This window comes from Phalacrocorax aristotelis, unplaced genomic scaffold (assembly GCF_949628215.1).
Source record: "Phalacrocorax aristotelis unplaced genomic scaffold, bGulAri2.1 scaffold_50, whole genome shotgun sequence".
In the NCBI taxonomy this organism is placed as follows: domain Eukaryota; kingdom Metazoa; phylum Chordata; class Aves; order Suliformes; family Phalacrocoracidae; genus Phalacrocorax; species Phalacrocorax aristotelis.
The window spans coordinates 1-64,743 of record NW_027441151.1 but is presented as its reverse complement, the minus strand read 5'-3'; the positions used below and the strand labels follow the sequence as shown (position 1 = coordinate 64,743).

At 62.6% G+C, this 64,743-nt stretch overlaps 7 protein-coding genes and 2 long non-coding RNA genes across 18 annotated transcripts; 3 read left to right on the top strand and 6 right to left on the bottom strand.

Moving 5' to 3' along the window:
- Positions 1-11,577: 11,577 nt before the first annotated feature.
- Positions 11,578-15,161, bottom strand: LOC142050961 (uncharacterized). Its single transcript, XR_012658233.1, has 3 exons — positions 14,944-15,161; positions 14,683-14,743; positions 11,578-12,173 (listed from the first exon to the last, which is right to left on the bottom strand). It is a non-coding gene; the product is annotated as an uncharacterized LOC142050961 (long non-coding RNA).
- Positions 15,162-30,532: 15,371 nt separating this feature from the next.
- On the top strand, positions 30,533-32,604 carry LAMTOR4 (late endosomal/lysosomal adaptor, MAPK and MTOR activator 4). 3 transcript variants are annotated; one of them, XM_075080157.1, is made up of 4 exons: positions 30,533-30,600; positions 30,748-30,828; positions 31,760-31,877; positions 32,203-32,604. In XM_075080157.1, the coding sequence occupies exons 1-4, from the start codon at positions 30,598-30,600 to the stop codon at positions 32,295-32,297; spliced, it is 297 nt and encodes a 98-aa protein (XP_074936258.1). In that variant the 5' UTR covers positions 30,533-30,597; the 3' UTR covers positions 32,298-32,604. The 3 variants fall into 3 exon arrangements, with proteins under 3 accessions (XP_074936258.1, XP_074936257.1, XP_074936256.1); XM_075080156.1 differs by having other exon boundaries at positions 32,200-32,604; XM_075080155.1 differs by lacking the exon at positions 32,203-32,604 and adding an exon at positions 31,990-32,193.
- Positions 32,605-32,777: 173 nt separating this feature from the next.
- TRAPPC14 (trafficking protein particle complex subunit 14) lies at positions 32,778-37,767 on the bottom strand. Its single transcript, XM_075080154.1, has 11 exons — positions 37,220-37,767; positions 36,810-36,905; positions 36,279-36,411; positions 36,115-36,201; positions 35,813-35,933; positions 35,451-35,598; positions 34,966-35,048; positions 34,547-34,710; positions 34,165-34,319; positions 33,891-34,084; positions 32,778-33,502 (listed from the first exon to the last, which is right to left on the bottom strand). Exons 1-11 carry the CDS (start codon positions 37,616-37,618, stop codon positions 33,349-33,351), a joined length of 1,734 nt encoding a protein of 577 aa, XP_074936255.1. The 5' UTR covers positions 37,619-37,767; the 3' UTR covers positions 32,778-33,348.
- Positions 37,768-38,238: 471 nt separating this feature from the next.
- GAL3ST4 (galactose-3-O-sulfotransferase 4) lies at positions 38,239-41,963 on the bottom strand. Its single transcript, XM_075080171.1, has 4 exons — positions 41,615-41,963; positions 40,565-40,678; positions 40,046-40,313; positions 38,239-39,642 (listed from the first exon to the last, which is right to left on the bottom strand). The coding sequence occupies exons 2-4, from the start codon at positions 40,675-40,677 to the stop codon at positions 38,833-38,835; spliced, it is 1,191 nt and encodes a 396-aa protein (XP_074936272.1). The 5' UTR covers position 40,678; positions 41,615-41,963; the 3' UTR covers positions 38,239-38,832.
- A 2,462-nt stretch (positions 41,964-44,425) lies between these two features.
- STAG3 (STAG3 cohesin complex component) lies at positions 44,426-52,363 on the top strand. Of its 7 annotated transcripts, XM_075080161.1 has the most exons (24): positions 44,435-44,670; positions 44,747-44,820; positions 44,939-45,062; positions 45,136-45,234; positions 45,303-45,382; positions 45,583-45,690; positions 46,577-46,676; positions 46,762-46,873; positions 47,422-47,525; positions 47,612-47,866; positions 48,042-48,242; positions 48,558-48,628; positions 48,949-49,036; positions 49,123-49,203; positions 49,288-49,380; positions 49,451-50,014; positions 50,339-50,484; positions 50,558-50,686; positions 50,834-51,024; positions 51,422-51,572; positions 51,650-51,685; positions 51,846-51,933; positions 52,051-52,113; positions 52,227-52,363. In XM_075080161.1, the coding sequence occupies exons 1-24, from the start codon at positions 44,521-44,523 to the stop codon at positions 52,233-52,235; spliced, it is 3,117 nt and encodes a 1,038-aa protein (XP_074936262.1). In that variant the 5' UTR covers positions 44,435-44,520; the 3' UTR covers positions 52,236-52,363. The 7 variants fall into 7 exon arrangements, with proteins under 7 accessions (XP_074936261.1, XP_074936263.1, XP_074936265.1 ...); XM_075080166.1 differs by lacking the exons at positions 51,650-51,685; positions 51,846-51,933; positions 52,051-52,113; positions 52,227-52,363 and having other exon boundaries at positions 44,439-44,670; positions 47,612-47,701; positions 47,777-47,866; ... (2 more) ...; positions 49,913-50,014; positions 50,834-51,471; XM_075080165.1 differs by lacking the exons at positions 51,650-51,685; positions 51,846-51,933; positions 52,051-52,113; positions 52,227-52,363 and having other exon boundaries at positions 44,436-44,670; positions 49,451-49,631; positions 49,707-49,834; positions 49,913-50,014; positions 50,834-51,471.
- LOC142050968 (uncharacterized) lies at positions 48,604-50,926 on the bottom strand. Its single transcript, XR_012658235.1, has 2 exons — positions 50,844-50,926; positions 48,604-50,717 (listed from the first exon to the last, which is right to left on the bottom strand). It is a non-coding gene; the product is annotated as an uncharacterized LOC142050968 (long non-coding RNA).
- AP4M1 (adaptor related protein complex 4 subunit mu 1) lies at positions 52,260-55,802 on the bottom strand. 2 transcript variants are annotated; one of them, XM_075080169.1, is made up of 16 exons: positions 55,712-55,802; positions 55,353-55,417; positions 55,160-55,254; positions 54,974-55,080; positions 54,792-54,888; positions 54,422-54,532; positions 54,247-54,327; positions 54,099-54,161; positions 53,852-53,918; positions 53,713-53,766; positions 53,495-53,601; positions 53,329-53,420; positions 53,192-53,236; positions 53,065-53,115; positions 52,873-52,990; positions 52,260-52,639 (listed from the first exon to the last, which is right to left on the bottom strand). In XM_075080169.1, the coding sequence occupies exons 1-16, from the start codon at positions 55,792-55,794 to the stop codon at positions 52,451-52,453; spliced, it is 1,425 nt and encodes a 474-aa protein (XP_074936270.1). In that variant the 5' UTR covers positions 55,795-55,802; the 3' UTR covers positions 52,260-52,450. The 2 variants fall into 2 exon arrangements, with proteins under 2 accessions (XP_074936270.1, XP_074936271.1); XM_075080170.1 differs by having other exon boundaries at positions 54,974-55,040; positions 55,712-55,770.
- Positions 55,803-55,835: 33 nt separating this feature from the next.
- On the top strand, positions 55,836-61,287 carry MCM7 (minichromosome maintenance complex component 7). Its single transcript, XM_075080168.1, has 15 exons — positions 55,836-56,009; positions 56,135-56,214; positions 56,572-56,736; positions 56,829-56,953; positions 57,199-57,379; positions 57,457-57,594; positions 58,071-58,220; positions 58,302-58,416; positions 58,527-58,658; positions 58,943-59,026; positions 59,104-59,497; positions 59,717-59,800; positions 59,879-60,047; positions 60,658-60,767; positions 60,941-61,287. Exons 1-15 carry the CDS (start codon positions 55,979-55,981, stop codon positions 61,143-61,145), a joined length of 2,163 nt encoding a protein of 720 aa, XP_074936269.1. The 5' UTR covers positions 55,836-55,978; the 3' UTR covers positions 61,146-61,287.
- A 957-nt stretch (positions 61,288-62,244) lies between these two features.
- Positions 62,245-64,738, bottom strand: COPS6 (COP9 signalosome subunit 6; the record flags this gene model as incomplete). The annotated part of the gene is given in 9 exon segments (XM_075080159.1): positions 62,245-62,493; positions 62,738-62,838; positions 63,225-63,317; positions 63,546-63,557; positions 63,560-63,659; positions 63,952-63,999; positions 64,133-64,195; positions 64,303-64,391; positions 64,696-64,738. Coding segments are annotated over 9 exon segments (690 nt in total), but the record flags the coding sequence as incomplete, so codon positions are not given.
- Positions 64,739-64,743: the final 5 nt, after the last annotated feature.

Sequence of the window (64,743 nt, the reverse complement as noted above, 5' to 3'; positions counted from 1 at the left end):
TACATCCCAAATCCCTGCCAGTTCCACCCGGTACAACCCAGTACAAGCCTGTACATCCTAGTTCCTCCACAGTACATCCCAGGGCATCCCCGCACATTGTAGTGCCTCCCAGTACATCCCAGTTCCCTCCCAGTACTGGGAGGGAACTGGGATGTACTGGGAGGGAACTGGGATATACTGGGATGTAATTGGACGGAACTGGGATGTATTGGGAGGCACTGGGAAAGAAGTGGTAGTGAACCGGGAGGGAATTGGGATGTACGGGGATGAACTGGTAGGGAACTGGGATGTACTGGCATGGAACGGGGATGTATTGGGATGTACAGGCACGGAACTGGAATGTACTGCGATGTACTGGGATGTACTGGGAGCAAACTGGGATTTACTGGGATGTACTGGGAGGAGACTGGGATATACTGGGAGGCACTGGGAGGGAAGTTGGTGTCAACTGGGACATTCCAGTGTCCTCCCAGTACATCCCAGTTCCCTACCAGTGCATCCCAGTACATCCCAGTACATCCCAGATCCCTCCCAGTCTGTCCCAGTACATCCCAGTACATCCCAGTTCCCTCACAGTACATCCCAGTTCCCTCACAGTTCACACACAGTTCACTCCCAGTTCCATTCCAGTACAGCCCAGTACATGACACTTTCCTCCAAGTAAATCCCAGTTCTCTCCCACTACATCCAAGTTCCCTCCCACTTCCCTCTAAGTACATCCCAGTACTTCACAGTTCACTCCCAGTACATCCCAGTTCCCCCTCGGTACATAACAGTCCCCTCCCAGTACACCCCAGTACATCCCAGTTCCCTCCCAGTATGTCCCACTACATCCCAGTTCACTCCCAGTCCGTCCCAGTTCCCTCCCATTAAATCCCAATTCCCAACACTTTCCACCCAGTACATCCCAGTTCCCTCCCAGTACATCCCAGTACTTCACAGTTCCCTCCCAGCACATCCCAGTACGTCCCAGTTCCCTACCAGTTCCTTCCCAGTACATAACAGTTCCCTCCCAGTACATCCCAGTACATCCTGGTACATCCCAAATTCCTGCCAGTTCCACCCGGTACAACCCAGTACAAGCCTGTACATCCTAGTTCCTCCACAATACATCCCAGGACATCCCAGGACATTGTGGAGCCTCCCAGTACGTCCCAGTTCCCTCCCAGTACAACCCAGTAGATCCTGGTACGTCCCCGTTCCCCGCACTGTACGTCCCCGTTCCCCGCACTGTACGTCCCCGTTCCCCGCACTGTACTGGGAGGACAACCGAGCCTGCGCAGTGACTGACATAGGGAACGAGCAAGTTTGTACCCATCACTAGACAAGACAATAATGACTATGTATGAGTATGTGAAATTTTCATCTATAAATTGTACGGGAAAGGTGCGTGAGGTACGCACGCCAGGAGGAGCGATCCCCCGTGCATCCGGCGCCGTGAATATAGAATGCCTGCTCTTTAATACTAAATTGGTGTTGAGGAGTCGTTTCCGATTTTAACGCGTTTTTCGGTAACACAGGGAGTCAGATCAAGAGAGCCAGAGAACAACAAAACACCGACAGGCTACAGGACAGAGCAGGAGGAATAAAAAAAAAAAAAAACGGAGCCAGAGCCAGGCAGAGAAAGAAAAAGGAGCCACAGGCTACAGGACAGAGAGAGGGAGGACTGAAAAGACGGGGAGGCAGGGAGACACTCAGAGCGAGATGGAGAAAGAAGGTGCGGGGGGGGCGCAAAAAAAAATAATTTTGCAGCAGGTAAGGAAAGAGAGGGGGCCGGGGGAGAGACAGGGAGGGCCCAGGACGTACAAGAGAGGCAACGGGGCCCCAGTGGCCCAGGACTCACCGCGACTCTCGCTCTCAGCGCTGCTGGCACAATTTAGCCGTTCAGATGCTTCTTTCCCCTCCTCTCCTCCCTGCCTCTTCTGCAGCTCCAGACTCTAGGCCGTCCTCCACCTGAAGAGAATACGTGGGTGTCTTACAGCTCTTACCAGATGAGGCTTCCTAGGCACGTAGCCTAGCTTGCTCGTGCACTACACGCCCGTACCCAACTCCGGGTTACGCGTACAGACCCTACGGTGCACGTTGGTGGCCTGGCCCGCTGCGGGCTATGAAGGGGGATCCTTCCTCCCCCACCTGCATGGACAGGCTCTCTCTTGCCTGCGGCAGGAAGGCAGCTGGCAGCCAGAGCACCTTCAGTTTCTTCTTCTTTACCTTTCGTTGGCGTCTCCAGCTTCAGCCGAGGCAGCTCCTGTCCGCAGCCGGGAAGGGCTTTGTCTATCCCTTTTCGGCCCTGCGCTGCGAGGACGGCGAGGACGGGCAGAGAGAAGCCACGCGAGCCTGAGACGGCCGCAGGCAACGGCATCCCCGGGGGAAGGACAGACAACCACGTCCTCAGCACGGTCTCTGGGAGAGGGAAAGAAGAAACAGCGACCGTCATTACCATCGATCGACCCTGGCCAAAGTCTCTCCTTCCGCAGGGGCTTCTGGACACACCGCTCCCTCCCCACGCTACTGCTAAGGGCCCCTGCGCCAAGGGGGAATCCAGTGCGCTTGAGGGACGGCTTGCTGCCTTCACGACAGGGCCTGGGGGCGGCCTAAGGCTATGCTGCACGCTTATGGGGAGGTGCCGGAGCTGGGGGCAGGCGCACAGGGCAAGGGGGGCCAGGGGAGGCTGAGCGGGACCTCCGGTGGGCCGGGGAGGCGGCCATCATCTGCGCCCTGGGCACGGGGAAAAGGTCATCGTCCTCCTCCTTTCCCTCTTCCCTTCTGTCAGCTCCCGGGGAACTCACCGCTTCTCGGGAAGCGGCCGCACCCGCAAGCCCCCAGTAATCAACACGAAGCCAACCCCAAAAATACACCTCGCGTACCGTACGCGCCACGGCCGCCCGGCACCCGAGCGCCGGAAGACCGCGCCTCCCGCCATGCCCGGCGAACCACGTGACAGGGCCGGCAGCCACTGCGCCAGGAATACAGCTCCCGGCATGCTCTGCGGCACAACCCGGCCGCCCGGCAGCCGCAAGGACTACAGCTCCCGGCATGCTCTGCGGCACAACCCGGCCGCCCGGCAGCCGCAAGGACTACAGCTCCCAGCATGCTCTGCGGCACAACCCGGCCGCCCGGCGGCCGGTTTGATGCGGAGCCACCCAGCATCCCTGCGAGCACAGCTGCAGGCGCAACAGCAGTTACGCAGCCACAACCAGGCACTAAACAAAGGCTTTCCAACACTGGAGGTCTAGAACAGGTAGACATTAGCACAGAAGCACAAGGGGCTCCGTCACCCTGCACAAATCTCCCCGTGCCTACACACGCACACGTTCAGAAGTTAGTTATCAGAAAACGCCCGACTCAGCCATTTGCCACAGTCACGAGACTCACGACATGATAACACGACATGACACACGAGGTGGGCTCAGAGTTTTAAGGCAAGAAATACCTCCCACGCCCCCCACCCGAGATCTTTCAGGGTCCACACCTGCCATCGCCCCGCACCAAACCTACCCGGCCAAAGGCTTTCAGGTGGCCCGAAACACTGTACACAGAAAATAACCAGGGACAGACCTGCATTGTTCGGAAGCGAACGATGCCCGACCGGGGCTCCTCTGCGGGGCACGGAGCCCCCCGGCCCCGCCCGGAGACACACACCCGCCCCCCGCTGCCCGAACTCACCCACCAGCGCTCTCCGGCCCCCGGACACGGCCGCGCTGCTCTCTCAGGCGGCTGCCGCAGGCGAGGCTCGGGCACCGCCAGGCCTCCAGGCGTCCCGAGGGGCTGCCGGCCACCGCAGGGGATGGCTGCCGGCGGCCGGACCGCCGCGGCGCTCCCCGCCCAGCTCCGAGCAGGCTCCGCCGGCCGCGGGCTTCCCACGCCGGGCCGCAGAGGGGCCCCGGCACCGCACAGGGACGCCTCGCGACCCGGCCGCCACACGCACCGGCCCTTCGGCCTCCACACGCACCGCTCCCGCCCCCGCTCCGACGCGCACGCGCCACCGGAAGCCCGAGCCCCGCGGGGCGGCCCTTAAAGGGCGGCCGGAAGGAACGGCCCCCACCGGCCCCGCCACCGCGCCCAGCCGGTGAGCGCCAGCGCCCCCTGCTGGCCGGGCCGCGCTCAGCTCGCGAGGGCGCCGAGGGCCGGGCGGGGCGGGACGCGCCGGCTCGGGGCCAGCGCCTTCTCGGGGCGAGCGGGAAACCCCTGCGGGCCCCGGTCACGGCCGGGCAGAGCCGCGCGCCCTCCGAGAGCTGCTGAACGGGGCTGCCGCTCGTGACACATACCGAGCCGTCTGCGACGGGAGCGGGCAGAGGAGGAAGGGGCCGGCGGCCGCGGCGCCCTGGCCCCAGGCGGGGGGGGGGGGGGCTGGGGCCCGGGGGGCCGCCCCCCTACTCACAGTTCCCTCACAGTTCCCTCACAGTTCCCTCACAGTTCCCTCACAGTTCCCTCACAGTTCCCCCACAGTTCCCCCACAGTTCCCCCACAGTTCCCCCACAGTTCCCTCACAGTTCCCCCACAGTTCCCCCACAGTTCCCCCACAGTTCCCCCACAGTTCCCCCACAGTTCCCTCACAGTTCCCTCACAGTTCCCTCACAGTTCCCTCACAGTTCCCTCACAGTTCCCTCACAGTTCCCTCACAGTTCCCTCACAGTTCCCTCACAGTTCCCTCACAGTTCCCTCACAGTTCCCTCACAGTTCCCTCACAGTTCCCTCACAGTTCCCTCACAGTTCATCCCATGGACGGAACCGGGACCTACTGTGAGGCACTGGGAAAGAAGTGGGAGGAAGCCTGGACAGACCAATATAGCCCAGTATGGACTAGACCAATATAGCCCAGTATGGACTGGAGGGAACTGCGAGGGAACCGCGAGAGAACCCCACAGAACAAACCATGGGGCACGAGAAGGCAGAGAATTAAGAATTAGGGACAGGGAGCCAGAAAAAAAAAAAAGAAAAAAACCAAAGGGAGACAGAGAGCAAAAGGAATCGCAATGCGTACGGAGAGAAGAGAGAAACAATTCTAGCATAGGGTCACGGGGGAGCCAGGGACAGCAAGATGGAGAAAGGACAGAAGCTACAGGCTACAGGGCAGAGAGGGAAGAATTAATGAATAGACACAGAGAGATGGGCAGAAAGACATGGAGAAAGGCTAAAGATCACACGGCCTACAGGGAAGAGAGAAGAGAGGGAGGAATTTTAAAAACAGGGGCAAGAAGCCAGAGAGAGGGAGAGAGAAGCAACAATAAAATGGGGACAAGCCACAGGGCAGCGAGGAGGGAATCAATGAATAAGAACACGAGACCAAAGAGAACACAATGTAGAATGGAAAAAAGGAACAGCGGCCTACAGGGAAGGAGGAATTAAAGATCAGGGACTGGGAGGCAGACAGAGACACATGAAGAAACAAGTGGAAAAAAAAAAAAACACAAACCAACAGCAATGGGCTACAAAGACAGAGAGGGAAGAAATGAGGAAATAAAACATCGCAGCAAGGAGCTGGACAGAGAGAGATGAGGACAAACAAATAGCACGGGTCCACGTGACAGAGAACGTGGAATTAGAACACAGAGAGAGGGAGCCGGACAGAGAGAGAGGCCGAGAGAAACATCTAGACAGGCTACAGCGGGCAGAGGCAGGAATTAAAACCTAGGGACAGGGAGCTGGACAGAGAGAGATGGAGGTCACAGGGAACAGCGGTGGCTGCAGGAAGAACAGGAATTCATGAATAGGGAAAGGGAGCTGGACAGAGAAGAACTCAGAAAGGCAAGAACAGTAGCAGGGTACAGAGCAGAGAAGACAAATTAAAAAGCACGGGGGGAGCGTTGAGGCAGACAGAGAGAGATTAAGAAAAAAGTCACGGGCTACGTGGCAAAGCAGGAGGAATTCAGAAACGAGGATGGGAACCAAGGGAGAGTGTGCTGGTGAAGGATAACGGGCATTAAAAGTGAGGGACGGGGAGCTGGGAAAAGCGAGGCAGAGAAAAACAGAATCACACAAAGCCAAAAAAGAAGAAACTGAACAACAGGAACAGGTGTAACCAAAGCGATGAAATCAACCAACCAGAGACGGTGTTCCATTACGGGAACATGGAGCGTACCAATCAGCGCACCTGTCGATCTGCATTTTAGTGCCTAGGCGATCGTTAATGTCAGCAGAACAACAGACAACATGCTTCTGTCAGAAAAGGATGACAAAACGCGGTTTCGCTTAGCGGACTGAGAAAACTAGCCAAGACTGCCAAGAGTAAGAGCCGAGAAGCTAAAAGGTAATTCCGGCAGGGGGAGATCGCGACCACCGACTCACAGACCACCACCGACCCAAGTAACAGAAGAGAACAACGGAAGAGGACAACCGAGCCTGCGCAGCGATTTACATACGGAACGAGCAAGTTTGTACCAATCAGCAGACAGGACAATAATGACTATGTATGAGTACGTAAAACATTGATCTACAAATTGTACGGGAAAGGTGCGTGAGGTACGCACGCCAGGAGGAGCGATCCCCCGTGCATCCGGCGCCGCGAATAAAGAATGCCTGCTCTTTAATACTAAATTGGTGTTGAGGAGTCGTTTCCGATTTTAACGCGTTTTTCGGTAACACAGGGAGTCAGATCAAGAGAGCCAGAGAACAACAAAACACCGACAGGCTACAGGACAGAGCAGGAGGAATAAAAAAAAAAACGGAGCCAGAGCCAGCCAGAGAGAGGCGGAGAAAGAAAAAGGAGCCACAGGCTACAGGACAGAGAGAGGGAGGACTGAAAAGACGGGGAGGCAGGGAGACACTCAGAGCGAGATGGAGAAAGAAGGTGCGGGGGGGGGAGGGCGCAAAAAAAAAAGTAAATTTTGCAGCAGGTAAGGAAAGAGAGGGGGCCGGGGGAGAGACAGGGAGGGCCCAGGACGCACAAGAGAGGCAACGGGGCCCCAGTGGCCCAGGACTCACCGCGACTCTCGCTCTCAGCGCTGCTGGCACAATTTAGCCGTTCAGATGCTTCTTTCCCCTCCTCTCCTCCCTGCCTCTTCTGCAGCTCCAGACTCTAGGCCGTCCTCCACCTGAAGAGAATACGTGGGTGTCTTACAGCTCTTACCAGATGAGGCTTCCTAGGCACGTAGCCTAGCTCGCTCGTGCACTACACGCCCGTACCCAACTCCGGGTTACGCGTACAGACCCTACGGTGCACGTTGGTGGCCTGGCCCGCTGCGGGCTATGAAGGGGGATCCTTCCTCCCCCACCTGCATGGACAGGCTCTCTCTTGCCTGCGGCAGGAAGGCAGCTGGCAGCCAGAGCACCTTCAGTTTCTTCTTCTTTACCTTTCGTTGGCGTCTCCAGCTTCAGCCGAGGCAGCTCCTGTCCGCAGCCGGGAAGGGCTTTGTCTATCCCTTTTCGGCCCTGCGCTGCGAGGACGGCGAGGACGGGCAGAGAGAAGCCACGCGAGCCTGAGACGGCCGCAGGCAACGGCATCCCCGGGGGAAGGACAGACAACCACGTCCTCAGCACGGTCTCTGGGAGAGGGAAAGAAGAAACAGCGACCGTCATTACCGTCGATCGACCCTGGCCAAAGCCTCTCCTTCCGCAGGGGCTTCTGGACACACCGCTCCCTCCCCACGCTACTGCTAAGGGCCCCTGCACCAAGGGGGAATCCAGTGCGCTTGAGGGACGGCTTGCTGCCTTCACGACAGGGCCTGGGGGCGGCCTAAGGCTATGCAGCACGCTTATGGGGAGGTGCCGGAGCTGGGGGCAGGCGCACGGGGCAAGGGGGGCCAGGGGAGGCTGAGCGGGACCTCCGGTGGGCCGGGGACGCGGCCATCATCTGCGCCCTGGGCACGGGGAAAAGGTCATCGTCCTCCTCCTTTCCCTCTTCCCTTCTGTCAGCTCCCGGGGAACTCACCGCTTCTCGGGAAGCGGCCGCACCCGCAAGCCCCCAGTAATCAACACGAAGCCAACCCCAAAAATACACCTCGCGTACCGTACGCGCCACGGCCGCCCGGCACCCGAGCGCCGGAAGACCGCGCCTCCCGCCACGCCCGGCGAACCACGTGACAGGGCCGGCAGCCACTGCGCCAGGAATACAGCTCCCGGCATGCTCTGCGGCACAACCCGGCCGCCCGGCAGCCGCAAGGACTACAGCTCCCGGCATGCTCTGCGGCACAACCCGGCCGCCCGGCGGCCGGTTTGATGCGGAGCCACCCAGCATCCCTGCGAGCACAGCTGCAGGCGCAACAGCACTTACGCAGCCACAACTAGGCACTAAACAAAGGCTTTCCAACACTGGAGGTCTAGAACAGGTAGACATTAGCACAGAAGCACAAGGGGCTCCGTCACCCTGCACAAATCTCCCCGTGCCTACACACGCACACGTTCAGAAGTTAGTTATCAGAAAACGCCCGACTCAGCCATTTGCCACAGTCACGAGACTCACGACATGATAACACGACATGACACACGAGGTGGGCTCAGAGTTTTAAGGCAAGAAATACCTCCCACGCCCCCCACCCGAGATCTTTCAGGGTCCACACCTGCCATCGCCCCGCACCAAACCTACCCGGCCAAAGGCTTTCAGGTGGCCCGAAACACTGTACACAGAAAATAACCAGGGACAGACCTGCATTGTTCGGAAGCGAACGATGCCCGACCGGGGCTCCTCTGCGGGGCACGGAGCCCCCCGGCCCCGCCCGGAGACACACACCCGCCCCCCGCTGCCCGAACTCACCCACCAGCGCTCTCCGGCCCCCGGACACGGCCGCGCTGCTCTCTCAGGCGGCTGCCGCAGGCGAGGCTCGGGCACCGCCAGGCCTCCAGGCGTCCCGAGGGGCTGCCGGCCACCGCAGGGGATGGCTGCCGGCGGCCGGACCGCCGCGGCGCTCCCCGCCCAGCTCCGAGCAGGCTCCGCCGGCCGCGGGCTTCCCACGCCGGGCCGCAGAGGGGCCCCGGCACCGCACAGGGACGCCTCGCGACCCGGCCGCCACACGCACCGGCCCTTCGGCCTCCACACGCACCGCTCCCGCCCCCGCTCCGACGCGCACGCGCCACCGGAAGCCCGAGCCCCGCGGGGCGGCCCTTAAAGGGCGGCCGGAAGGAGCGGCCCCCACCGGCCCCGCCCCCGCGCCGGACCGCCCCCGCGCCCAGCCGGTGAGCGCCAGCGCCCCCTGCTGGCCGGGCCGCGCTCAGCTCGCGAGGGCGCCGAGGGCCGGGCGGGGCGGGGCGGGGCGGGACGCGCCGGCTCGGGGCCAGCGCCTTCTCGGAGCGAGCGGGAAACCCCTGCGGGCCCCGGTCACGGCCGGGCACAGCCGCGCGCCCTCCGAGAGCTGCTGAACGGGGCTGCCGCTCGTGACACATACCGAGCCGTCTGCGACGGGAGCGGGCAGAGGAGGAAGGGGCCGGCGGCCGCGGGGCCTGGCCCCAGGCGGGGGGGGGGGGCTGGGGCCCGGGGGGCCGCCCTGCTGGGTCACTGCCCTGCGCCGCACCGCGCTGGGGGCTGGGGCCCGACCGGCGCCGGGGGACCGGGGGCCGCCACGAGCAGGGGGCCTGAGCTTAGCCACGGCCTGCAAAACACCCTGAAGCGTGAGACGCTGCAAGGCCAAGGTGGTCCTTGGCAATGGGGGCGCCTGGGCTCGGCCTCCGCCTTACCTGTCCTGGGTCTGCGTGGCGTTCCAGGGGAATGGTGTTTTCCTTGTGCGGAAGGTGGGCTGGCCGTTCGGCCGTGCCCCGGCCGTTACCGATCCTGCCAAAGGCGCTCGCACGCTCTGGCCCATTACTGCTGCGGTGCCGCGCTGTAGCAGAAAGAAGAGGTGTTGTGTTTTCTCACAAAAAGCCTCCTATGGTCAGTTGAAGAAATAACCTCCTTCCGTGGCACTGACTCTTTTCGTACAGTCCATAGCCGGCTTTCGGCTTTTGTCTTTACAGCATTCAGTTTGCTTTCTGCCTAGCTTTCTACCTGCTGTGAAACATTTGGATGGTTTTTTCTTGTTGGTTTTTTTTCCCCCTACTTGCTCCACAACTCCCACACCAACCACCCAGCGCGGCTCGCCTTTCAGCCCCCAGACCCAGGAGCCTTGCCCTGGGACGGCCCTTACATGTCAGCAGAGTTGTTCCAGCTCTCACCCTGTCCCTACCCAGCTGAGGACGTCTGTGTCCGTGGGAGACACCCAGACACTCCCCCTGCAGCGTGGCAGCCCCCTGCCCCGTCAGTGAAAACTGCGGCAATATCGGCTAAGTTTAAAAGCGTCGGCAGGAGGTGCAGAATACGTAAATAAAGCGGCGGTTGGCTGCCGGGTATGGGTGCGATATAAATACATTTTGTTTACAGGCCTTCGTGCCTATTCAGCGTTGAACGGCACCGCAGCCCACCCACCCCGGGGCTCACGGGGCTCGGAGAAGGGTCTCTCCAAGGGCACAACCTAAGGCAGCGCAGGAAGCCCAGCTGCCACGCTCCCAGTCGCTACGGGACGCTTGCTTACAGCTACACCGACGAGGGTACGGATGAGGCTGGAACTAGCAGAAATGCTGACTCTTCTGGCCTTTTATTTGTGGAAGGTACAGCGCGCGAGCCTCGGCGGCTCACAGGAGAAGCGCGCAGTGCTGCCTAACTCTCATTCTCAGCTCACGTACTACTGCCAAAGCTCCTGCCCTGTGCTGTGCCAGATGCCGGCTGGCGTGAGCGCCTGGGCTCCTGAGGGACCCCCTTGTCCTGAGAGCCAGAGGTACTCACTTCCCTTTGCATGAGGCCTGTAGGAGATATACCCTGCAATTTAAAAAATCCGTATCAAATGTGGCAGACTCAAAAGAGGGCATTTTTAAAAAGGCAGGTTTGTTTTCTTTGTTAACTTTACGATCTACAGCCTAGCAAAGAGCTCCCTTTCAGTGTCAGTCGCTTGGCTTTCTCCCCTACTGACGAGGTCCCAGCCTCCCGGTGAGATCTCGCTGGAGATATTCTGAGTTTCCCTCGAGTACGTGGCTGCCCTGGCCCGAGGCCAGCGAAGAAGCTGACTTTGCCCGTGCCTGAATCAGCAACACGTCCAGCAGGCGACTTGCAGAGCCCAGGGAACCCTCGTAAAGAGGTTTGGGGGTGGGGCGCGCCACATCTGCGGCATCGGCCGTGGGAAAGGACCGGCGCAGTAAAACAGGTGGGTGAAACCGCGGTCCGCGCCAATACGTGCTGCTGCCTGGGGCATCGCTTTGCTGCGGGTCAAGTCAGATGCTCTCTGTAAGAGTCAGTCAGGGTAAAGGCAGCAGCAGATTTCTTTTCTGCTCATTTTAACAAAGGCTGGACGGAGCCCATAGAGGAAGGCACTACGCGTCTTGCTGGGTTTGTTTCCCTGCCTTCTCGTAAGCTGTCGCGGAAACTTGCACGAGCAAAGCCTGTGCAAGCTGATGACAGCCACACACGGTTGAAGAGGGAGCAGACGGTGAGAGCAGAGGTACGCGCTTAGGCTGTGCGCTGGAAGCTAATGCTAATGCTGCAAAATAAAGAGTGGATTTTCTTTTTTGGGTTTAGGTGAGCGCTAAACATGACATGTGCGTATGTGCGTGTGTCTCTCGCAGGTTTTTGTCATACACCCCACCCTCCCACCCCAAAAAAACAACCCACACATGCCACGCGTTAAACAGTGGTTTTCCATTGTACTTAGAAGTGCTTACATAGGTGTGTTGGTTTTTTTCTTTTTTATTTTTTAATGCAGAAACAGCAATACGATAGATTTAATACAGCTAGCAATTAGATGGGTGTAGCTTTAGAGCGTCGGCTGTTTACAAAGCAACCGCACACCTTCTTTAACTCACAGTTTAAACAAGTAAACTTGCAGTGCATCACACGTGCTTTGTACAGTCACGTTCCACGCGGCAGGCCAGATGCTTCACCCTGCCTTGTCCTTGTTGCCCCGACTCCAACGGGACCGCCGAGGCCATCCTGGGGACAGCGCCGCTTTCTAGCAGCTGGGTTGCTTGCCTGGACGCCCCACAGACAAAGAGTCATTTCCCCACTGAACCTCTTCTCAAATAATTTCCTAGCCCTGCAGGCCCCACGTCCTTTGGTTCATATTTCCTTTTTTCCGGGCTTGATGCACAGGACCGACGATTTCCAGAAATAGAAACAGAGGCTGATTCAGTCCAGGCTCAACATTCTCTGACCTAAACCAAACTGTCTTCGAAGAGATAGCTGTACCGTAGGCACCACCTCGGGAACAGAAGTTGCCCTGTCATAAAAAAAAAAAAAAAGAAGGAAAACAAGGCATTTCAGGCTGAGGAGGCTGAGCGGTGTGCTGGGGGCGGTGGGGGTTGGAAAGAAACAGTTCAGACGATTAGAGCGAGCTTAGCGTTGCAAAGCGTGCCATTATTTTTAATTTGGCCGTCAGAAGACAATAGATTCTGACACTGATTTCCTGTGTGCTGCGGGAGTTCTCTCCTCAGCATTCCTGTGCACCATTTTACTTTTGTGTCCCGTCCGCTTCGCTTTTGCGCTGTAGCTCTCCGGTTCTAGCTACGCTTCCCACCACCCCCATTACTCTTTGACAAGCCCAGCTCTCACTGTGCTTCCCTTCCCTTCCCTTCCCTTCCCGTATGCGCGTGCAGGGAAAAGCCCGCGCGTCTGCCACTACAGGACACGCTCTGGGAGGCAGGAGAGATGACGACGCTCCCTGACAGAGGACACAGCTGAGGGGCGGTCCGCCGGGGCTGGGGGGATGGCAGCACCTTCCCTCAGCTGCCCCATCCGAGCACAGGTGCAGGTGAGCACTGAGGAGAGACAAGCAGGCAGGAGCTGCAGAGCTAACCTGCAGCAGATGATCCGCTCCAGATAACTGACCCACTCCGGAGAATCCATTCCAGATAAGCCCCAGCAATGCCCCTCAAACTGCCGGTGTTTCACCCCAAATTTTCCCCAATTTGGGGTTTTTGGGGCGGTAGTTTGGTGTTGGTGATTTCTGTTTGGATGGCTTGTCTTTTTTTGTTGTTGGGGTTTTTGGGGGTTTGTTCCTTTGGCTTTTTTTGCTTTTCCATACGGTTCACTTCTGGGTCTCTTTGGCCCTTTCCACAACACAGAAATCGGTGATTTTTGCTCCTGGTTTTGTGCATGAGAATGGTTAGTGGGGTTCTACCCCACCCCCACCCCCACCCCCCCCCCGCCTTTTTTTTCCCCCCCTCCTTTCCAGCTGCACAAACCCAGCAGGAGTGGGCTTCCCCAGGAGCCCCCAATTGTTTTCTTTCCCCAAAACCTGTTTGGGTGTTTTGTCTGTTTGGGGTTTTTCACCCCCCAATTGCAGACCCAGACTCGGGGGCTTTGGGGTGTTTGTCTGCCCTGGCAGCAGCTCCCAGGCTGCCTACGCAGCCCCAGAGGGGAAAGTCCCCATTTGGGGGAATCGGCCCCAAATTGGGATGGGAGAAGGAGAACGGGGAAGGGGCAGCATTTGAAAGCGCTTTTGTGCCTTCAGTTGATTGGGGGGTGGGCTGTGTGTCTAATTTTTAAATCTTCTCTATAAACATCTCTATCAACGTGGTTTCTTTGCATTTTAAAACCTTACATAGCATAGACATTTGCACTATGTGTCTACTTACACATCCTTACGGAGTACATCTATATTTTATATATACTATCTATTTTACATTTACATACAATACCTGTTTAGACTTAGCTATTATATTTACACTTACACCTATTTAGGCTATTTACACTTACACAGAATATCTCTTTACACATACCTGTTTAGACTTCCATATTAACACGTACATAAAACAGCTATTTAGGCTAGCTATCTGCTTACTTACCCTTTGACACTTCAATCTTTTTCGACTTCTCTATTTAGACATCTACTTACAGTTATACCTCGGCTTATTTCACTCTATATAACCTCTATTTAGATTACACATCTACTTAGACTATGTAACACACACTAAGCGTAGATGCTCGCTCTAGTCAGACTTTCTTCTGCTTTGAATTCCTTCATCTATCCTTTTTCTTCATTTTAAACTCCTTTATTTTTTGATTTAGATATATAGACAGTCGAGTTACTTTTGTGTTTTAAAACCCTGTATCTCGATGTAGAATTTTTGTATCTTGAAATCCGCTATATAATATAGGAGAGATAAGTTCTTATTTTAAAATCCCTTTATACACCTATAAATTAATATTACATTTCAATATATATAAAATAAGAGGTTTTTGTAATAGCCTCCCTGAATTTTCAGGCCCCCACTCACCTGTTCCTCTGACGCATTATCAGCTCCCCCAGTGACACCGGGGCACCCCACATGACATCATCACACCCCCCCCCAGGACTCCCCCAATTTTATTCACCCCCAAGAAGGGCACTAAACAAGGGAATCTGCCCCAACCTGCAGCTCATTACTTTAATAGTGCCATTTACAAAGGTACACGCACACCCCTCCCACACCCCCCAGAAAAGGGGGAGCTCTGCTAAAATCTAAAAGGTGGGGCAGCCCCCCAAACAGCTGCAGCCCCCCCAGCCCCTGTCCGCAGGCTGGCGGCTGCCCCACGGCAGAGCAGGAGCGTGCCAGAGGACGGTGTCACGTCTCTCTCGGGCTCCGCTCGGACATGTTCCCGCACTGGGACGGGCTCCCCGGGGTGACAAACAGCCCCGGTCCCTGGGGGCCCCGACTCTCCCCACCGGGCAGCCCTCGCGGCCGCACCTGCGGGGCACCCGCTGGAGACAGAGCCAGGAGCCTCCAGGCCGAGGGATGGCCCCTTACCTTCACCACGCTTAACGACTGGCAGGCATCTCTTGAGCATCACGAGACACTTAGACGACATCTGAAAAACAGAAATCCCAAACTATATTTCAGCACGTTAATAAAATAGCACAGAAGAAAATGGAGGAGCTCAGTCAGCATAAGGGGTAGGAAGGAAATTGAGCCGCAGCAAGATTCCAGGCAAACGGGTCACGTCAAAACACAACACATCCTTTAAAAGCTAGAGTGATTGGAACGCTTGAAAACGGTATTAAGACTAACCGATACCATTTTGAACAGATCCTTCGCGTAACACTGAACGCTCTGGCTGGTGCTGGAAAACGTCTCATCCCTTCCTTACGGCACCGCTGCGGGGAGATAACCCCGTGAGGCTGCGGGGCAAAGTTGTACCGGAACCGGAACCTCCGCTTACAGACCCACCGCAGCAGCTACAGCCCTCGCCCTGCCGCCGCACGTCTTGCTGCCTGGCTCCACGAAGCCTGAAGTGAAGCGTGTCAAACTTGAAAGAGTAACGTAAAAAATTAAGAATAAATCTCAGTAATTCACTTTGTGCTGAGAAGGCGGGCGCGTGTTTACGCACATCCAATATGAGCGTCTAGGCTCTAAAAGCTTTCCATTTTCCTTCTGCGTTCATTCAACTCGCACAGCCGTTCACGCCCGCCATAAGATTATCTACCTCCAAAATACACAGCAGCAACGTGACTGGGGGGTTTTGGCGTGTTACGGAGTCGGGAGGGACGTCCGCCCGGCTGCCCCGCCCAAGAGATGCTGCTGAACTGCCAGGGAAACGCGCGTCGAAAGCGAGACTGAAATAAAATACTTAAGAGCGCTCCCTCAAAATACCGGCAGGAAACACCCCCCCACAACATTCAGTCGCCCCTCATTAAATATTTACAACAAATACCTGCCTGCTTAAGTACACCTAACAAATCGTACCCTACATCTGCTTGGCAGTTACAGCTGAAACAGCGCAAGTCACATCATAAATCAGACGCTGTTAGCTTTTTTTTAAACTTTCATTTATGACAGAAGAATCGGTGAGTGAAGAGATCCCCGATACGGTTTTACTGTTTTTGGGGGGAAAAAATACCACAACAAAAAACCACACAAATCAAATCCCCTGTGTTGCAATACACGGGGCTACCAAGAAGGACCGGCAGACCTGCTAATGCGTTCGGCTGTACCGAAGCATGCAGGCGAACCGCATTTTATGGTATCTTGACTGTTACAACTGAGAACCCAAGCACTACCAATGCCATCAACCTTTGGAGTATGTGCTGTGCTTGGATCTCCGCAAGGACCATGGATTTTTTTATCTTTAAAAAAAAAGCAATACTTGGCAAGTCTTGTGCTGATGAGTTCTACTGACAAAGACATCGTCTCTAAGATGCACTCTGATGGCAAGTTCATAGAATGCAACCTCACTGAATAAGAAATATCTCAATTCTTCAAAATCTCTTCCTAACCAAAGTCACACTGCGGGGCTTTCAGATGGGCCAGATTATGAATCCTTTCACAACAAGAAACACACCAGCTAACCAGGATATTCTTGCAGTGGCCAGGTGCCTCTTCATCATGTGTGAAAAAAAAAGCCCACCAGGGCCAGCAATAAGTATCACACAGGTCAACACAGATCTCTTCCAGAGGACCCCCCTCATCAAAACGAACATGCCCATCGGCTCACCTGCTCTGCACAGATCCCAGCATCACACCCCGCTTCCGTCATCGCTTGTGGCACCAAACGTATCAACACACAGTAAACTACCGTTACGCTCGTGAGAAATCACCGCCCCGTGACTTCCTCATTACTACCCAGCTCACTTCTAATGCTCATACGCCGTTCCAAAGACGGCCCACGTGTTACCTACAAAACTGAAGAGCTCGACGACGGACCACAGCATTCTCTGGTCTTAGATGCTGGCCGCTGCCCCACCTTCTCAGACCTCTCATAGGCGTGCGGCAGCACCGCTCCGAGCCTGCCAGCGGCACCTGCAAAAAGCCAAGCGAAAAGGCACCTCCTGAGATGCTGCCCGATGCCACAGCCTGCCCGCACCGATCCCCGTCTCGCACCCCTTTCCCTCGACAGCCTCTTGAGCATCACGAGACACTTAGAAGACATCTGAAAAACAGCAATCCCAAGCTGTATTTTGTCTTCAGTATGCTTAACGACCAGCAGGCAAACCTGAGCTGGGGGGTATCCATTGAACATCACAAGACACCTACAAGACATCTGAAAGACACAAATCCCAAACTACATTTTAGCATATTGAAAGAATAGAACAGAAGAAAATGCCGGAATTCAGTGAGAATAAGGGGTAGGAAGTAAATTGAGCCCGAGTATTCTAGGTAAACAGGTCAGCTGCAAGTACAACACATCCTTTAAAAGCTAGTGTGATTTGAACAGATAAACGTAGTATTAAGACTAATTGATACCATTTTGAACAGATTCTTCACATAAAACTAAACACTCCTGCTGGTGTCAGAAGAAGTCCCATCCATTCCTTACAGCACCGCTGCGGTGAGATAACCCTGTGAGGCTGCAGGATAAGGGTGTACCGTAATCAGAATCCACACTTACAGATCCGCCACAACAGCTACAGCACTGTCCCTGCTGCACATCTTGCTTACTTGGTCAATAAAGCCAAAAATGAAGTGTCAAACTTTAAAGAGTAAAATAAAAAATAAAGAACAAATCTCAGTAGTTCACTCTATGCTAAAAAGGTGTGCGTGTGTTTATACACATTCAATAAAAATACCTAAGCTATAAAAACATACCATTTTCCTTTTGCAATAATTTAACTTGCACAGTTGTTAATGCACACCATTAGATTATCTACCTCTAAAATAGCAGTAATTTGACTAGGGGGCTTTTGCGTGTTATGGAGTTGGGAGGGACGTCCGCCCAGCTGCCCTGCCCAAGAGGTGCTGCTGAACTGCCAGGGAAACGCACCATTGAAAGCGAGACTGAAATAATGTACTTTACAACAGTCCCTCAAAACATCATGGGAAAAAAACCCCAAAATATTCAGTCGCCTCTCTCATTAAATACCTAACTGCTTAAATACACCTAATAAATCATACACTATAGCTATTTGGCAGTTACAGTTTAAAGAATGCAAATCAGTTTGTAAATCATCAATTTCACCTTTTTTTTAAAGCTTGATTTAGGATTTAAAAAAAAAAATCAGTGAGATAAGAGCTCCCCCATGTGGTTTTACTTTGGCGGCGGGGGGGAATCCTATCCGCAGTTGTACAATACATAAGGCTACCAAAAAGGACTGGCCGATTTGCTAATGTATTTGCTTGTACTGAAGCACACAGAGGAACATATTTTATGATACCTCGACTGTTACAACTGAGAAACAAAGACCAGCAATGCCATCACCTTTTGGAAGATGTGCTGCACTTGGGTCTTTGGAAGGAAATTGACTTTTTTTTTTTCTTAAAGGGAGCGATAAGTCTTCTGATGACTGAAAGTCTTGTGATGAGTGACAAGGCTGATGACGACTACTGCAAAGTACATCATCTCTCTGAAGACTCGCTCTGATGGAAGTTTATAAAATGCAACTTCTTTGAATGAGAAAGATTTCCAGTCTGAAAAATCACTTTCCGACTGAACCAAAAACTGCACGCTGTAGGTTACGGAAGAAGCACGCTACTGAAGCAGTAACTCACCAAAACCACATCAGGACGCACCGTCACTAGTTACAAGGCTGCTAATGCTTCTTGGGAAAGCCTGGAAAACAACATGCTGAAGCGACGCCGATTTGTCCTATCTTGTCCACATCTCCTCTTTGACCTTGATTACTTTTTAGACGCTAGTATCTCAGTAAGGTTTTTGAGTCCTACCATAAGGTATTTAAAGAACTTATTGAATGAAAAAGCATAAAGCTTTTATCATGACGTCGTAGTTTAACCTGGCAGGCAGCTAAACACCACAAAGCCGCTCGCTCACCCCCTCCACCCCTAGTGGGATGGGGGAGATGATCTGAAGGGCAAAAGTAAGGAAACTTGTGGGTTAAGAACACTTTAATAATTGAAATAATAATAATAAATTTTAAATGAAAAGGAAAACAAGGGGGGAGGGGGGCAGAGGGGGAAACAGGACAAAAGCCAGGAAAAACAAGCGATGCAACCGCTCACCACCTGCCAACCGACACCCAGCCTGTCCCCGAGCAGCAATTGCTCCTCCCCAGCCAGCTCCCCATGGTTTACATACTGAGCACGATGCCATGTGGCATGGAACATCCCTTTGGCCAGTTGGAGTCAGCTGTCTCGGCTGTGCCCCCTCCCAGCTTCTTGTGCACCTGGCAGAGCACGGGCAGCTGAAAAGTCCTTAACTAGTGTAAGCATTACTTAGCAACAACTAAAACATCAGCGTTATCAACATCATCCTCATACTAAATCCAAAACACAGCAGTGTACCAGCTACTAGAAAGAACATTAACCCTATCCCAGCCGAAACCAGGACACGTGAAAACAAAGTCTGTTTCTTCTAAACATCTGAACTCTTACTAACAGTTTCTTTCCTCTTTTAGTACAAAATTATTTTCACAGTATCATTTAGTAGTAAGCACACAGAAACAGACGACTGTAGAAGTCACATCCTAGCTCAAATGGAATCCAATACGTGGTGTCAGTAGCGAGGCTTGCTAAAGCCTTAAGGCCACAAACTGGGAACTTTCACGTGGATATGCTGACCACACACTGAACGTTTACTTAGCTACGTGAAGGAAGGCCCCGGAACCAGTGCGAACCAGACAAGGTAGCCACAACCTTCAGCAGAAGCCGCATCCATTAAGATAAGAAAAGGGATGTCCTGCCTGGAGACAGAGAAAGGATCCAATCAGGAACAAGGAGACCCCAGACCCAAATATCGCTATTGGACCGAACCATCGGGTGAGGGGAGGGGAACTTAGATTGTAAGGGTATAATTGCCCAGAGGTTCCTTTTTTCCGGGTCCCTCTCCAGGGGCACCCACCTCAAGCTGCTCTTCACTGCTGTATCACTCAAAAAACTTGCCTGGCACACATCGTGTTGAGACCGTGCTTCAGGGAAACCCAGGGTCGAGCCCGAGAGGAGAAAAAGTGCCCAAGAGGGAGTGTGTGTGAGCAAGGAGTCGAAAAGGGGTACCCGTCCGCCCAGTGGAGCTGCCTGCTGCAAAGGGACTCCGGCCCCAGCAGGTAAGTCTCAGGTGGCATCTGTCCGACTCCCTGAATGGCATGTGAATGCTCAGGCTGCAGCTTCTCTTTTAACACGATTATGCTTTCAGGAGGAGAAAACAAATGGAGGGAAGCAAGCTTTGCACAGGCATAACACGCTCCAGAACAGACCTTTTTAGTCTTTGTGTTAAAATATTTCATAGAAAAACTACAGAAAGAGAGTTGGTACATTCTTTATGTTAACTTTAAAGTCCATACTACAAATACCTTAGGGAAAACGCAGGCACACGTCGCATACGTACCTTGTACTGCAGACCACTATGGATTCTTTCCATCTGTCTCGTACTTCCATGGCAGAAAAAGGGTGACTATAGTGAAATGGTGGCAGCTGACGTTCTGCTGAGAGAGGAAAAATCCCTTTAGCGTGAAGCTGGGTAGGAATCTAAAGCTTCCCTTTTTTTGTGAAGGCTTGTTACGACTACAACTGAGTGGAAGAAAAAGTATTTTGCATCATCTTTGCTACAGTTGTTGATACAGGCCACCAGAGCTTTTGCATTTTTTTTAAATGACCGTGCCTTTTTTTGACTCCTTGGCAGATTTATTTGCACTAGAACTCACTTCCATAGATGCACACAGGTGAGAGGCAGGGAGATCTCCATACGTTGTCTCGAGCCTAAGTATAGCCTAGATTTCCTCACCCTATGTGCCCCAAGGTGAATGTTTTTCTTAAAGTGCACAGCAACCCATCTGTCCTTGTGAACTGCCTCCTTACAAAAAAGGAATGATTTTTTTCAGGCCATTTCATCAAACGGTCGAGATCTTTTAAAACTGCAGTTGTGCCACCAAGCCTGCCTGGGGTCCTTCCTGGCTTTTGACTGGCCTCACATTTAACAGGCACGCGCTCTGCTCCATCTCCGATCAGCAAAAACAGGGCGCGCTCTCACACTCGGAGCGCAACCCAGCGGATGTCCGCGCGCACCTCGCTGTTTTGCTGAGGAGCCACTGAGCACCCCTGCGGGCACAGCTGCACGCACAAGACCAGTTTTACCTACATGGAGTTATTGATTTCGATGACGGTAGTTTCTGAAGCTTTAAACTGGCAGCTCTGTCTTGACACTTTGCCACAGCAGAAATGATCCGTAACTAGAACTCTACAAAAATGCAGTAACAGAAGTGGCAAACCCACGGCAGCCACAGCTTCAGGAACATTTAGACCAGGAACGAGGGAGAAAAATAAAACAGCTTCATCACATGCGCAGGAAAGCAGCAGATAAAAGAGTCAGCATTCATAGCCGTTATGGAAAGCAGGCATTCGCCTTCCATTCCTGAACATATTTTAGGTCTAAATATTGCAACGTTACTATGGCAACATTGAGAGTAGGGAACAAAAGCCCTGCCGCTGGACATGCCATTGACTGATGCTATTTGTGTAGCAGGACACACAGACAGAGGGACATGTTTTGCCACACACAGCCCTGAATCTCCTGAAAATTTGTGTTTACCAAAAATAGCCATTTGGAACATATTGCCAAACATTTGGCCATAAGGCTTTGACTTCTTTGATGCACAAATTTTTGAGAATTTGCTATTTGCTTCCTGTTGTTGTTGTTGTTCTTCCTTCAGAAATTCTACTTGTAGCCAAGTTATTCAATACTGGTTCAAGCATTTATCTTCCTGGCATTACCAGCGTATTTACACAGGCAAGTAACTTAGCTGCTCTTCTGAAATCATCCAAACGAAAATTACAGCCATGTAAGAGCAGTGAAAGGTAAGAAAAGGACATGTCGGGCAGCATTAGAGGTCTGCATGCTACTACTGGTTAACATCGCACTCTTTAAGAAAAAAAAAAGACAAAAAACCTAACCAAACAAAAACAAACAAAAACCACAACCCCACAAAAAACCAAACCAAACCATGATCTTGTATCTTTTGTTTCTTTTGGAGCTCACCCTGTCTCAGCATATTGTCTTACCAGAGCATGAAGTGCAGATGACCTGTATCCCGACGACATTTGCATGCAACGAATACATGTTCAGAAATAGTCCAGATCTGTAAGACGGGTGTAATTTTTACGGTTTTAATAACCATAACTCAATTCTATTGGCTGACACATTTGTGAGGAAACTAATTAACTTTTAAACGTAGCATCTCCTTGGGGAAAAAAAAGGTGTTAAAGACTGAAAAAAAATTGTGAGTCAGAGCTCCCAACCATGATGGAGCAGTGGGGAAATTAGTGAAAGTGAAGACAAACAGCAGCTACATTAAGTGAAATTTGGCTTTAATTCTAATCATATACTTCAGAGACTTTCCAAGTCCGCAGCTGAATCCTATGAATAACTAGCCCCTTCTTTGAAGAGCAAACTTTTTTCTACATGAAAGTCCTAGACTGAAGGCTTCACGGAACAGAATGGGGACTGAGCCACAGGACAACATGCCATCAACACTCTAATGAAAAACAAACAAAAATCAACTAAAAGTCAAGTTTAAACACCAGTTTCCGTCATATTTATTTCTCATTTTCTAGCACCTAGATGCCAGTAACTATACTGATGCCACATATTACTAAAAATTTAGTTATGCATATAAGAATAAAAGGCTATTTCCAAGTTACCCATAAAATTAGTATGAACAAACAGAAGAGAAACACTTGACCCTAAAGAAAGTAACAGGCAGCTCTTAATTCATCACAGACGAAAGTTCATTCTTTTACCTGAAAGGAAAACATTTCTAACAACCAAGGGACTAACTCAGGAATGAGGCAGGTTCTGTCGACTGCAATTTTTCATCAGCTTTTCTGCACTGGCAGCAAATTTGCCTTTTCTCTGCATTTGATGTGGACTACCTGTAGCATCCTTGAACTCACAAATGTTTCTCCCCGCTCCCCCAGCCCCGTACGTGCTATCACCTGAGCAGCAAGTGGAATCAGCCGTGCAGGATTTTCTTCACAATACAGATACACCCCTTTCCCTCAACAGCCTCCCACCCTGCCTACGCCACTTCCAGGTGCCGTGTTCAGCTCGCCCCCAGTCCGTAACACCCGAACGACACGCGTTGCTTATAACTTCCCCAGCAACACAACACCTCAGAAAAGAGCTGCTACTTCAGCCCCACCAGTCACCACTCGCCTTGCTCGACTTGCCTCCTTTGCTCATTGCTACGCTACTTCAAACCCAAAACAAAAGACAAATGCAAGGAGCAACGGAGTCACAGAGGCATCGGTCACATCTTCCCTCTATATACACCACGCACCAACTCACCCGCTTACATCGGTCCCCTCCGTCGCCCTGCACGACTCGTCCCTCGGCATCTCCAAAACCAATACGAAACAAGTCGCCTGGTTGCACAGCAGTACCTTAACTGTTCCTGAACACCGACTATAACCTGCCATTAAAAACAAACATATGACATCAAACATGAAGCCCTACGCACGTACAAGCTTGAACACCCTGCAGAGGTAATCTGCTCAGCTGAACTCTAGCTGCCTCTCCCAGATAGCCACGGTCACGGCCTCCGAGCCCACAAAACGTCACGGTGATTACGGTCCTTGCCTGCTGAGGAGGGCCACTCCATCCGAGATGACGGTACCACCTTTCCCCCAACAGCCTTAGCACAGCAACAGATGAACCCTAAGCTCTCATCGCTGTGCCACCTACCCGACTCTACACGGCCAGCAAGGCGGCTCCGAGCCAAACTCACAAAACGCACACACCAACGCTATGAGAAACACTACAAACTGCGCGCCTCCAAGACGAGAGAACGCTCTCGGCAAACACAGAGACAACTGGACGGAAGAGCTCGTCCAGCAACAAGACCTGCAGAACCCTGACAGGGATGCAAGGAGGCCCTAACGAGATCCAAAATGATTAGAAGAGCGTCAGGGCCCGTGACAAGAAGTTCCTCTCAAAACTGAGAGGGAGGAGGCACAAGAAGCCCAGCTACAAGACCTAAGAACGTAAGGATGCAGGGAAGAAATCACGCTCCCTGAAAACAGACAGCGACAGAGCAGAGCTGTTCACGCATCTGGGAACGACGCCGCAGACGACAACTGCCCAGAAACTCCTCAAACATCAGAGCGATCCACGCTTTAAACTGTAATGCAAAAAGAAGCACCCGATGGGCGCCGGCCCCACAATTAGAACCTTGCCAGCCCCTAGGGATAGCGCTGTGCTCCTGAGAGCAAAGAGAACAAAGTCACCAGCCCCATGCGCCCCCTCACTGCGACCCAGCTTGCCTGAAATGCTCCTCAAATAGCCTTCGGTCGCATCCTCCCTTTAATCCCGCACACGGACCCGCTGCCTTAGTGTGCTCTACTCAGCTCTGCTCTGTCACCCTGCACAGCTCCATCTTCATCCTCTGCAAGAACAGCACGATAGAACAAGTCACCTGGACGCGCAGCAACAGCTTAACCGTGACGCGGGTCTAGCTCCCGCGTAGGAACACCATCGAGAGCCCTGCTGCAGCCGGCCGTTAAAACAACGACATTAAAACGAAACAGGAAGCCCTGCGTGCATACAGGCTTCGACGCCTTTGGGACGCAATCTGCCCGGCGCTCTAGCTGCCTCTCCCAGGCAGCTGCCGTCATCCCCCCGGCACCCACAAAAAAACGGGACACAAGTCACCGTCTTCGCCCGCCGCTGAGGGCTACTCAAGCCGAAACGACGGGACAGCCTTTGCCCCAAGACCCTCGGTCAGATTAACAGACGCACCGTAGACTCTCTTCTCTAGGCCCCCTACCCCTAACCCTACACCCCCAGCAGGGCGGCTCCAAGCCAAGCGCGCACAGGCACAGACCGACGCTACGCGGGCCGCTACGCGCAGCGCGCTGCAAGGACGAGAGAACGCTCCTGGCAAGAGCATCAACTGGATGGAGAAAAACCCGGCCAGCAAGTAGACCAGGGGATGCCGACAGCGACGCGAGGACGCCCGCAGGCGGTGCCAGAAAACAACGAGAGCTCCGGTGGCCCGTGACAAGAACTTACTCCCAAAAGGAGAGGACGGATGCGCAAGCAGCACGGCTTCAAGACCTAAGCGCATAAGGATGCCAGCAAGAAACGCCAGTCCCTAAAATCCGACGGCTACGGAGCAGAGCTGCTCGCGCAGCTGGGAACGACAACACACGAGACCACCGTCCAAAAGCCGCCAAAGGCGCCAGACCGATCCGCCACGCTTGAGGCTTGCGACGCAAAAAAAGAACCGCCCGACCAGCGCCATGCCCGCAAACAGGGCCGTGCCAGGCCCGCGCAACGGTGCCCGAGGCACGCGCCTTGCTCCTTGAGGGCAAGGAGAGCAATCGAGACCCGAGGAAGGGTGAAGGCACGGGGGCCGCGCACGCCACACAACGCCGCACGCAGCCGGGAGCCGCCCTGCCCGGCACGCGTCGCTGCCCCATTGAAAAGGAACCCGCTCCATTTCCCCGCTCCGAGGGGACCGCTTCCCGGACGGCCCTCTCCCCTGCGCCACCTATAAACCCCTTCCTGCCACGGCGACCCTCGCACCCCTCCCTCCCACAGCCCCTTCCCCGCCACCGTTGCCTCAACTTAGCTTTCGGGGTGGGGGGGGGGGGGGCAGGAGTCTCGGCCCACCCGTCCTTCAGAAGGGCAAGCGCACGCAGTCAGCCCGCTGCAGCGGTCCTCCAGTTGCCAGGTGCCTTTTCACTTTTCATCATCTGAAAAAACAAAGAAAAACAAAAAACACCACAGACCCCACACGTCTCCATGAACTGCCTCAGGCAGAGGCCCTCAGCAGGGAGCGCGCGGCACGGGCGCACGGACACACAGGGGACAGGAGCCTGCACTGCCACAGGCACGTGCGTACAAAGTACCGCTATCAGCTGACGCTGCGCTGTCAAGTCTTGGGCCAAAACTGTGTATTAGTTACAGGAGACCCGAGTGCAGACAGGTGCTGAAAATCACTCAGTGCTCACAAAGCCTCGTGGACGCCCCTCAGACCCAATCGCTTGATGACACACACCTCTTGCCACACGCGAACTTGATAAGGGAAAGCCAAAGGTGATGCAGACCAAGCACGTAAAGCCTCGGGGCAGAAGTACACATTCCTTCAGATGGTGGGACCGTTCCGGCGCATCGGTCTGACCTGAGCACCGGGTTCTAATGCCTGTCCCGTGGTGTCCCTGACATTGCTCACAGCCGCCCATGTAATAGAGGGCTCCCCTGCCCGGGACCATGTTCTGCACATCCCAGCCCCTCCCCTGAACATAAGGGAACATACCTGCCGTCACCGATACGGGAGCACATCTCATCAGACACGTCAGGAAAAAGGCAATAGGGGAATCGCAGAAAAAGCTTACGCGCCTGGTAAAACAAGAGACAGGCCCCGGCCGGAGACTGTCGCGAGCCCAGAGGACACACGTCCTCTTCTCCAGCAAGCGCCAGGGAAGACGGCGACCCAAGCCTGCGCTGGGAACAAGGGACCGGTCACCGCCTCCGGGTAACAGCGACCGCGACGCCCAGACGGACGGCGACGGGACGGAGGCACAAACTGAGTCAGGGAACGGAGCACGGAAGCAGCACGGAGCAGCGGCGGCCCCGGCGTTCCGGAGCGCACCTTTAACGGCCCCTAACACACCTCACGTGTCCCGAGGTGAGCCTCGCCCGCCGCTCAGCCCCGCGCAGCGCGATGCGGGGGCCCGGACAGGCTGCGCCACGGCTCTCGTGACCGTGTCACGGCCTCGCGCCGGCCGCCGAGGGACCAGACCAGAACGGGCCTCACCGACACCCAAACCCAAGGGCAAACCCCCCCTGGGACAGGCTGAGGAACCCCCTCCCTTTCCCACCCTTTAGACCCCCTTCTCTTCTCCTGAGCGGCCAGGGAAGGAACCCCAGCCCCTCCCGACAGCTCCTGCCCCGCACGGGCAGGCCCGGAGCCCCCGGCTCGGCCGCTGCTCTTCCCAGGTCCGCCCTGCCTCCTGCGAGCACCTCCGCTCCCCCCGCTTCTCACGGGCACCGGGCTCCGCTACAGCCCCTCAAAGTAAGCAAAGTCCTGATGCTTGCAATCTACAAGGGGCCTACTGCGAGCCGCAGAGGTTCTAGGGACAACAACGTACTCCGTGGGCAATACAGAGCTGCAGGCCCACAAAGTAAGGGACGCCCTGACGCCCATCACCTGCGCGGGGCCCGCCACAGCTGCCGAGGTTCTCGGGGTGACGTGGTGCTCTGTGGCTGATTAAGAAAAGCCATGAGCTGCTCCCTACCCTCAAAGACACTATGCCTCATGTCCCTGCTGCTCTCCTGAGAAAGGCTAAAGCTCCATGTACAGAGGCACACAACATACCCTAACCCCTAGGGCAGCACCTCACTATCAGTCCTATTAAGAGATATTGTCAACAACTTGAACAGTAAAACTAGTGAAGAAACCCAAGGTTCCATCTTCAATAAAGTCAGTAATTCCAAGAAAATAAAATGGACTTGCAATAAAAAACCAAAACAAACAGAGCGTGATGTTATTACACCATCGCGCCACCCCTGAACACCCAATAAGAAATTAATGACCTGAGAAAAAAATAAAAACTGCATAGAAGTACACTTTCTAGTATATATGCTGCTGCACCTTAAAAAGTTCTGAAACCCTTACCTCAAACAAATACCTCCGCTTATTTAAATACCAAAACACCCCTACCGAAAGCACTCAAAGGCCGCAACCAGCTGAAGGAACAGCAACACCAGAGAAGCCCAGGAGCGCAACGAGCCTCCCGAGGCCAGGAGCCCAACGAGCCTCCCGAGGCCAGGAGCCCAACGAGCCTCCCGAGGCCAGGAGCCCAACGAGCCTCCCGAGGCCAGGCTGGGGCTCGCCTGCCCACCGCCCTCCTCACAGTCCCCTGGGAACAGGGCAGGGGTGACCCCTCAGAGAGCACAAAGGCGGCCGGAGGAGCAGCAGGGGGTTTTATCACCTGCCTGAAGGTCACAGCACGGAAGAAGGTGAACAAAGACAGTAGCCCCACACTGGAAATGATGATACCAGCTCTCCTGCTGCGACGACATCTATTGCATCAGCAACGTGACCGGGTAGGGAAAACATTTTTCTGGGATGTAAATAACAAGATAGATGCCATATTAAGTGATGTAGGAAAGCAGCTTACTAAATGCAGTAACAGCGTTATTACTAATAATAATTACGTGCTTTACTTTCCTATTAAAAAAAAAAACCTCCTGTGGGGTTACACTTCATTTCTAGCAAGACCACCCACGCTACCTTACTCCTACTAGAGCTGCCTTCTGGACAGGACTGAGTGACAAAGCAGAACTGGATCCCACGAGAACCCCTCCTCAAAAGTATCTCTGGTTGCAAAGTAAATTACTTACTGTAAATCATCAGTGATTCGGAATCACCTTGACACTCTCTGCCTGCCGCTCTTACCAGAACTAGATCAGGCTCAAAGGACAAAACATGAGGACAAACGTGGAGATACAGGAAACGTACCAGAAGCTGTACGAAGCACCTGAATTAATGCTGAAGTCGCTAAAACAAAAATAAACTGCAAAGCGCAACAAAAGACCCGGAAAGGGAACGATGAAGACAAAACTGGGCTGTGGGCAGAGAGGGACGAAATTAAAACGTAGGGCCGGGGACACGCGGCAAGAGAATCTAAGAAAGAAAAAGGGTATCTAGAACACAGAGCAGGAAGAGGGGAATTAAAAAAACAGGGACATGGAACCAGGTGGGGGGGGCAGATTGCGAAGGGCTAAAGGGCAGGCGGAGGCGGGGGGAGGTAATTATTTGGGGTTTGCTTTTCCTTTGTGCCATCGCTTTTTCATTTTTCCCTACTTTTCTCCCTTAGTTCAATGTCGCTATTTTTTTTTTTCTTACTTCCTAAATCCTATTTGCTTCTCAGACTTTCTGTCTACTTTTATCCCATTCAATCTCTTCAATTCGTCGTCTTCCCTTAGTGCCCTCACTTTTTGGATTTACTTTCTACCTCTCTGTTTTAGTCCTCTGTTTTCCCCCTCTGTTTCCCTATTCCCCTCACTTTTTTAAAGTTCTTCCTCTGCCTCCCTCTTTTCCTTTCCCGGTCTGTCTTTCTTGCGTTTATTAGTGCTGTTGCCTTTTAGGTTTTCTTTCCAGATCTGGGCTTTAGTTCTTAATTCCTCCTTATTCCTTTAATCCCCGTCACTTTGAAAATTTCCGACTCGGATCTTGTTTGCTGTCTTTATTTTGCAGTTAATTTTCTTGCCAGTGCCAGCGCCAGGGCCCCCTGCCCCCCCTTAGCAAAAACGTTTTAAAAGCGTTAAAAGCATTATGGAAATAAAGAGGAAACCTAAAAATAGGGACAGCAAACCAGGGGAGGTGGAGAAAGACAATTTCTAAAGGGACAGCGCTTAAGGAGAGGCCAATACTTCTTTAAATTGAAAGAAAAGAGAGCAAAATAAAGACAGGATAAAAGAAGACATTTAAGACGTGACAGGGATTAGGGAAATAAAAACTTAGGGACAGTAATAAAATTTTAAAAGCAAAGGTACTAATACAGACAAGAAAGTTGTAAAACACAAAGACAGGAAATGGAATAAAACTAGGCAGAACATTTTAGAAGCAAATACGATGGAGTGTGAGGGAAATAAGGGAAACTAGTATGAAATAAGGATGGTGAATGAAACCAGAGGCGTCGAAAGAAAATGTGGAGAGAGGGAGCCCTAAGGAAAACCAGAAAAAATAACTTTAAAACATTAACAGCGAACAAGAGGAAAGCAGAAAACTTTAAAAGCCAAGAGGTTAAAGGAAGAAGGAAGCAACAAATATTAACAGCGAGTTAAAACACGGACGTCGGCAGGACATTTAACGAGCGACGGCTTTAAGGAAAGAGAAGATGTAATTAAAAAATAAAGACAGTGAATGGGAAAAAGGTACACAGAAAGATTTTGAAAGTGATGGGGATTAGGGACATAAAGGGAAAATATTAATAAATAGGGACTGTGAATTAAAGTGGAGGTTTTATTAAACATATTATATGTTTGCGTAAAATAACATTAGAGATAAAAACGTAACATACAAATGTATCTTCGTACATTATTATTAAATAATGGTATCATTAAGATAATAAATAAAAGCATAGCAAATATATAAAAATAATACGTTATGAATATGTATGAAATAGCAAATGGGAATGGCGAGACGGGAAGAGCGCTGGCGGCACCGAAGAGCTGAGCCCCGCACGCCAGCGCAGCGCAGGCGGCGCAAACAGGCAGCGCGTTTCAAAAAGCAACGGTGATTTGGGGGGTGAAGGGGGGCCGCGCTGAGGCACGGCGGGGTGCGCCCCCCCGCCGAGACCCCCCCCGGCCCCCCCCGAGACACCCCCGCCCCCGCCGGGAGCCCCCCCGAGACCCCCGCCCCCGCCGGGACCCCGCCCCGTCCCCACGGAGGCGCCGCCGCCGCCCCCGCCCCGCAGCCCCCGCCAGGCACCCACAGCCCTCCCCACGTGACGCGGGCCCCGCCCCGCCCCGCCCCGCCCCGGAGGCGCCGCCGGGCAGGGCGGGGTCTGGGGGGACCCGTCGTTCCCCGCGGCGCAGGAGCCCTCATGAATATTTGCCCCTCCGAAACCGCGCAGGCCCCGCCTTCTCTCGCCACGTGCTTTCCTAGCCGGCTCCCATTGGTTGTGCGGGCGGCCGGGGGAGGGCCCCATAGCGCGCCGAGGGAAGCGGGGCGTGCCGGTGACAGGCGGAACCCTGCGCCAATGGGATGGCGAGGCGGACGCAGGGGGCGGGGCGGGGCGGGCAGCTGACCGGGACGGCGGCGGAGCAGCGCCATGGTGAGCGTCGGGGCGGGGGCCGGGACCTGGGGGCGGGGGCGGGGAGGGGGCGCCTTGAGGCACCGGGGTCCCGAGGCCGGGGGGAGCGGGAGCGGCGGGGGAGGCCTGAGCCGTGCGGGCTCACTGGCCCCCTCCCGCCGCCCCCAGACCACGGCGCTGACCCAGGGGCTGGAGCGGATCCCGGACCAGCTGGGCTACCTGGTCATCAGCGACGGGGCCGTGCTGGCGGTGAGGGTGGCGCGGCACCCCTCCCCGGGGCTGGGGCGGGGAGCCCGGGCGGCGGGGTCCCGCCGTGGGGCGCCCAGGGGTAGCGGCAGGCGCCGGGATGCCGGGGAGGGGGGGCGGACACGCACCCGAGCATCGATGGAGGGGGCAGACGCCCGGGTCCCGGCGGAGGGAGAAGGGGTACCCGGGTATCGATGGGGGGGGGGCAGACACCCGGGTCCCGGCGGAGGGGAGAAGGGGTACCCGGGTATCGATGGGGGGGGGCAGACACGCGGGTCCCGGCGGAGGGGAGAAGGGGTACCCGGGTATCGATGGGGGGGGGGCAGACACCCGGGTCCCGGCGGAGGGGAGAAGGGGTACCCGGGTATCGATTGGGGGGGGCAGACACGCGGGTCCCGGCGGAGGGGAGAAGGGGTACCCGGGTATCGATGGGGGGGGGCAGACGCCCGGGTCCCGGCGGAGGGGAGAAGGGGTACCCGGGTATCGATGGGGGGCAGACGCCCGGGTCCCGGCGGAGGGGAGAAGGGGTACCCGGGTATCGATGGGGGGCAGACGCCCGGGTCCCGGCGGAGGGGAGAAGGGGTACCCGGGTATCGATGGGGGGGCAGACACCCGGGTCCCGGTGGAGGGGAGAAGGGGTACCCGGGTATCGATGGGGGGGCAGACACGCGGGTCCCGGCGGAGGGGAGAAGGGGTACCCGGGTATCGAGGGGGGGGGCAGACACGCGGGTCCCGGCGGAGGGGAGAAGGGGTACCCGGGTATCGATTGGGGGGGGGCAGACACCCGGGTCCCGGGGGAGGGGAGAAGGGGTACCCGGGTATCGAGGGGGGGGGCAGACACCCGGGTCCCAGCGGAGGGGAGAAGGGGTGTCTGGGTGCAGGGTGGGGTTCAGACACCTGGGTGCCACTGACACTGTCTCTCCCTGGCGCCCAGTCATCGGGTGACCTGGAGAACGATGAGCAGACGGCCGCCATCCTCTCGGAGCTGGTGGCCACAGCCTGTGGGCTGCGGCTCCAGCGTGGCCATGACCCACCTTTCAAGCGCCTCTCAGGTGAGCGTGGGCTGCCCCTGGGGCGGCCCAGACCCCCACACCACCCCCAGGGTCCAGAAAGTGTCCCCCAGACTGTCCCCAGGGCGGTGCTGGTGGCCCTGAGGTCCTCCAGGTGGCCGTGACCGCTGTACTCTCCCCCGTGGCAGACCTGCTGACCCTAGGGCAGCTGTGACCCTCACGCTGCTGGTGGCCCCACTGTGCCCAGAACAGCCCGGACCACCATGGTGGTCCCCACCATCCCGGGTGCTCTCCCCAGGGTGGCAGGGCCCCCACTGTCCTTGAGGCACTGGTGGTGGCCACTGTGCTCACCCTGTCCCCCCAGTAGTGTTCGGGGAACACTCCCTCCTCGTCACCGTCTCCGGACAGAAGCTCTTCGTGGTGAAGCGGCAGAACCACGTCCAGGAGCCTGTTGCCGTCTGAGACGCATCCCTGCTGTTGCCGAGATGGGGGACGGTCCCCTTCATCCCCACCGTCCCCAGGGCCTTGGGGTGGTGGTGGTGGGGAAAGACATGACACCACCAGCTCCTGTCCCTGCTGGGGGGCCCAGGGCCCTGCAGGGACACTCACTCGTGTCCCTGTCACCTTGAGGGCCTTGGGGACTGGTCCTTCACGTCCCTGCAGTCCCCAAGGCCATGTGGTGTCCCCTGTGTACTTCAGGACCCTGCAGCGTCACCCGTCCAAGCACACTGTCCCTCTGCTGAGGCAATAAATTATGTCCTGGTCCCCCCATCGGGCTTCTTTTGGGGGGGGTGCGGGTCCTCCCAGGACAGAGCATGGGGTGAGATGGAGCCCTCACACAGGAGTCGGGGACTGAGAGCTCCCACTGCCCCCACTCCCTGTGACACCCCCAGGTCACCTCGGCATCCCGTGCCCTCCCACAGTGACAGGCTCACCCTCGTGTCCAGGCCAGCGCTTTATTGGCGCACGCACACACGGACAGCAGCCAGTGCGCAGACAAATAAATAACGGAGTGGAGGTGCCACCCATATCGGGAGGCACAGAGACGTCCCCGTCCCCAGCAGGGCCCGGGGGTTGGCAGTGCGGGACCCGCCTTTGGCTTGGCACCCCACGGACAGGTCCCAGTGTCACCCGTGGCGCAGGGACAGGTCGTGGTCCCGATTCCCCCCATCCCTCCCCCCTCAAGCAGCCAAAATCAAGGCAACGCAGGAAGCTGAAGGGGTGTAAACAGCGCTGGGACCAGCCGCAGGTTGTCCCCCTGCTCCCCCCGTGCCACCCCCATCCCTAGAGCATCCCCCCCAGGCTGGGGACAGACCCCTATCCCCATTGGTTCCCCCATGGCACATTCCAGTCCAGTCCCAGTGAAGCAGCAGGTCCGTCCCCCGGAGGGTGCAGGGACACAGCCCCAGCCCCCTGCATTGCACACACACCCCCCCCCCAAGCTTGCCCCCTTCCAGCACAATCTCCAGGATGCAGCATGATTCATCCATCCCCCTTGTCCCCGAGGTCCCCGTCACTTGACGGGCTCCACGACCAGCACCTTGCACTCCCGCTTGGCAATCTTGTCCAGGGACAGCACTGTCTTCTCAGGGGGCAGGTAGAGGGGTCGGCCCACAGGAGACCCCACTGGCGGGGTGATGGCACGCCGCTCCATCACACTGCCTGATCTGGGGCATGGGGAGGTAAGGGGAGGCTGCCCAGCCTCCCTGCGGGGCAGGCTGTCCCCTCCCCATGTTCTCCCCCTGGAGCAGTCTCCTGTCCCACGTCCTCCCCAGTCTCCTCCGTGTCCCAGGTGTCCCCCTGCTGTGTCCCCATCAGCCCCAGCGATCCCCCCACCACATCCACCCTTGTCCTGGGTGTCCACCCTGTCCCAGGTGTGCCCCAGCCCCGTCCTGCCCGGGACCCCCCACCATGTCACCCTTCTGCATGCCCCACCAACCCTGCTCTGATCCCACCACCGTGCCCCTCTTGTTCCAGGTGTCCCCTCCAACCCCGCCCCAGGGATCCCGCCCGTCCCACGTGTCCCTCTGGCAGGTCCCTGCTGTCCCCCCATACCTCATGAGGTGGCTGCGGGACGGCTGCTGGTGGGAGAAAGACTGGGACCGGCCCAGCCCAGCCTGGTGCCGCTCCACCAGGTCCCGCACGGCCGGGCTGCTGGGGCTGCTCTTGCGCGACACGGGCCGGGCCTCAGGTGGCGGGTTGGCCACGCTGGCCGTGAACTGCAGCTTCAGCTTCATGTGCTGGGACAGCTGGAGACAGACAGGGGACACGGTGACATCAGGCCAGGCCCCAGGAGGGCCCCGGGGGCCCCATGGCCAGGTGGCCTCACCTCGAAGAGGCCAGCCCGCAGCGCCTGGAAGGCCACGCGGATGGTGAGGGCGCTGCCCTTGCGCGAGTAGCCCAGGTTGTTGAGTGGCGTGTGGCACACGATGGCATCCAGCGCCGCCTGCGTGGCCCGGCGCTCCTCCCCGGACAGCTTCTTCCCTGCGGAGACCATCAACGGGGTGGGAACAGGACTGCTGGCCCCTGCCCGGCCACCTCCAGCACCTCCTGGCTACAGCTGTCCCATCCCAGCCGCCCCTCCTGGCCTCCCCGGATCTCTGCTCCCCTTCCCTCAGCCCATCTGCCCACTCTAGCTACACCCAGCAGCACCCCCAGCCCCTCTGATCCCCTCCCCACCCTCTCGGTGCCCTGCCGGACCGCGTCCCCACCGGCCGTGGCGGTCTCAGGCGTCCAGACGAGGCGCACGGCCAGGAAGTCCTGGAGGTCGTTGAGCAGCGTGTAGGTGACGGTGAAGCGCTGCCGGGCCCGCACGGGGGACTCGCAGGCAGCCGTCATCACGAAGCGCGGCCGCTCCAGGCGGATGCTCGGCAGCCTGGGGATGGCGGGGGGGTTACTCACGTGGGGACGGCCACCGGGAGCCACCGGGACAGGGGATTAGCAACATGTGACGGCCCCACAGAGCCCTGAGGACGTGGGGAGAGGGCCAAGTGGCAGCCCCAGGATGTGAGGTTAATGGCACAAACGGGCAGGGATATCTCTGGGTGTCCCCTCCCTGGGCCCGGAGGATCTGCGGGTCACTCCCTGCTTGGGGACCGGGCATATCAAGCACCCTCGGGGCGGCTCTCACCTGTAATGCGTGTAGATGCTGCTCGTGAAGGGCAGTTTTGGGGTTGACCACTGGATCACGGCCACCAGTGGGACCTCCAAGCCCTGGATGGGGTGGGACAATGGGTCAGAGATGTCCCTGTCACCACTGCTCGCAGGAAGGACGGTCCCCAACATCCCCACCTCCCCCTAGGCTCCCTGGCAAGGAGAAACACCCCAGTGTTGGTGTGTCTGTGACACGCCAGTGTTGTGTGCTGACCAACAAGGCCAGTCCCCCACAGCACGGACCGTGTCCCCACATCCCAGCCAGGGTGGTCTCCACCACCCCCAGAGGACAAGGACAGCATCCCCCAGGCCACAGACCAGGATGGTGGCCCCAGATCCTGGCCCAGACAACACCACCCAACTAGGACAGTCCCTGCCCAGGATGTCCCCTTGTGCCTGGCCTCGGGGCAGTCACCCCTAGCGTCACCCCCAGCCCTGAGGGTCCCCCCAGTGTCCCCTCACCTCCTTGGCGTCCTCCGGGGGCCTCTCGGGTGCCTGGAGCTGGAAGAGGAAGTTGTGCTCCTCGAGGGCGCTGAGGGCGCAGGGACAGGCCGAGCCGGCACCAGCCACGCGGCAGAACGCGCCCACGGGCACCTCGCCTGAGTGGTGGCTGCGGGACAGGGCACGGGGACAGCTCAGTGACACACGGGGACCCGTGCTGCCAGCCCAGGGCTGGCGGTGCCCCCCAGGGCTTCCCTACGGCGGGGCCAGGGACACGGCACAGCCCCGTCCTGAGGAAAAGGGGGGGCCCTGTGGGGTCTGGGAGGCGGTGCAGCCATGCCCCCCAGCCCCAGGGATGGTCCCCATGGTGTCCCAGCACTCACCAGACGTCATCGACCAGCAGCACGGAGCCATCGGGCATGACGGGCAAGTAACTGGCATTGAAGTTGGGCAGGATCTGCACGTCCCACAGCGAGATCTCCTCCTGGGACCAGCCGTTGAGCACTGGGAGACGGGGACGTCAGGGGACAGTGCAGGGGACGCCATCCTGGCCCCAAGCAGCCCACGTCACATCCTCCCTGCCCCACACCCTCCACTCTGTCGCAGCCTCACCACGATGCCGCCCCTGTCCCCATCCCAGCTGCCCCTGGGACCCGTCCCCATGCCACCTTCCTGTCTCCCTCACCTTTGAGCACAGTGAGGTACTTCCCAGACACGGTGAGCTGGCGGCATCGCACCACGGGTGGGGGCAGCACCGTCAGCAGAGTGCTCACTGCGGGGACACGGGCAGTCAGGGGACACGGGATGTGGGGACATGAGGAGGGAGAGGGGACGCGGAGACGCTCCTACCCTGTGCCTTAAAGGCCCCCTGCTCCTGGCGGAAGATGTGTGCAGGCGCCCGTGTCTGCAGCAGGCTTAGGTACCCGCCGCCCTCCTGCAGCTCGGGTGGCTCCGTGTCCCTTTTCCACACTGTCACCACGATCTGGGGACGGGAGTCACGAGTGGCCTGGGTCCAGCCCCGAGCTCCCCCTCTGTCCCCACAGCATCTTCTGTCCCCCGTGGCTACCCCAAGTGGCTTTCGTGAACCCGGAGAGGGGGGAACAGGGCTGGATCCTGCTCTCCATCCCATGTCACTGTGCTGTCCCCAAGACCCCCACATTGTTGACCAAAGTCCCTCCTATCCCCAAATTCTACCTTGCCCTTGATTGACCAAGAAAGAAGGACCAGGGCTAGATGTCTGTGCCAGCTCTGTGGTCCCGCACTGTCCCCAGGATCCCGTCCCTGGTGACTGCATACTGTCCCCAGAATCCCCACACTGCCTCTGAGGTCTCCCATTCTTGACCCCCCCCGTGCTGTTCCTGAAGTCCCCTCCCATCTCACCTTGGCCTTGACGGTGCCAGGCGGCAGTTTGTCGAGGGAGATGGTCAGGGGGAAGATGACCTCGTCTGTGGACACGATGGGGTCCTCCACCGGGATCTGGGGATACAGTGGGGCTCAGCACCATGGTGGCCCTGAGCCCCATCCCCCTCGACATCCCCCCCGTGTCCTCCCCAACTCGTCCCGCTGTGCGCCCACATCGCCCCCCCAAATCCCTCCTTGTCCCCGTGTCTCTCCCTTGTTCCCACATCCCCCCCAAATACCCATGTCCCTCCCTTGCTCCCACACCCTTTTGGCCCCCACATCCCCCCCAAATCACCATGCCCCTCCCTTGCTCCCACGTGCCCACGTCCTCCCGTGTCCCTCCCTGGCTCCTCTGTGCCCCCACGCTCCCACCGGTCCCTGTCACCCACCCCGGCGGCGGGGCGCCCCGGGGGGCCCTGGCTGTGTGTCAGCAGGGCCCGGCACTCCCGGAAGACGGTGGGCTCCGGCGAGGCTCCGCTCCCGGTGCCGTCCCCGGTGCCGTCCGGGTCCCCATCCCGGTCCCCGCCGGCCTCGGTGCCACCGGGGCTGACGCTGGCCAGGGCGGCCAGCGAGGCGGCCAGCTCGGCCCAGGGCGGCCGGCCCGGCCCGGTGCCGGTGCTGGTGCCGGGGCGGCAACGGAGCACCAGAAGGAACCGCACGGTCTCGCCCAGGTAGAGGTGGTTGCGGCGGGGCAGCGCCCGGTACCGGCCCGGTTCCCCCGACAGCAGCTCCCGCGCCGCGAATGGCACCGCCGGGAAGTACATGAAGTAATCGCACTGCGACTCCATGGGCACCGGCCCCGGGGTGGGGCGAGGACCGGGGGAACCGAGGAGAACCGGAGGATCTCAGGGGCAAGCGACAGACCCGGGGGCTGGGGCGGGACGCCAGGGGTCGGGGGGGTACCGGGGCCCGGCCGTACCAGGGGGCCGGCGGTACGATGCCGAGACACCAGGGGGTTCCGGACCGGGGATAACCCCGAGGACGGGGGGGGGGCCCGAGGCCGGGGGGCGGGGGGGGCGCGGATCCCGGGGACGGACCGGGGCGGGGGTTGCTGGGGATGGGGATGCCGGGCCGGGCCGGACGCGCCCGGACACTCTCCCGGAGCCGGGCCGGGCGGGGGGAGGCGCCGGGGGAAGTGCCGGGAGCGGAGCGGGCCGGGCCGGGCCGGGTGTCCCGGGGCCGGGGCCGGCTCCGCGCGGCGCGGCCGGAGCGACCGGGCGGGGCTGGCAGGGACGCGCGCGCAGGGCGCGGGTCCGAGCTCCGAGCGCCTGAGGCGGGACGAACAGCCGAGCGCCGAGCGAGTCGATGCCCCGCCCCTCCGGGCAGAGCTTCCTCTGCTGCCGCGCCTCGCGACCTCGCGGCGGGGGCGGGTCATACCCGCCAAGTGACTGGCAGCATCAACACCCAATCAGAGGTCTCATTCCAGTCTTTATTGCCATAGTTACCACAAAGCGAGGCTTAATGAGGCGGGGCCTGCGCCAGCCCCTCCCACCAGGGGCTGCTAGGTGTCCCCGTGCGCACGGAGGGGGGCCATTACCCGGCCTGGGTAAACTGAGGCATGGAGCTGTACCGTGGGGGGGGGGGGGGGGGCTGATCCTCAGAGCAGCAGGGGCCCATTAGACGACCTGGGTAAACTGAGGCACAGAGCTGTACCGTGGGGGCTGATCCCCACCAGAGTGGGGCCCATTACCTGTCTTGGGTAAACTGAGGCACAGGGTGGTACCATGGGAGGACCCTGAGACCTGTCAGGATTAGGGCTGGCTGTCACCAGCCCAGGTAAACCAAGGCACGGAGCTGTACCATGGGGGGACACCAGTCCCTATTAGACTGGGTGGGGGGGAAGCAGCACTACCCACAGCAGGTAAACTGAGGCACAAAGTGGTTCCAGGGGCGGGCCCTGATCCCCATCAGGCTTACAGGGCCCCATCACCCGGCCCAGGTAAACCGAGGCCCGCGCATCACCGCATCACCGGCGCGCGCATCACCGCCAGGGCCCCCCTGGCTACCCCGCGGGTGGGACAGACGCGTTGCCCCACCCAAACTGCCGCCGGTCGAGGATGTCCTTGTACTGCAGCTCGGGGGTGGCGAGGCGAGCACAGCGCTCCCGCTCCTCGGGGGGCAGCCCGGCCCGCAGGGCGTACCCCAGGATCTGAGCCCGGCCGGGGGGCTGGAAGGGGCGGAGGCGGCCGTCGGGGATGGCGCGGGCGGGCAGGGGTCCGCCGCCCCGCAGGCAGCGACGGGCCAGGGCGCTGCGGTGCTGGCGCAGACGGGCCACCTCCTCCCGCAGGCGGGCGGCCCCGAAGGCCTCGGCCCGGCGCCAGAAGGAGCGGTTGAGGTGGGCGTAGAGCGCCCAGTCCAGGCTGTTCCAGGCCCGCAGGCGGGCGGCTTGGGCGGGCGAGACGCGGGGACCGTCCCCGGCAGGGCGGCCGTTGTGGGCGAAGGCGACCACGGCCTCCTCAGGCCAACACAGGGCCTCGCGCAGCAGCACCAGCGACTCGTCGAAGTGCTCAGCCAGCAGCACCAGGGCGAAGGCTCGCTCCAGCCCCGCCAGCGCCGCCGCCACCGCTGCCCCATCCCCATCCCGCGCCGCCGGCAGCCCGAAGTCGAACCACTGCAGGTTGCGGGCGTAGTGGTTGCCCCGCGCCCCGGCCTCGTAGAAGCGCCCTGGGGCTGCCAGGAAGGCGGCCAACGAGGGGGCCCGCCGGAACGCCGGTGCCACGGCGCGGTAGTAGGCGAAGGCCGACTCACCCAGCGTCCCCGGGTCCCGCACGATGGAGAAGTAGAAGCTGTCGTTGGGCATCACCTTCTGCACCTGGGTGGGAACAGCGGCGGCGGCGGCGGCGGCTCGGCACCCCACCGGGGCAGCCACACGCTGCGCCCCCCGCCATCCCCCCACTCCCTCGTGTGTCCCCCGCATCCCCCAGACACCCACGTCTCCTCCCAGCCTCCTCCATTTACCCCCAGCACCCCATTCCCCCTAGACCTCGTCCGCCTCATGCAATGTCCCTGACTCCCCCCCGCAATGCCCCGCGCCCCCCAGGCGCCCCCTGGTCACATCTGTTCCCAAATCTCCCCAGACCTCCATCACCCCATGGTGTCCTCCGCCTCTCCCAGATGCCCCCGACCCCAGCCAGCCCCATCTCAGCCCCCACATCTCTCCACATCCACCCCGAGCCAGCGCGCCCCCGCTGTTCCTCCTGCCATGTCCCTGGTACCTCCGTGAGGTTGAAGCGCATGTGGTGGCAGATGATGTCAAAGGGGGGACCCCCCGGGCGGTACCCCTTGACCCGCTCGGCCCGGAAGGGGTTGGGGTACCCGAACTGGTAGCGGTGGGGCAGGGCGAAGCGCAGCCCCCGCGCCTCCCCGAAGCGGTGCAGCAGGTTGACCACGCTGCTGCCCCCCGTCTTGTGGGTCTTCAGGAACACCAGGTGGGTGCGGGGCTGGCAAGGTGCCGGGGGGCGGCCAGCGGGGGCCGCAGGGGCCCTGGGGACACAGGGCGGGGTTGGGGGGCTGGTGGGGAACACCTGGCCTGCCTGGCCCCAGCCATTCAAGGGTACAGGGACCCATCCTGGGACCCCCAGTGGGTTGGTGACCCCCATCCCATCCATCCGGGGGATGCCCGAGGGGTCAGGGACCCATGTCTCGCCTGAGCCGGGACATCCCCTGCGTGAGGACCCAGGGCATTTTGAGGGTGCAGCACGTGGTGAGCCAGAGAGGCTTGGGGGGGCTCTCACCTGCGATGGAAGGGCCCCCCCAGGAGCTGCACCGTGAAGCCGATGGTGACGCAGACCCCCAGGGCAGCCCCCAGTGTCTGGAGCCGGCAGCAGGCAGGTGGCAGCTTCATCATCCTGCGGGGACACGGCGGCTGAGGGGACCCCGGCGCCACCTCCGTGGGAGACACGGGGAGGGGGGGGGCACCACATCGGGGTCCCCGTGCTCCCCCTAAGCCAGCCACATCCCGCCTGGGGGGGGCAGAGCCCCGGTACCGCCCAGAGCCACGTCGTGGCGCCGGGGGGGTCTGCGGGGGCGTTCGGCACCCGCCAGCCCGGCCCCACCCGGGGACAGCTGGGGCTGTTACGGGAAGGGGACAGGGATGAGCCACTGCCCCCGGGGGGACCTCTGCCACCCCCATCCCTCCCTGTGCCCCGGGGCCCCCATGCGTCCCCCAATCCCTCCCTCTGCCCCGGGACCCGCCCGGTGTCCCTGGGGCCTCTCTGCCAGCTCCAGGACCCTCCATTCTCCCCATCCCTCCAGGAAACCCCCATGTCCCCCCGTGCCCCTACGGGACCCCCCCCCCCTTGTCCCTTCCAGGATCCCCCCTGTCCGCGTCCACAAGACGGCACTGGGTCCCCGAGATGCCACGTCCCCCCTGTAACCCCCCAGGACGCTCCTTTCCCCCAACCCCTGGGTCACCTAAGCCCTGGGACCCCACACCCTGTCCCCTTACAGCCCCCCCTCATCCCCTCATGACCGGCACAGCCATGTGTCCCCCTGGACCCCGAGTCCCACCAGGACCCCTGTCCCCTACGTGACCTCGTCCCACTGTCCCCAGTGTCCCCCAGGCCACTAGGCCACTTCCCAGACGCTGCCCACCCTGGGGCTCCCGCACAAGTTCTGCGCCCCCCCACCCCGTGCCCCGAGGACCCCCAGCCCCATGTCCCCTCGTCCCTCGCGTGTGCCCACCCTGTTCCCCGCAGCTCCCCAGACCCCCGGCTCCCTGCCATGCCGGTGCCCCCCCCGGTGCCCCCCGGTGCCCCCCGGTCCCGGTGCCCCTCCGCACTCACAGCGGCCGCTCGCTCAGCCCCGCCGCATCCCGCCGCGCACCGGGGGGGCCCGGGGAGGAGGGCTCAGCGCCACCGGGGGCTCGGCCCGGGGGGGGGCTCCGGCTGCCCCGGTGTCCCGGGCCGGGGGTCCGGCCGTCCCAGCCCCGCTGTCGGCGGAGCCGATGCCCGGGAGGGGGTGCGGGGGGGGTCTCGTACGCCGGGCCGGGGCCTCGGGGGGGCCGGTGTCCCGCCGGCTCCCGGTGTCCCGGCCGCTCTCTCGCTCTCCGCGAAGTTTTCTCCTTTGTCTCCCGCTGTCCCGCCCCGCCCCGCCGCACCGGGACGGCCCCCGGTACCGGGACGGCCCCCGCGCCCCCACCCGGACACGGGCGGCCCCCCCCGCGGTGCCCGCGCCCCCCCCCCCCCCCAGTAGCGGAGCAGAACCCGGGGCACCGGGGACCGTTCCCGAGCGTGGCCCGGGGCCGAGAGCTGCCCCTGCGCTCCGGGCTGTGGGAGGCTGGGGAAACTGGGAGCACTGGGAAGGCCTGGGGGGGCACTGGGAGGCACTGGGGGAGGCACTGGGAGGGGCGCTGCAGGGCCTGAGGGGGTGCTGGGGGGTGGCAGGAGAGGATGGAGGGATGGAGAGAGGACAGATAGAGGGGAGCATGGGGCACCCCCAGGCCATATGGGGCTCTAGGAGACCCCCAGACTATAGGGGGCCATGGGGGATCCCCAGGCCATATGGGCTCTAGGGGACCCCCAGACTATAGGGGGCCATGGGGGATCCCCAGGCCATATGGGCTCTAGGGGATCCCCAGACTACAGGGGGCCATGGGGGACCCCCAGGCCGTATGGGGCTATAGGGGATCCCCAGGCTCCTGGAGATGCCAAGGCCAAGTGGGACCAGATGGGGCCCCAGTGTTATGCGGCTACGGGGCCTATAGGGGATCCCCAGAGCAAGGGGACCTATGGGGACATATAGGGTGCCACAGGGGAGCCCAGGCTACATAGGACACCAGGGCCATGTGGGACCCCAATGCCGTCGGGGATCCCCAGGACACAAAGGACTCCCCAGCTATAGGGGGTTATAGGGACCCCGAGCTATAGGGGGCTATAGGGACCCCCGGCTACAGGAGGGCTATAGGATCCCCTGGCCGGCCCGCCCATGTGGCCGGTGGGGAACCCGGGCCACGCCCCTCGCACATGCCGGCCGGGGGGGGCGGGGCCGTCCTGCCCTGCTGCGCCTGCGCGGTGAGTCGGCGCAGTGCCCCGGGCCGCGCGTGCTGGGCCTGACGTCGTTGTTGGGCAGCACGAGGCGAGGCAGGACAGGGCGGGGGGGGGGTGGGGGGGGGCAGGCGGGCACGTGGCCTCGGGGGGGTGGGGTGTGAGGGCCCCAGTGTGACTCGGGGGGGGTCGGGAGGGGCCTCACCCCCCGCAAGTGTCACCCGGCGGGGCCTCACCCCCCCGCTTAGGGCGCCCTGCGGGGTCGGGGCCTGCCCCCCGTGCCCCTGGGGCAGGCCTGGGGCCCTCGTCCCCTCCTCGGTGGCCCCGGGCAGGGGGCGTTTGTACCCCCCCGGCCCAGGGTGTTGGGGCCGAGGGGTGCCCCCACAGCCCCGGGCCCACCCGCCTCCCGTCCCCAGGCCCTGCCGTCGCCATGCCCCCGCGGCGCTCAGCCCGCATCCAGGGCGCTCTCTCGAGCTCCGGCTCCTCCACCGGGCCGGGCACCAGCTCCAGCCCCTCACCGGGGTCTGCCGGGGCGCAGAGCAGCTCCCCGCCGTCGCCGCCAGCCCCCGACAGCCAGTGAGTGGGGGGCTGGGGGGGGCCTCAGCCAGCCCCCAGCTGTGCCCCAACACCGTGCTGTCCCCCAGGGACTTCAGCAGTGCTGACTCTGGCAGCGACTTCGAGGACACGCTGCGGCTGCGCGGCAAGCGGGGACTCCACCGGGCGCTGAGCCACGGCCCCGTACGTCCTGCCCCCCTTCTGGCTGTGTTCCCCATCTTGGGGCTGCTCTGAACCTCTGCCGTGTCCCCTCATGCCAGGTCTCGAAGCGTCCCCGGAGGAGGGAGCCCAGAGGGGACGGGAGCAGTCCGGCCGTGAGCAACCCAGAGCAAAGCACCCTCTTTGAGGCTGTCAGGTCGGCCAAGATTGCCATCGAGGTAACCCTGATCACACAGACCCCTGGGGAGCCCCAAACACCTTGTGCAGGGACACAGGGCCACGTGTTTCTCGAGTGGGGCACTGGGGTGTCCCCAGCCAGCTGCTGTTCAATGCTGGCTGTCCCGTGCCTGCAGACGGTGGTGGATGACTGGCTGGAGACCTACAAGCAGGACCGGGAGACAGGGTTCCTGGAGCTTGTCAACTTTATCATCCGTTCCTGTGGCTGCAGAGGTGGGGGGGGGTCCCTGCCAGGTGCTCTGTCCCCTCTGTGCTGCAGGTGGGGGGGGCCCCCCCCAGCCCCCCCCCCAGCCGAGGGACCTCTGTTTCACCCCTGGCTGTCCCAGCAGGCTTGGTGACCCCAGAGATGTTCAGGCAGCTGCAGAACTCAGAGATCATCCAGCAGCTGACGGAGAAGTTCAAGGAGGTGCTGGTTGGGCACGGGGGAGGTGGCAGCGGGACCGGCGGGGGGCCCAGCTCACCCCGTCTCCCACAGGATTCGGCCGAGTACCCGCTCTCGCTGCGCACCCAGCCCTGGCGCCGCTTCCGGGCTGGCTTCTGCGAGCTGGTGGCAGCGGTGGTGCGGCAGTGCCAGTACAGCATCGTCTACGATGACTTCCTGATGGACGCCCTCATCTCCCTGCTCACCAGCCTCTCCGACTCCCAGGTGCGGGCTTTCCGTCACACCAGCACCCTGGCAGGTAGGCAGCTCCACGGGGGGCTCCCCGCGGGCTCCCCACGGGGGTCCCCGCTCCCACTGCACCGCTCTCCCAGCCATGAAGCTGATGACGGCGCTGGTGAACGTGGCGCTGGGTGTGAGCCTGCACCAGGAGAACAACCAGCGGCAGTACGAGGCTGAGCGGAGCAAGGGGCTCGGCCGCCAGGCCACCGACAAGCTGGAGGCACTGCTGGAGAAGCGCCGGGAGGTGAGCGGCGGCAGCGGGGGCTGAGCCGCGACGGCGCAGGGCTGGGCCCCACCTGAGCCCCACTGTGTCCCCCCAGCTCCAGGAGCAGCAGAAGGAGATCGAGAACATGATGAATGCCATCTTCAAGGGCGTCTTTGTGCACCGCTACAGGTTGGGGCGTGGAGTGTGGTGTGGTCAGGCTGGGAGGGCAGGTGGCAGCGATGTGGGGACGGGGACATGGCACCGCTGGGGACCGCGGCATAAGCCCAGGCGCTGCCACGTGCTGCAGAGACGTGGTGCCCGAGATCCGTGCCATCTGCATGGAGGAGCTGGGGACGTGGATGAGGAGCTACGCAGACTCCTTCCTCACTGACGGCTACCTCAAGTACATTGGCTGGACGCTGCACGACAAGGTGGGCAAGGAACGGGGGGCCGGGGGCCACGGGGCCGGGCTGGGCATCCTCCTGACGGTCCCTGTCCCCGCAGCAGCGGGAAGTGCGCCTGCAGTGTGTGAAGGCGTTGCAGGGGCTGTACTGCCGCCGGGACATGGCCGCCCACATGGAGCTCTTCACCAGCCGCTTCAAGGTGAGCGGGGTCCCGCGGGGGTCCTCCGGGTCCCTGCAGGGCGTCACCGACCACATCCCCCTGGCCAGACCCGCATGGTGTCCATGGTACTTGACAAGGAGCCCGACGTGGCTGTGGAGGTGGTGAAGATGCTGACGCTGATGCTGGAGTGAGCACGGGGCCGGGGCCGGAGGGGGACGTGGGGGCACGGTGAGAGGGGACGGGTGCTGGGGCTGGAAAGCACCCAGCGGATGGGGTCCTGCCACGGATGCAGGGCCCTGGGGACACTGCCCTGCAGCGAGAACGGGGACGGGGGAGCGGGGCTGGGGGACAGGAGGAGCGGGGACCCCCACCGTTCCTCCTGCACAGGAACATGGAGGAGGCGCTGACAGAGGAGGACTGCCAGAGCGTCTACCCTGTGGTCTACGTCTCCAGCCGGGCGCTGGCCTCCTCCGCCGGGCTTTTCCTCTACCGCAGGTGAGCAAGGGCCGGTGCCTGGCACGGGCAGTCCCACGCCAGAGTCTGGCCCCCAGCCCACCCCTGCCCGGCACCGGAGCTGCTGTCACCCAGCCACAGCCCTCACAAAAAGCTGAGCGTTTTCTGCCTGCCAAACCCTGACTCAGGCTCAATTTCCTCCCCACTCCACCACGGGGAGCATCTGGCCAGCGCCCAGCGGAGGCCAGCAGACAGGCTGCGTTCGTCCCAAGCTCCTTAACACCGTCCTTAACGGGAACGGGGGGGCGGGGGGGCCCGGGGCAGCCACATCCGGCCGCGGGGTCGCCGCGGGGCAAGCGCGAGCCCAGCACGCGCTGGGTCAGCTGCCCGAGCCCCGGCCGCGTCCCGCTCGCACGCTCGCGCTCTCGCGCCGGCCTTGGCGCTCGGCAGAGGGGGCTGGCGGCGCCGTGTTTATCTCGGCGCAGGCCTTGGTGGTTCTTGGCAGAGGCGGTGTTTGGGCTCGTCACGGCTCCGTTCCCCGCACACTTGGGGCAGCGGCAGCTGTGCGTGGCGTCAGCCCAGGTCCTCCCTGTCCCCCGGGGCTCGGGCTTCGGGTGCCGCCCCAGGGCGGGGGCCAGGGGTGACCCCCGTGTCTGTGCACCCTGGGGCTCTGGCCCCAGAGCAGGGAGTCCGTGGGGCCCCCGTCTGTGTCCCTTGGGTTTCTGGTCCCTGCGTGTCCCTCAGCTCTGTCCCGAGAGCAGGGGGGGTCTGTGGGACCCCCGTGTACCCTGTCCCTTGGGGCGCTGGCCCCAGTAGATCCTGCTCAGTTACTTGGGATCCCCGTGTCTGTGTTCCCCCGGGGCTCTGGCCCCTCGCACCCAGCGTGGGCACATGGGACCCCCGTGTGACCCCGTGTGCACGTCCCCAGGCTGCTGAACCCGCAGCGAGAGGCGGGCAGGGAGCGGTCTCGCGACGGGGACAACAGGACCTTCTTCCGGCTCCTTCTGGCCTTCTTCCTCGAAAGCGAGGTGAGAGTGGCCACGGGGGGCCCAGGAGGGCTGGGGGGGGCCCTGCACACCATGACAGCCCCCTGTCCCCATCCCCTGTCCCCAGCTCCACGAGCATGCAGCCTACTTGGTGGACAGCCTGTGGGACTGTGCCGGGACCCGGCTGAGGGACTGGGAGACCATCAGCGCTTTGCTGCTGGAGGAGTCGCCCACCGAGGGTACAGCACTACTGGGAGGCACTGGAATGTGCTGGGACATCACAGAGGAGTCACTGGGAGACACTGGGATATGCTGGGACATTGCTGGGACTAAGTAGGCTACATTGGAACACCGTGGGACACCCTTGAGGTATACAAGGACATCACTGGGACGCACTGGGAGATCCTGGGATGCACTAGGGTGTGTTGAGTGATCACGGTAAGGCACTGAGGCGCTGCTGCAATGCACTGGGACGTACTGGGACATCACTGGGAGACACTGGGTTTGCTGTGGGATGTCCCTGGGAGATGTTGGGACATCGCTGGGAAATGCTGGGGTAGGGAGGCACTGGGGTGTCGCTGGAACATCAGGGGACATGCTGGGGTGCTGCTGGGTTGTGCTGCAACATTGCTGAGGCACTGGTGGGTGGTCAGGGGACATACTGGGTTTGTTGGGACGCACTGGGACCTGTGGGGATGCCCTGGGACCCCCTGGCACAGCAGTAGGGGTGCTGGGCTGCACCCCAGCCCCCCATCCCCCCCCACAGCCTCCCCGTTCCGCCCCCCAGGCCTGGTGGACCAGCAGGAGAAGGCACTGGTGGAGATCCTGGCAGCCAGCGTGATCCAGGCAGCCGAGGGGCAGCCCCCAGTGGGCCGTGGGCCGGCCAAGAGGGTAATGGGGCTGAGGAGGGCACGGGGGGGCCCCACCAGGCCGCCCTGATCCCCCCTGGCCGCCCTGAGCCCACCCTCTGCCCCCAGCCCTCGGCCCGGGAGCGCAAGGCGCAGGTGGAGGAGAGAACCCGGCTCACGCACTGCCTCGTCCCGGCCCTGCCCCAGCTGCTGGCCAAGGTGGGGAGATGGGGCCCCCACTGCTGCCGGGGACCTGGGGGGGTGAGTGCTGACCCCCCGACTGCTGCCCCCCAGTTCTCAGCCGACGATGAGAAGGCGGCTCTGCTCCTGGAGGTGCTGCGCTGCTTCGACCTCAGCATCTACTGCACTGGGCGGCTGGAGAAGGTGCTGCCCCCTCGCCCCCTGGGCAGGAGCCGGCCCCCCGGGAAATGGGGCTGTGGGGACGAGATGCCGACGGGTCCCCCGGGCGTCCCCTTCGGGACGCTCTGTGTCCCCGTCCCCACTGGGAGGCCCCGTGCCCCCCCACCCACGTCCCTCCTGCAGCCCCCTCTCCCCACAGCACTTGGAGCTGCTGCTGGGGCAGCTGCAGGAGGTGGTGCAGAAGCACACGGGGCAGGCGGTGCTGGAGGCCGCGTCCCACGCGCTCCACGTGCTCTGCAACCCCGAGCTCGCCCTGCACGGCCGCGGGGACCTGGTGCGCAGCCGCCTCGTTGACCAGCTGGCCGACAAATTCCACCAGGAGGTCGCCGAGCTGCTCCAGGTAGAGGGGATGGGAGAGGGACCCCGAGCCTGGAGCGGGGCCGTGGACTGCTGGGAACAGGACAGGGACCCCAGGGCAGGGACTCACGCTCCAGGACAGGGACGGGGACGGGAGAGGGACCGGGACCTGTAGGGACAGTGGTGGCCCAGGATGGGGCATCGGCAGGGAAGAGGCGGTCTGAGAGGTGCTGGGTGGGGGGGGAACCAGTGAGGGCCCACGGGGAGAGGGGTGTCCCCAGCCTGGTGCGGGTCCCCGACCCTGTGCGGTGTGTCTCCCACCCCACGTGGGGTGTTCCCAACCCCGGGCCCTGCCCAGGCCTCGTCCCTGGACGAGGAGGAGGTGTACAGCATGGCAGCCACACTGAAGAGGATCGCCGTCCTGTTCAAGTGAGTGGGAAGCTGTGGGGCCACCCCACCCTGCTGCCCACATCCCCAGGGGTGCCCCAGTGCCCTTGTCCCCCTCCACGTGCCTCCCCTGTGCCCTGTCCCGTGGCATCCTGTCCCTCTGCCCTCTGTGTCCCTGGCACTCTGTCCCCTGCCCCGTGTGCTCTCCGTGTCCCTGTGCAGTGGTGTCCTATGTCCCCAGTGTCTTGCCCCTTGCCCTGTGCGTCCCGTGCCCCATCTGGTCCCTGTCTCTCTGTCCCCCAGCATCCAGTCCCCTGCCCCACATCTCCCCTCACCCTGCTGATGCCACCCTGTCCCTGCAGCGCCCATGACCTGACGCCCTGGCAGCTCTTCGAGCCCTGTGCCCAGCTCCTGCAGCGCGCCGTGGACATGGGCGAGGTGCCACCGCAGGTACTGCCCTGGGGGCACGGTGGTGACACCGTGGGGGCACAGTGGGGCTCCTCAGCACTGCGGCCGTCCCTTGGCTGCGCCCGCAGGTCCTTGTCCCTGCCATCACCTGCCTCCACTTCCACATCCTCTGGGAGCTCTCGCGCCTGCCCAGCACTGATGTCCCTCAGGTGAGCAGGTGGCACGGGGACGGCCACGAAGACAACTTGGGGCAGCCCCCGTGTCCCTAAAGGCCACCGCGTCCCCCTGCCCAGGGGCAGCTGCAGAGCCTGAAGACCAGAGTCACCTCCTTCTGCTCGCTGTGCCAGAGCTGCCTGTCCGACATGGACGCGGGCGTCCGGGAGCAGGTACGCAGGGGCCAGGGAGATTGGGGCCAGGGGGGCAGGCCTGGTGCTGAGCCCGTCCTCGTGTCCTCAGGCCTTTGTGGTGCTCAGCGACCTGCTGCTGGTCTTCGGGCCCCAGCTGCCACAGGACGGGCGGGAGGGGCTGGCCCCGCTGGTGCTGCTGCCCGACGCGGGGCTGCAGTCCCAGCTGGCCGCCTTCCTCATGGACCATGTCTTCCACCATACCTACAGCCAGGAGGAGCTCTCGGCCACAGGTACGTCCCCTCTGTGCATCCCAGGGGTGTCCCCTCGCGATGCCTGTCCCCTCACGGTCCCCCTCCTGCCTCCAGAGGACGGCGAGAACCGCATCGAGGAGCTGCACCAGCGCCGGGTGCTCCTGGCTGGCTTCTGCAAGCTCATCGTCTACAACGTGCTGGAGCTCAGCGCCGCCTCCGATGTCTTCAAGCACTATGCCAAGGTGGGGGGCGCACGGGAGGGCTGTCCCGCTGTCCCCGCAATGGCTTGGAGACATTGGGCCCCGCCACCTCCTCCCCAGTTTTACAGTGACTATGGGGATATCATCAAAGAGACGCTGAACTGCACCCGGCAGATGGACCGACAGGAGTGGGCTCGCACCCTGCTGCTCAGCTTGCAGCAGGTACAGTGCTGGCTGGGGGGCTCTGGGGGTGCCTTGCGTTGTCCAGGAGGCTCTGAAAGCCTCTACGGAATCCGGGGGGGGTCTCCAGGAGAACTGGTGGCCTTCGGGGTGCTCTAGGGAGGCTCCAGGAGATGTGGATGGGGTTTGGGAGGGTGTCTCTGGAGAGGTCCAGAGATCTGCGAGGCTTTAGGTGGGCAGTCTGGGAGACTTCAGCGGGGTGGGTAGCATGCAGGAAGCTTGGGGGCTCCAGAGGGGTCTGGGAGGTCTCCAGGTGGGCCTGGGGGTCTCCAAGGGGTCCTGCACTGACCCTCTGCCCCTGTGCAGCTGATGACAGAGCTGCTGCTGCAGCAGGGCCCCGAGATCCGAGCGACCGAGTCTTTCCAGGAGATCCGTGACCTGGCGCGGCGTTTCTCCCTCCTCTTCAGCCTCCACCAGCTCCGCAACCGCCCGGCGCTGTTCAGCATGCACAAGTGCGAGGGGCCGGGGGGCCGGGGGGGCCGGGCTGGGGCTCAGCCTCCCCCCTCATCCCTCCGCCCCGGGCAGGGAGGGGATCCAGTTTGCCTTCCAGGAGCCTGCCGGCCCTGGGCTGGGGCTGCCGCCCCTCAACCTGCCCTTCCTGGAGGTGCTGAGCGAGTTCTCGCCCCGGCTGCTGCGCCCCGACAAGGCCCTGCTGTGAGTTGCGGGGGACACAGGTCCCCGGGAGCTGGGGCGGGGGGATCCCATTTGGGTCCTCAGGGCCCACCTGGGGTTCCCGGGGGCCACGTGGCATCACGCAGTGCCCCGCAGGTCACCCACCGTGACCCCCCTTTCCCCCCACAGCCTGGCCTACCTGGAGAAGATGTGCCAGGAGCGGCAGTGGCTGGCGCTGCGGGATGCGCCGTGGCCGTCCCTCGTCGCCTACCGCAACTCCCTGCAGCCGCAGGAGGAGGGGGGCTCGGTGAGCAGCCGCAGCACAGCCCCCCGCCCGCGCCCCCCACCTGGCTCCGCTGCCAAGAGACCCCGCGTGGACGGTGAGGCGGGGGCTGAGCCCTGGGGGACCCTGTGTCCCTGGGGGCTGCGTCACCCCCAGCACCGGGCTGGGCCGTGCGGGGCTGGGGAGGCTGGTCCCGCTCTGTCCCTCGCTGGGGGGACCCTGGCCCGAGGCTGGGACCAGTCTGAGGCTCCCCAGTCCACAGCGAGGGTCACCACAGGGCAGGGAGCTGAGAGGCGGCAAAGGTGCCGTCACCTCTGCCGGAGCCAGACTGTTCTTCGGAGGGGAGGGACCAGGTGTGGGGACAGGAACGGCGTTTGGGGGCAAGGATGGGGCTCAAGGAGGGGGATGGGGTGTGGGGCAGGGGACACAGCTCAGGGACAGGGATAGGGTGTGGGGATGGGGCAGGGGTCCCCGTGTTCAGCCCCCTCCTGCAGCCCCCTCGGAGCACCCTGACTCCAGCCCGTGGCCGATGAGCCGCCTGCCCAGCCCAGCCTTGACCTCCACGGTGCTGCGGGGCAGCCCCCGGCCCTCCCTGCCCCGGCTGCCAGCACGGGACTCCAGCTCCGACCCCAGCCTCCTGCAGAGGTGAGCGGCTGGGCTGGGGGCCCCCGGGTGCCCCCCACCTGGGCCGCCCCCCAGTTCCCCATCTTCTCCTCTTGCAGCGGCTCCCTGTCCCGCTGGTGCAGCAGGGTGAACCGGTGAGCGAGGGCCGGGGGCCACAGGGTGGGCGTGGGGGGTACAGGGGCTGCTGGGGCGCATGGGATGGCCACCAGAGAGGGACCAGGGTGGGCACTGGGTCTGCGGGGAGAGAGTCTTGGTGGGGTCCTCCGTCCTCCACCTCACTCCCTCCCCCCCCAGGCTCAGCCTGATGGTGGAGGAGGAGGAGGAGAAAGAGGAGGTGACAACTGAAGAGGAGAGCAGTGAGGACACCCCAGAGCAGGGCAGGGTGAGGCCACCCCACCCTGAGGGTACCCCCAGCCCCCTGCCCCTGCAGGGGTGGGGCTGGCAGCGCTCTGGGGTGCCCCCACCCCACCCAGCCCCAACCTGCTGCCCCCCCACCCAGACTCTAGTGGCCCCCCAGGACCAGCTCCAGGACCTTTTCAACTCCACCATCCTGGGCATCGAGGTGAGCCAGGGGGACCGCACGGGGTCCCCTGGGGAAGAGGGACCCCAAAGGAGAGCGCCTTCCCCCGACTTTGGGGGGGGGGGTGGTGTCTCACAGGACCCCTCCCCCCACAGGACGTCTGAGCGAGGGAGCCCCAGCGGCGCGGAGCAGTTTGGTGCCTGTTTATTGTTGTTATGAGCCCAAATGTGGGGGAGCCCAGCTCCCTGGGCCCTGTTTGGCCACGGTTAATAAATACTCGGTTGACAGCTGGTGTCGGGGCGCAGCTTCCCCTTTCGGGGGGCAGGTCCCCGCTGTCGGGGCCCGGCAGGGCGCGGGTCTCGGCAGGGGGGGTCCCCGCTCAGAGGCGCAGCACGTAGGAGTCGCTGTGGGTGAGGTAGCGCACCCAGCGCTGGGGGGGCCCGGCCGGCCCCGGCAGCCGCACGAAGCGGACGTGCAGCCCCGAGCACGTGTGCGTGGGCAGCTCGAAGGCCAGGTTGGCCGGGCCCAGCTCCAGCAGCGACGCGCGGCTCAGCCCCGGCACCTCCAGCTGCGGGGAGGGCGCAGGGGTGCCAGGACAGCGCGGGACACCGGCTCCCCCCCCCCCCGCCCCGAAAGGGACACGGGTCCCTGCCCATCCCCAGACCCCACGGTCACCCCCAAAAGAGGGACAGGTCCCCAAAGGCTCCCTAAGGAGCCAGGGGCCATGTCCCTGCGTGGCCCCAAGGCCCGGGGGAGCTCCCTGCCCAGCCCCCCGCACCCCTCAGTCCCCCCGGCCCTCACCTTGAAGAGCGCGGAGAGCTGTGACCCCCCCTGGCAGCGCGGGATGTCCCAGCGGATGGACTTGGTGCCGGGCTGCAGCTCGGCCCTCTGCTCGGGGCTGCTCAGCTCCTGCGCCAGGCTGGGGGGGCACGGGCGGGGTGAGGGGTGGCGAGGCGCGGGACAGCCCCCAGACCCCCAAACGCCGGCACCCACCTGCTCACCCCCTTGGGCACGGGCAGCTGCAGGCGGACGTTGAGGGCTTGGCTGGAATTTGGAGTGGGTGGGGTGGGTCAGGGGCCAGGCTCTGCCACAGCTCCCCCGGCCCCCCCCAGGCACCTACCTCTTGGGGGGCAGGTCACAGCGGAGCTTCAGGTATAGCCGGAGCCTGCAGGGAAATAGGGATGGTTGGAATTGGGGTCACCCCCCGGGGGTGGTCAGAACGGGGGGGTGAAACCCCCTGTGCCCCCCCCCCCTCACCTCCCCGTGGGGTCCTGATCCACGGTGGGGAAGAGGCGGAAGGGCAGGGGCGAGGGGATGTCGTCTGCCAGCTGGTACTGCATGAGCGTGAGCTGGGGGAGATGGGGCTCAGTGGGGGGCTTCAGCAGCACCCCCCATGTCCCCTGGTGTCCCCAGAGTCCCTCACCTCCCCCTGGCTTGGGGTGACCTTCAGGACCCTCCCGCTCTCGAACTCGTCCAGCTTGACCGAGCTGTGGAAGGCGCATTCGTCCACCCGGACGGCTGTGCCGTAGCCTGGGGGGGCAGAGAAGGGCGCTACGGGGTGGTGGGGGGCAGCCAGGGCTGTTCAGGGGGTGCTGGGAGGACAGAGGTGGGTATTTGGGGGCTGCCGGGGGGGGAGCTCACCCCGCAGCTCGGACTTGCCCACGCAGAACTCCTCTGTCAGCCCGATGCGCATCTCTGTGGGGACAGGGAGGGTGTGGGGTCACCCTGGGGTACGGCCCTGGCTGTCCCCGACCCCCCCGGTGCCCCGGCCCCCCCTTACCCACGCAGCTGGGCAGGTAGCACTTGAGGCGGATCTCCCCCTGGACGTCCACCTTCATGGGTGTCCCCTGGGGAGAGGAGACGTGGGCTGAGCTGGGGCAGGCCGGGGCGGGTAGATGATATTTCAGGAGGGTCCCAGGGGGTGGGGATGGGGCCTGGGGGCGGTGGGCAGAGCCAAAGCACCCAGGGGACATGGGGTGATGCCCCGGGGACAGGCAGGGGGGCAGGCGGTCCCCATCCCCACTCACGTTGGCGGCGATGACCACCGTCAGCCTCTCTACCACGTCCACAAAGACCTCGTTCCTGGTGCCCTGCGGCCAGAGAGGGGGGTCAAGGCTCGGGGAACGGACGGACACAGACAACGGGGAGGACACAGGGACACTGTGGGGGTCCTACCTGCTCCCCCCGGGGCGGCAGCACGGGGCGGCTGGCAGCCGAACTGGGGGCCACCTTGCTCTGCTGCGTCTCGGCGCCAAACTGCAATGACACAGCAGGGGACGCTGGGTTTGGGCACCCCAGTGGGGCTGGGGGCGCTGGGGGGGGGGGCATTGGGGTGTGCCTGGGTCCTCACCAGCCCGATGGAGCCCAGGTCGAGGAGGCTGAAGGGTTTGGTGGCCACGGGCTCCGTGTGCATGAAGTTGCGCAGCACCTCGGGTGCCGTGGTCTGGATGTAGCCGTAGTCCTGGGAGGGGTCAGGGGGTTGTCACCCCCCCGAAGCCGTTCCACATGGCCCTGGGGTGTCCTCTGCCCCCCTGGGTGTTCCAGTGGGGTCCCTGTGACCCCCTGAGCTGTCCCCAGTCCCGAGGGGGTCTTCACCATCCCAAGGGGTGTCCCCCGTTCCCTCCAGGGAGCTCCCGCCACGCCAAGGTGTCCTCAATCCCCCCGCAGGGTGTCCCAGCCTCACCCGGCATGTCCCCAGGCCCCCCCCCAACGCCCCCCACCAGCATCTCATCCAGCAGCTCGTAGATGAGGGCGAAGTTGAGGCTGACGTTCTTCTCGCTGAGAGGCCCGCAGAAGTCCCGCAGCAGCGTCACCAGCCTGTGGCAGGACCCGCGTCCGTCAGGGGGGCCCTGTCACCCCCCACTGTCCCGCGTCCGTGTCCCCCCCCCCGGCCCCCCAGTACCTGTTGAGGAACTCCACCAGGGTGAAGGGCGACGCGTCCGGCGTTGTGGTGGCCACGAAGTAGAGCCCTGCATGCCGCACGTGGACAAAGTGCCGGCCTTCGTGTGCCTGGGGGGGCACGGTGGAGCCGTGACCCCTGCAGGACCCCCACGGAGCCCCCCCGTATACCCCTCGGCCCCCCCCTTACCATGAAGACAGGGGCCTGGTCCCCCGGCAGCGAGGTGATCCTGCGGTAGAAGGTGTCAGCGAGGTCCGTGCTGGTGCCGCAGGTCTCCCCGCGGACTGGGGGGGTTAAGGAGAATGCGGGGGACACGGGGGGGGGGGCCCTGGAGGGCCCCCTAAGCGGGGGGACCCCCGGGGGTGCAGGGGGTGGAGGATACAGTCCTTGTGGATGAGCCGGTCACCCTTGGAGGAGAGGATGAAGATCTGGGACAGCATTGCCAAGCTGCAGGGACGGGGAGGGATTGGCGTGGGGTCCCCAGCGCCCCGAGCCCCCCCCGAGCACTGCACACCCCAAAGCCGCCTGCCCGAGCCCCCCCCGGGCCCTGCCCCAGCACCCCAACCCCTGCAGCGCCCTGTGCCCAGGCCCCCTCCCAGTGCTCCGCGCCTCCCAAGGCTCCCCCCCCCGGCCCCTCGTCCCCCTCCAGGCCCCCGCCCCAGCGCCCAGCCCCCCGGCCGCCCCCGGCCGCGGTCCCTTTAAGAAGGGGCGTGTCCAGGGCCCCGCCGGGTCCCCCCGAACCTGCGTGCAGCCAGGCGGCTGGCGGTCACATGACACCGCCCGTAAAGGGGCGTGACCTGGGCCGGGCTGTCGCGCACCGTCATTGGTGGGGCGGTGCGGAGGCGTGGCCTGCGCCAAGCCGGGGGTGGTGCCGGTCACGTGGTGCCGGTTTTCGCGCCACTTTTCGTTGCGGCGGCGGGAACCGGAGCGGCGGCGCTGACCCTCGCGGGGACCTGTACCGGAACCGGAACTGACCTGACCCGGCCCGGGACCGACCCGGACCCCGCTATGGCGCCACGCGACTACGCCGCCGAGAAAGGTGCGGGGGGTGGGGGGAGCGGGACCGGGGCCGCTCCGGGACCGGGGCACCGGGGCACCGGGCCGGGACGCTGTGGCCGAGACACCCCCCCCACACACTCTTCTCTCCCCATATTCCCCCCCCAGAGAAGGCGAAGCGGTTCCTGCAGGACTTTTACCGCGATGGCGCCGACGGCGGCAAGGAGTTCCCGTACCGGGAGCAGCTGGTGAGAGCGGCCGCCCGCGCCCCCGGCGGGCCTGGGCTCGCGGTGCTGGGTGTCGCCGTGACCCCCTTCCCGGAGCCGACTCGGTGCCCCCGGCACCCCCCGGTGCCGGCTGGGTTCCGCCCCTCTCACCGTGACAAGCGGGGTCCCCCCCCCAGCCCCGTCCCCGGTGTGGGGAGGGGGAGGGGGGGAGCGATGTCCCCCAGCTCCGTCCCCCAGCTCCGTCCCCCAGCTCCGTCCCCCAGCTCCGTCCCCCAGCTCCGTCCGGGGTGTGTGTGGGTGGGTGGGTCCGAGCCCCCCCGGTGTGGGCGCCCCGTGGCCGGTTTGGGGTCCCCACGCCCCCCCTTCCCCCCCCCCCAGACGGCGCTGGCCCACCGGGAGCGTGTGGCGATGTACGTGGCGCTGGACGACGTGGCGGAGGATGACCCCGAGCTGGCCGAAGCCGTCTGCGACAACGCCAAGCGCTATGGCCGCCTCTTCGCCGACGCCGTCCACGAGCTGCTGCCGCTCTACAAGGAGCACGAGGTGGGCGCCCCTCGGGCAGGGGGCGGGGGGCACCCCTGCGGCCCCCCCTCTGACACCCCCCCCCGCCGCCTGCCACCTCCCTGCGTCCCCAGGTGTCCCGCAAGGATGTGCTGGACGTCTACATTGAGCACCGGCTGCTGCTGGAGCAGCGGGGCCGGGATGCAGGGGACGCCCGCAGCCCCCAGAACCAGTACCCCCCCGAGCTGCTGCGGCGCTTGTGAGTGCGAGGGGGGCTGCCCGTCCCCCTCTGACCCCTGCCCTGCTGCCCAGTGTCCCCGGGGAGTCCCTGCTCCTCTCTAACCCACCTTGCCAATTCCCCACCTCCCCTGGGACCCCATGGGCTGCCCCTAAATCCAACCCTCCCCTCTCCAACTCCCTCCTCCTCCTTCATCCCCTGTTCCCGTCCCTGCCACCGCTGCCTCCCGGCTAACCCCGGTCCTTTCTGGCCCCCCCCATCCCCAGCGAGCTGTACTTCAAGGCCCCCTCCACCACCAAAGCTCGTGTGGTCCGCGACGTCAAAGCCGACTGCATCGGGAAGCTGGTGACCGTCCGTGGCATCGTCACCCGCGTCACCGAGGTCAAGCCCATGATGGTGGTGGCCACGTACAGCTGTGACCAGTGTGGGGCTGAGACGTACCAGCCTGTAAGTGCGGTGGAAGGGCCCCGGGGTGGGCACGGGGGCCCTGGTTGGCCTAAGCCCACCCCCTCGGCTCTCCCCAGATCCAGTCACCCACCTTTATGCCGCTGCTGATGTGCCCGAGCCGCGAGTGCCAGACGAATCGCTCGGGGGGGCGGCTCTACCTGCAGAGCCGCGGCTCCAAATTTATCAAGTTCCAGGAGCTGAAGATGCAGGAGCACGTGAGTGGGGGGTGGGGGGCCTCTCCCGGGACCTTGGGGTGGCCCCGTGAGCCCCAGCTGCACCTGGAGGGTCCCATCTCTCCTGGGCCTCCTCCCATCCCTGCCCTTCTCTGGGGGTGGTCTGGCTCTGTCGGGGAGGTGACAGCGGTGGTGCAGCACCGCTGTGTCGCCTCCCCAGAGTTTCCTAGAGCTCGGGGCCTGCGCTGGCCTCGGGCTCTCAGGTTGGGGAGCCCCAAATCGGCCCCGGTCTCCCCCTGAGGTTTCCCAGTGTGGGGCAGAGCGGGACAGTCCTCCTCAATACAGCCTGACCCCGGGTCAGCGTTGTCACCGCTGGAGACGAGGAGGCGACGCCTGTGTGGCTTTGTCCTACCCCGTCTGCCCCACTCCGTACTGGTGCAGGGGTGGTTCGGGGACCGGGACAGGGTCTGGCGGTGCCCCGAGGTGCTGTGGGTCCCCAGCCCCGTCTGTCCCCACAGACCGACCAGGTGCCAGTGGGGCACCTTCCCCGCTCCATCAGCGTGGCCGTGCACGGGGAGAACACGCGCCTGGCCCAGCCCGGGGACCACGTCAGCGTCACCGGCGTCTTCCTGCCCCTGCTGAAGACCGGCTTCCGCCAGATGGCCCAGGCAAGCACCGAGGCAGCGGGCGGGGACGCGTGGTGGGGGCCCACGGCCACCCCGACCCACCACCACCCTCCTCTCCCCTAGGGCTTGCTGTCCGAGACCTACCTGGAGGCCCACTGCATTGTGAAGATGAACAAGAGCGAGGAGGATGAGTCGGGGGCCGGGGAGCTGAGCGAGGAGGAGCTCCGGCAGATCACAGGTGAGGCCGTCGGGCACCCGCCACATGCCCGACTCGGGGCAAGCAGGGCCTGGGGCTGCCCCACGGCGGGGCAGGTGGCCACCCCACGGCTTCCCTTGCTGTCTTTGCAGAGGAGGACTTCTACGACAAGCTGGCCTCCTCCATTGCCCCCGAGATCTACGGCCACGAGGACGTGAAGAAGGCGCTGCTGCTGCTGCTGGTGGGCGGCGTGGATCGCAACCCCCACGGCATGAAGATCCGGGGTGAGGCCACGCGCTGCGCTGGGGAGGGGGGTGGCCTTTGCCTGGGGTTCCCCCTGTCCTGTGGGGAGCTTTGGGGGTCCAGGATCAGCCAAGGGTCCAGGAGGTTGGGGATCAGGGTGTCCCACTTCACACAGGCGCGTTTAGGGTGGGATTAGGCCGTGTGGGACCACGGAGGGCGTCGTCAGCCGTAGCTGAGAGAGGTGGGACGCGGGAGCGTGGCAAAGCGGCAGGAGGGGAGCGGACTCGCCCCTGGCCTGCGGACTCGCCCCTCCCTTTTCCCCCAGGGAACATCAACATCTGCCTCATGGGCGACCCCGGCGTGGCCAAGTCGCAGCTCCTGTCCTACATCGACCGCCTGGCGCCCCGCAGTGAGTAACCGGGCTCCGGGGGGCGCAGGGTGCCCGCTCCCCCGCCCTCACCCCGCCGCTCCCCCCTCTGCTCCCAGGCCAGTACACGACGGGCCGGGGCTCCTCGGGCGTGGGGCTGACGGCGGCCGTGCTGCGGGACCCGCTGACGGGGGAGCTGGCGCTGGAGGGGGGCGCGCTGGTGCTGGCTGACCGGGGCGTCTGCTGCATCGACGAGTTCGACAAGATGCTGGAGGCCGACCGCACGGCCATCCACGAGGTGATGGAGCAGCAGAGCATCTCCATCGCCAAGGCGGGCGTGCTGGCCACCCTCAACGCCCGCTGCGCCATCCTGGCCGCCGCCAACCCCGCCTACGGCCGCTACAACCCCAAGCGCAGCCTGGAGCACAACATCCAGCTGCCCGCCGCCCTCCTCTCCCGCTTCGACCTGCTCTGGCTCATCCAGGACCGCCCCGACCGAGACAACGACCTGCGGTGAGCCGGGGGAGCGGCGGCCGAAGGGGGCCCTGGGGCGGGTGTGGGGCTGGGGGGGGCGGGAGGGTGGGAGCCGTGGCGTGGGTGTGGGGGGAGTCCGAGGGGCACGTCATGGGGCTGGGCTGGAGGGAGCATGGGGACCCGCAGGAGAGCCGTGGGGCTGGGCTGGTGGTTGTGGGGCAGCCCCAGCCCCACGGCTAGCCCCTGTCTGCCCCACAGCCTGGCCCAGCACATCACCTACGTGCACCAGCACAGCCGCCAGCCCCCCTGCTCCTTCCAGCAGCTTGACATGAAGCTCATGAGGTGAGAGAGGCTGCGAGGGCCCCCTCGTCCCCGCGGCCCCCTCGTCCCCGCGGCCCCCTCACCCTGCCCGACCCCCAGGCGCTACATCGCCATGTGCAAGCGGAAGCAGCCGGTGGTGCCGGAGGCTTTGGCCGACTACATCACGGCCGCCTACGTGGAGATGCGGAAGGAGGCCTGGGCCAGCAAGGACACGACCTACACCTCGGCGCGCACTTTGCTGGGCATCCTGCGCCTGGCCACGGCCCTGGTGAGCCCCGGCGGGGCGGGGGGCGGGGATGCGGCGGCGCTGGGCAGGAGCCGGGGGTCCCGGCTGGCCTGGGCCGGGCAGGGGGGGGACTAGGCAGGAGACGATGAGCCGAAGCAGGGCTGGACGGAGCCAGGCTCAACCCAGCAGCGTTGACCTGGGCTGGGAGCATCCCCCCACGCCTGTCCCTGTCCCCCCCCCACCCCTGTCCCTGTCCCCCTCCTTGTCCTCCACAAGCCCCGGGGCCCCAAAATGCTGCTTGTGCAGGTCCTGTGTCTGCTGCTGAGGCAGGACTTCCAGGGCCCTGGGTTGGGGGGGGCCAGTGTGGGGGCCGGTGTCCCCTCCTCTCCCCCCCCCCCCACCCGGGGTCCTTTCCCTGGGCATGGCCAGCTCAGGGCTGCCTCCGGCCCCCCTCCTCATCCTCCTCCCTTCCTGGGGTGGGGGCTGGCATCACCCCCAGGACAGGGGTGAGGGTGCTGGGGGGGGCTCCCAGTCGTCTTGGGGAATGCCCCGGGGCAGGGAGGAGCATTGGGACCCCTGGGTGATGTCAGAGGGTGCCAGGGGCTGCCTCGGGGGTGGGGGTCCCCGTTGCTGCTAATCCCCCGCCCCCCAGGCCCGGCTGCGGCTGGTGGACGTGGTGGAGAAGGAGGATGTGAACGAGGCCATGAGGCTCATGGAGATGTCGAAGGACTCGCTGCTGGGGGACAAGGGACAGCAGAGCCGGTGAGCAGGGGACATGGGGGGCGGCGGGGGGCGACAGTGCTCCTCCCTGGGCCCCAGCCTGCCACGAAAGGGGGTGGCAGCGCTGGGGGAGCCCCAACCCTGGGTTTGCCAGGAGGGGGCGGTGCCAGGGGCACCCCCCCTGACCCCCCCACCCGTGTCCCCCCCCACCCCAGGGTGCAGCGCCCGGCCGACGCCATCTTCGCGGCGGTGCGGGAGCTGGCGGGGGGCCGGGGCCGCGCCGTGCCCTACGCCGAGGCCCTGCAGCGCTGCCTGGCCAAGGGCTTCACCCCCGCCCAGGTCCAGGCCGCGCTCCGGGAGTACGAGGAGCTCAACGTGCTGCAGGTCAACCCCGCCCGCACCCGCATCGCCTTCGTCTGAGGGTGGGGGGAGGCGCGGGGACTCGGCCCCCCGTGTTGCTGCCGCCTCCTGGGGCCCAGCCCCCTCCCCAGCCCCCTCCCCGCCTTACAGCACCCTGTTACGTGCTTTTTTTTAACCAATAAAAAGGGTTTTTTAAAATGGTTTTAGTGGCACCACCAGCCTCTTCCTACCCCTGAAGCCCCCGGCCCAGGACCATGCTCGCCCCAGCCTCTTCCCCCTTGGCTCCCCAGCCCCTTCCCCCCTGGCTCCCCAGCCCCTTCCCCCCTTGCTCCCCAGCCCCTTCCCCCCTGGCTCCCAGCCCCTTCCCCCGTGGCGCCCCAGCCCCTTCCCCCCTGGCGCCCCAGCCCCTTCCCCCCTGGCTCCCCAGCCCCTTCCCCCTTGGCTCCCCAGCCCCTTCCCCCTTGGCTCCCCAGCCCCTTCCCCCTGGCTCCCCAGCCCCTTCCCCCTTGGCGCCCCAGCCCCTTCCCCCTGGCTCCCAGCCCCTTCCCCCTTGGCTCCCCAGCCCCTTCCCCCTTGGCTCCCCAGCCCCTTCCCCCTTGGCGCCCCAGCCCCTTCCCCCTTGGCTCCCCAGCCCCTTCCCCCTGGCTCCCCAGCCCCTTCCCCCCTTGGCGCCCCAGCCCCTTCCCCCTTGGCGCCCCAGCCCCTTCCCCCTTGGCTCCCAGCCCCTTCCCCCTTGGCGCCCCAGCCCCTTCCCCCTTGGCTCCCCAGCCCCTTCCCCCTTGGCTCCCCAGCCCCTTCCCCCTTGGCGCCCCAGCCCCTTCCCCCTGGCTCCCCAGCCCCTTCCCCCCTGGCGCCCCAGCCCCTTCCCCCCTGGCTCCCCAGCCCCTTCCCCCCTGGCACCCCAGCCCCTTCCCCCCTGGCGCCCCAGCCCCTTCCCCCTTGGCGCCCCAGCCCCTTCCCCCCTGGCTCCCCAGCCCTTCCCCCCTGGCTCCCCAGCCCCTTCCCCCCTGGCGCCCAGCCCCTTCCCCCCTGGCGCCCCAGCCCCTTCCCCCCTGGCGCCCCAGCCCCTTCCCCCTTGGCGCCCCAGCCCCTTCCCCTTGGCGCCCCAGCCCCTTCCCCCTGCGCCCACCCCCAGCTCTCCCAGGACATCACACGAGGTCAGAGCCATAATTCCCACCCTGACCTGATTTATTGCGGGGGGTGGGAACCCCCCCAAGGCGGGGAGGCTCAGAGCCCGGCTGGGGAGGGGTCCCCTGCGGCCCCGCCCCTAGAAGAAGAGCCCCCGCATGCGGCGGCCGATGCCCTGCCGGTCGTAGAGGATGTTGAACTTGTTGACGAACTGGTTCATGGTGTTGCAGGTTTTGGTGATGGTGCCCAGGTACGCCATCAGCCCCACGTCGTTGCATTGCTGGGGGGGGGCCGGGGGGGTGTTACTGAGGCGCTGCCCCCCCCCCGCCGCCAGCTGCAGCATCCCCGGGGCGGGGGGGGGGGGGGGGGGGGGCAGCAGGGACACGGCTCTGCCCCCCCACCCTGAGCCCCAGCAGGGACGTGGGGACCTGGTTTCCCCTCTCACCCCGCAGCTTCCCAGCGACCCCCCGCCCCCCCCGCGCCGGGCCTGGGGCCCCCCACCCCCGCCCCAAGCCCCCACTCACGTCATAGAAATCAGTCTTGAACTTGTCGGTGCTGAGGACGGGCAGGCAGTGGCACAGGGCGTAGGCTTCGCGCAGGATCTCGTGGTTGAAGGGCACCTCGCCTGCGGGGACCGCGTCAGCCCGGGGGCGGCCCGGGCCCGTGGGGCGAGCCCCCCCGCACCCTCCTGCGTCCCCTCGGGGTCAGCCCTGCCCTGGGGGACACCCCGCAGCCAAAGCCGCCCCCCCTCTGGGCCAGCGGGGAAAGCCCGGGCCCTGGGGCCCCTCCCCAGCCGCCGGGACCAGCCTGGCCCCCTCCCCAGCCGCCGGGGCCAGCCCTGGGGCCCCTCCCCAGCCGCCGGGGCCAGCCCTGGCCCCCTCCCCAGCCGCCGGGGCCAGCCCTGGGGCCCCTCCCCAGCCGCCGGGGCCAGCCCTGGCCCCCTCCCCAGCCGCCGGGGCCAGCCCTGGGGCCCCTCCCCAGCCGCCGGGACCAGCCCTGGCACCGACTCACCGGCCTCCGAGGCCCGCACGTACTCCAGGATCAGCTTGACGCGGCTGTGCAGCATCTTGATGGCGCTGTGCTGGGCGATGAGGTGCTCGGCCACTGCGGGGGGGCCACGGCCACATGTCCCCAGCGTCCCCCATGGCCTCTTGCGCCCCCCCCCCACCCCCGCCACCCTCGCAAGGCAGCGCCAGCCCCTTCGGGCAGCCCAAGAGCCGCGTCCCTGCGGCTGCTGTCCCCGTGCCCCTTCTCCAGGGCCGTGCCCCCCCCCGCCCCTGAGACCCGTCCCATCCCTGTGTCCCCCCGCCCGCCCCCCGCCGTGTCCCCAACCTGTGGAGTTCTCCCGCTGCCGGTCGCCGTCATTCGGGCCACGTGGTCGACGCCGATGCGCTCGGCCTCCTCGGTGGCCAGGGTGTAGGTCAGCTCCGCAAACAGCATTGTGGCCTTGGGGGGCACGGAGGAGGGGTGGGGGTGGGGAGAACACGACAGCCTGTGGCCCCCCCCCCCCCCAAGCTGCCCCAGACCCTCCCTGCACCCCCAGAATCCCTGTGGCATCAACCACCGCAGCCAAGTGACCTCCCCAGCCCTAACACCCCCTGGACCGCACCGTGGCACACCTAGGCTGGCCCCCCCAGGCCCTCTCCCCCCTCCCAGGGCCCCAGGCAACCCCTGGACCTCCCCCCCAGGAGCCCCCCCCAGCCCCCTTTCCCACCCCCCCCCCCCAGCCCTGACTTACCTCCCCGTTGATGATGTCAATGACGGACTCAAAGACGCTGACGGGCAACTGGGGTGGGGTGAGGGGGGGAGAAGTGTTTTGAGGGGGGGCCCAGACCCACATGGGGCGGGGGGGCCCCAACCACCACCCCCCCCCACCCCTCCATAGGCCAGGCCCCTTCCCCATCTCTCCCCCCACTCACGTCTGTGTGCTTCGTCATGGGGTTGAGCTTGAGGAAGAGGGGGCTCTCAATGATCTCACACACCTGCAGCACGGGGGGGGTGTGTCAGGATAGGGTGCACACCCCTCCCCCCCCATCTCCCCCACCCCCCCCGAGCTCTCCCCACCCCCCCAGCCCCCACCACCACTCGCCTGCTTGTGGACATGGATGTCGGAGGGGTCTGGGGGCCCCCCGGTCGTGTACCAGCCCAGGAACTCCAGTTCCTTGAACACCTGCTTAACTGGAGGGACAGGGAGGGGGCCTGAGTGGGGTGGGGGGTGCATCACCCCCACCCCCACTCTGGGGGGGGCAGGGGGACCCCATAGTCTCACTGGCAGCACTAAACACCTCTCCTCCCCCCCTCCCCCGACAGACCCTGTCGTGCACATACACACCCCTCCCCTGACATCGCTCAACTACAACCCCCACCGGCAGTCCGGGGCCCCCCCGGGACAGCCCTGATTCCCCCCCCCAGACAGCCCAGCACCCCCAGAACCCCCTGGAGCAGCCCAGGACCCCCCCGGACCCCCCCCCCGCCCCCTCACACTGCTCCTCCTTGGTGTAGTAGTACTCCTTGTCGATGAGCACGTGCC

Coding starts and splice junctions, on each gene's coding strand:
- LAMTOR4 (XM_075080155.1), top strand. Junction 30,829..31,759: donor GCGACGGGGCCGTGCTGGCG/GTGAGGGTGGCG, acceptor CCTGGCGCCCAG/TCATCGGGTGACCTGGAGAA. Junction 31,878..31,989: donor ACCTTTCAAGCGCCTCTCAG/GTGAGCGTGGGC, acceptor GAGGTCCTCCAG/GTGGCCGTGACCGCTGTACT.
- TRAPPC14 (XM_075080154.1), bottom strand. CDS start 37,618: ATGGAGTCGCAGTGCGATTACTTCATGTACTTCCCGGCGGTGCCATTC. Junction 36,202..36,278: donor GGGGGCCTTTAAGGCACAGG/GTAGGAGCGTCT, acceptor GTGTCCCCGCAG/TGAGCACTCTGCTGACGGTG. Junction 33,503..33,890: donor TCCCGCAGCCACCTCATGAG/GTATGGGGGGAC, acceptor CCCATGCCCCAG/ATCAGGCAGTGTGATGGAGC.
- GAL3ST4 (XM_075080171.1), bottom strand. CDS start 40,677: ATGATGAAGCTGCCACCTGCCTGCTGCCGGCTCCAGACACTGGGGGCT. Junction 40,314..40,564: donor GGGGGGCCCTTCCATCGCAG/GTGAGAGCCCCC, acceptor CTGTGTCCCCAG/GGCCCCTGCGGCCCCCGCTG. Junction 39,643..40,045: donor TGCGCTTCAACCTCACGGAG/GTACCAGGGACA, acceptor GTTCCCACCCAG/GTGCAGAAGGTGATGCCCAA.
- STAG3 (XM_075080160.1), top strand. CDS start 44,521: ATGAAGCTGATGACGGCGCTGGTGAACGTGGCGCTGGGTGTGAGCCTG. Junction 48,629..48,948: donor AGGATCGCCGTCCTGTTCAA/GTGAGTGGGAAG, acceptor CTGTCCCTGCAG/CGCCCATGACCTGACGCCCT. Junction 49,204..49,287: donor CCAGCACTGATGTCCCTCAG/GTGAGCAGGTGG, acceptor CCCCCTGCCCAG/GGGCAGCTGCAGAGCCTGAA.
- AP4M1 (XM_075080169.1), bottom strand. CDS start 55,794: ATGACGGTGCGCGACAGCCCGGCCCAGGTCACGCCCCTTTACGGGCGG. Junction 54,328..54,421: donor ACCTGGGCTCCATCGGGCTG/GTGAGGACCCAG, acceptor GTGTCATTGCAG/TTTGGCGCCGAGACGCAGCA. Junction 52,991..53,064: donor GTGCCCAAGGGGGTGAGCAG/GTGGGTGCCGGC, acceptor GTGCCCCCCCAG/CCTGGCGCAGGAGCTGAGCA.
- MCM7 (XM_075080168.1), top strand. CDS start 55,979: ATGGCGCCACGCGACTACGCCGCCGAGAAAG. Junction 57,380..57,456: donor GGGCTGAGACGTACCAGCCT/GTAAGTGCGGTG, acceptor GGCTCTCCCCAG/ATCCAGTCACCCACCTTTAT. Junction 59,027..59,103: donor CGACCGCCTGGCGCCCCGCA/GTGAGTAACCGG, acceptor CTCTGCTCCCAG/GCCAGTACACGACGGGCCGG.